This window comes from Chrysemys picta, chromosome 12 (assembly GCF_011386835.1).
Source record: "Chrysemys picta bellii isolate R12L10 chromosome 12, ASM1138683v2, whole genome shotgun sequence".
Classification (NCBI taxonomy): Eukaryota; Metazoa; Chordata; order Testudines; family Emydidae; genus Chrysemys; species Chrysemys picta.
The window spans coordinates 26,654,213-26,724,115 of record NC_088802.1 but is presented as its reverse complement, the minus strand read 5'-3'; the positions used below and the strand labels follow the sequence as shown (position 1 = coordinate 26,724,115).

Genomic DNA, 69,903 nt, shown 5'->3' with positions numbered 1-69,903 from the left:
GGTGGGAAACCGAGACACACTTGGGACCTGTCTACACTACAGGTCTGTCGTGCGTTTGTAATCTGCTGACCCCCACAGAGCCTATGGACAACCCAGCTCCTAAAGGTACGTTTGTTCTGTGCTTATCCCCTATGTACCAGCAGGGCTGGACAGCATTTCTCACTGTGATGTGGGGAGCAGGTCCTGGGTACTAAGGGTCTGAAGAAGCTCTCAAGGACTAATTTTTTTAAAATAATTGTTATCAATGAATTAAGAGAAAACATACAATCACTGCGAATAAGATTGGGGGGGTGACAAAATACAGGCAGAGTGGTAATTCCTGATGGGGAGAGGGCAGTGATACAGAGCGATCTGGCTCATTCGGCCAGCTGGACCCATTCAAAGAAAACAAATTTGAGCAGAGCCCAATGCAAGGTCCTATACGTGGCAACAAGGCACGCCGGCCACACCTCCAGAATGGGGACGTGTATCCAGGAAAGCAGTGACTCTGAAAAGGATTTAGGGCCAGAGTGGAGAAGCCACTCAACATGAGCTCCCAGTGCGATGCTGTGGTGAACAGGGCTAAAGCCATCATTAGACGAAGGAGCAGAGCCGTGAGTAGGATAGGGAGGTGACACAGCAGCAGTGAGACTGCTATTGGAATAGTGCCTCCAGTGTTGGCGTCCTCCTTTGAAAAAGATGGTCCTAGAAATTGGAGCTGGGCAGCAAAGAGCCACCAAATGTTCTGAGGGCTGGAGAAAAATGCCTTGTAGTGAGCTATTGAAAGAGCTCAACCTGTTTAGCTTATCAAAAGAAGATTGAAGGGGACTTCACTGAAGTGTTGAAGTGCCTTAATGGAGAGAAAATACTGGGTATTAAAGGGCTCTTTAACTGAGCAGAGAAAGGCAGAACAAGACCCAATGGCTGGAAGGTGAAAAAAGACAAATTCCTATGACAAATAAGGCACAAATATTCAACAGTGAGGATGATTGAACCCAGGAAGAAGCTACCAAGGAAAGTGGTGGATTCTCCATCTCTTGATGTCATTAATAAAGACTAGATGCCTTTCCGGAATGTGTTTGCCCCAAAAGTAGCTATTGTGGTAGACAGGAGGCCTCTGATATGCAGGGGGTCAGATTAGATGCTCTAACTGTCTCTTCTGGCCATAAAGTCTACTCATTTCTGAGAAACCGAGTGTAGCATTGGGAGCAGCCTCTGCTGTTTTACTGTCTAGCCGGCTTGCTTCCTAGAATGAACACTCATTGAGCGGGGTGATCCACAGGGAGTTGCTCAAACCTCCAAAGGGTCTGCCCTGTGGTAGGACATTAGCACTGCAGGGGAGGGGTGGGTGTGGCAGTGATATCACAAAGGCCTTTTGCAGGACCTCAGACTATTGGCCAAAGGTGCAGGGGAGGTGGTGACCTCACAGAGAGGTGATGCTGACATCAGCCAGGCAGGACAGGGGCGCAGGGCCAGGGAAACCTCAGAAACCCCTGTGGCTTTGCTTCAGCAAGTCTCCTTCTCGAGATCTCTCTTTGAGGTCTGAGAGAGTATTTGAGTTCATGTATGTGACCACCAGGAGGAACCTCTTTTGAGTTTTCTCCTTTCTTTTTCCTGATTTCACTAGAAAACTGACGTTCCTGTTTAGAAGGTAAGAGCCTCCGAGAGGTTTGGAACCTGTTCGGTCTGCTGCATCTGGCGCCAGCTGAATTTTAGGCATGGAAAACACTAGCTTAAGGTGGTCGAATTTTATTCCCCACCTGGGATTTTGTCCCTTAGAATGTCTGGGGACATTAAGGTTTGTCCTTTTTCTTTTACCTTTTCCTCCATCCCTCAGTCCTTTCTCTTCATCTCTTACTTCTTTTGTCCTTTCCTCTGTTCCCCTCCCACCACCAGGAGGGGTGTGTGTGTGTCGTGGGGGGTGCGCTACAACTCCCATTGTGGGAGGTCCACCGAAAAATGTGGGGCTGAAATAGTGCTCAGACAGTGATCCCCAGCGGTGACCTGGGCCATCCTTTGGGCTCTCTGGTGAGAACCCTCATCCTCCCGCCCCTCGGTCTCTACCCTGATTGGCTGAGCAGGGGGTTATTGACAGGGAGGAGACTCAGGTCCCTGTTGTTTTCTTTTAAGACCAAGTAAATAGTCATAACCAGTCATATGTTCGACAAATTTTGCTGCTTCTCTGCAGTTCATTATTTTCTCTACCATTCCAGTTCTCCTAAAATACTTGCTGAATAATTACTATGAACTCTTGCTGGTCTGCAACTCACTTGAGAGCACTTTATTCAGGTCATTCAATGTCTGAAATTCAAGATCCGATGGTTATTTGAAAATCAGGGCTCTTGGGTCCTATTCCCAACTCTGCCACAGAGTGGCTGTGTGACCTAAGACAAGTCAATTCTCCTTTCTCAGCCTTAGTTTCTCCCTCTTTCAAGTAGGGATAACAATCCGCCCCTACCTACCTCCCGGCGGGTGGAGGATGGGGATCTATTGGAGAGTGTCACTAGGAGCAGTGCATAAGATGAGGTGTCCTATCGTGTTTACTCAGATCAGATTATGACATAATAGAATGGATGAAATAGTCTATTTTATTTTTTATTATGTTGCAATTGTTAAGAGCAGCAACTACTTAGCTCAGACTGAAACATCTCATCTAATTTTTGAGATCTAAGTGTCTCCTCTTTGTGTAGCTCAAACCTCCAAAGTGTCTGCCCTGTGGCAGGACATTAGCACTGCAGGGGAGGGGTGGGTGTGGCAGTGACATCACAAAGGCCTTTTGCAGGGCCTCAGACTATTGGTCAAAGGTGCTCGGGAGGTGGTGACCTCACAGAGAGATGCTGACATCAGCCAAGCAGGACAGGGGCGCAGGGCCAGGGAAACCTCAGAGTTCCCTGTAGCTTTGCTTCAGCAAGTCTCCTTCTCGAGGTCTCTCTGAGGACTGAGAGAGTATTTAGTTTCACGTACATGAGCGCCAGGAGGAACCTCTTTTGAGTTTTCTCTTTTCTTTTTCCTGATTTTACTAGAAAACTGACGTCCCTGTTTAGAAGGTAAGAGCCTCCAAGAGGTTTGGAACCTGTTCAGTCTGATGCATCTGGCGCCAGCTGAATTCTAGGCATGGAAAACACTAGCTTAAGGTGGTCGAATTTTATTCCTCACCTGGGATTTTGTCCCTTAGAATCACTGGGGACATTAGGGTTTGTCCTTTTTGTTTTACCTTTTCCTCCATCCCTCCCTCCTTTCTCTTCATCTCTTACATCTTCTGTCCTTTCCTCTGTTCCCCTCCCACCACCAGGAGGACTCTGTGTGTGTGTCGTGGGGGGTGCTCTGCAGTGGGAACAGGGACAATTCTCCAACTTTGGGCAGTCGAGAGCCTGGGTGAGATAAGGGGCGTTAAAGCCCTTTGTGAAGGAGAAAGGAGAGTTTCACGGTGTTGAGCACCAAGGAATTCTAAACTTTGCTAAAACATCTAGTCTGCAGAAACCAGAAATGGTCGAGGCCACATTGTAACCATTGTCTTTTTTAAAGCCCATTGAGGGATGTGAGTCCCACCCTTTTAGGTATCTGGGGTGCTGGGAGAAGAAAAGAGGTGCCTGTCTCCATTTTATGGCCTCAACAAACTAAGTGCTGTGCCCCAGTTCTCATCAGAGATCCCTGAAAAAGAACGTCTTCTCATCCATTAACATACCTGGAAAGATACTGGAACTCCTTATTAAACAATCAGTTTGTCAGCACCTACAGGACAATTTGGTTCTTAGGACTAGTGAGCATGGACTTATCAAGAACAAATCATTCCAAACCAATCCTAGCTCCTTCTTTGGCAGGGTTACGGGCCTAGTGGAGGTGGGTAAACAGTAGATGTGATCCATCTTGGTGTTAATAAGGACATTCTCACAAACAAACTAGGGAGATGTGGTCTAGATGCAATTAGTATAATATGTGTGCACAGATGGTTGCAAGCCCATACTCCAACAGCCCAGAACCAAACAGCAGGAAGCAGATCATGCAATGAACTCCTGCCAGTGCGTGTAGATTGCATTACGTGCAATGGGGCGCCTGCGCTGGGAGCGGGTTTTCTCCGCCAGAAGGCTGGGCACTTCCACCTCCTGGCCTGGCCGGGAGCTCCTTCCCCGCCAGTGGGGAGGAGGAGCTGCTCTGGCTGGGGCAGGGATGGGGAGGGACCAAACAGGCTGGTTAGTGAGAGGCTGCCTTGACCCCAGACTCACGCCCGCTCCCCGCTCGGTTCCAGGATGGCCAGGCTCCTGAGGATGTTCAGGAAGAAGGCTCTGCAGGTGGCCCCAGAGCCTGAGGGAAGCAGCTGCCATCTTCCCCAGGAGCAGAGCGGCTCCTCCGTCCCCACTGGCGGGGAAGGAGCTCCCGGCCAGGCCAGGAGGTGGAAGTGCCCAGCCTTCTGGCGGAGAAAACCCGCTCCCAGCGCAGGCGCCGAGGTGGGAGAGGCCAGGTCGAAATGGAGCTGGGCCAGGATGCGGCTGGGCAGGCAGGACCCAGCGCAGGAGGGGAGCCGGGCAGGGTGACTCTGGGGCATGTTGTGTGGGCAGCAGCGGCCCCAGGAGCCCAGCCCTGATTCCCAGCAGCAGGCATCGCCCTGCCCCGTCAGTGAGGACCTTCCAGCCTCCACAGGGCAGGAGGTGGAGGATCCCTGTCCCACCACCAGCAGCTCGGCCCGCTCCCCATGGGACAGCAGCAGTGCCTGGGACTCAGGCAGCAGCGAGGCCGATGGGCGCCGCAGCTTTGTTCCAGGTGAGGAGTCAGGCTGGGCTCAGGGAGAGGTGAGGGCGGGGCTGTGAACACCCTGGGCCCAGGTCCTCGATCAGTGCTATGGGGGTGGGTCCCCAGCCCAGGGGTCTGGCCTGAGCCACATGAACCCCACTGACACTAGATGCTGCCACTTTGGTCCTTGGTGCTCCAGTTCCGGGGAGGCACCTCTCAGGGAGTCCAGGACAGTCTGGGGGGGTCTCTTTGCTATGGGCTCCTGAAGGAGTTGGCTTTGGGAAGAGGCTCACTCCCAGGATCAGATACAGAGGGGCAGCAGGGTCCAGGGAACAGGTGCTATTCCTGCCCTGCCACTGTCTGTCTGAGAAACTTTGGCCCTGTCATTCCCTGGCTCGGTGCCTCAGTTTCCCTTCTTGCCAGCCTGTGCCTATTTCACTGCAGTTTCACCTGCGTGTTGGTGCCAGTCCCATCCCCGCACTGCACAGTCTAATACCGGCTCCGCTCTCTTGCCAGCACCATGACGCCTGCCCTGGAGCCAGAGCTGGAGACCCACCTCCTCCGAACTGCCCTGCACGCCGTCTTCACCCTGGGCATGGAGAAGGACACCGCCCAAGTGCAGGTAGATCATGCTAAAGTCATGGATAGATGAGCCAGCTGTCATCCTGCCATGAATCCTTGCTAATTGCCTGCAGTGGGATGTGAATGAGAGAGGCCAGGATATGTGTTTGGGGTCTCACCAGTGCTTCCCAGAGACCCCACTTCCCATCCTGTGGCAGATGTAGCCCCAGTTTCCCTAACTCTGACCCATGGCTCTCCCTTGCTTTCAGGATCTGCCTAGGGTCTTGCCAGACCTCCTGGACGCCATGCTGGGGAACCTGCTGGCAGAGTCCCCAGACACCGACAGGCTCCAGTACATCTTGGAGGTGAGCCCGATGAGAGGGATGGGGGCAATTTCACCTTCACTCTTAGATCCATTTTCCAGTCTGTCCTCCTAGCTGGGCCCCCAGTGGGCATCCTTGGTCAGAGCAGTCAGTGCAATGCCTCCTTTCCCCACAGCACATTAACTACTGGATCGTGTCCAGGGGGCCGCGAGAGAGAGCCAGGGCCGTTAAGAGCAGCACGGCCCTGCTCAGATCCACCATCACCCTCCCTGAGTTTGACGTAAGTGACCTCTGACCCCAGCTTCCTGACTCCAGGGGTAGGTGGGCTGGCTCCGACGGACTGTAGGATCTGCTGCTGCAGGGGCTGTGGGTTAGGAGTGTTCCTCTTGGGGAGGCAGAGGCAGAGCAGAGAGTGAGCCTGGCTTGAGTCAAGTTCTTCTTGTTCTAGTTAAGTGGTGACTCTGGGCTTTTAAGGGGGCTGTGCTCCAGGTTCATGCCTCCCTGTTATCCTGGAGCAGCGGAAAGCAAGTCCTCATGGAGGGCCCTGCCCACAGCCCTGTGCTCCAGGCTTCCTTGGGGGCAGAGGAAATTAAGCGTCTGGCTCTAGCTCCTATCCTCTAGCATGTCATGCAGAGGGGCTGAGGGGAAGGAGAGTCCTGGCCCGGGGGGGACTGGGAGCTGACAGGAAAATGCTGATGGAGTCCCCTCTCCCTCTCCCGTCCATTAGAACTCAGCGGAATTCCCCAGGATGGGTCACCACATGGCACAGCTAGCTCTGTCCGTCAGTGACCCAGCCAAGGACATCAGCCGGCAGGCCAGGGAGGTGGTTTACCGGCTCTACCAGCTGCTGCTGCACCAGAGGGGTAAGGAACCCAGCTGGGAAATGGCACCCGCTAGAAGAGTGAGACTGGGACCCCAGCCAATTTCTCTCAGACTGATCCCGGCTGGAGGATGAGTCTCTCTATCTCTTTCTGTGTTCCACACCACGCCCTGCAATTCTGTTGGGCCGGGCACGCAGCGAGGACTCTTCCCACTGTGCAGCCACCAATGGGATTGGAAGGACACAAGCCCTGCAACCAGAAGGACAAATGTGTGTATGTGTCTCTCTCCCTGTCACCTGCTCCCTCCTGGGGGAAACCCAGCAGCTGATGGGGGACAAGGTGAGCAGCTGCATTAGACTCAGGAGATTGGGGCGGGGCCCAGGCCTCATTCCCATCCTGTGGCCATTCGCTGGCCTGGCACAAGGAGCCTGGTGGGGAATGAAAGGGAGAGCAGGTGCTCCTGGGAAGGGAGATGAATTCACCTCCATGAGCAGGAGCGAGCCAGCTTGTCCGCGGAGCAGCTCCACCCAGCTCTTTAGCCAGGCTAATTAACGACAAGCTTTGCCTCATCCCAGACTTATGTTCTTAGGACAGGGTGCTATCGCTCTTGGGAAGGGCAGGAGAGTCCCCCAAGTGCCCTCTGGGAGACTCTCCTGTCCCACAGGGCCGCACCCAATTCCTAGTGGTCTGGTGTCTGTGTCACCCGAGCCACCACCCAGAGTTGCTCCCATCACTGGCAGCCTGGGAGGCCAAGGACTGACGGGTGATGGCGTCTGACCAGGCAGGGCTGAGGCACATGGGCAGGGGATGCTTGTCCTGCTGCTGGCAAGGCTGGACCCGTTCTGGAGAGAACAGGAGGATTCAGTCAGCGGTAGGGTTACCATGTCTAATAAATAAAAAAAGAGGACCCTCCACGGGCCCTGGCCCCGCCCATTGCCCCACCCTTAGCCCTGCCCCAACTCCGCTCCTTCCCCGCCCTAACTACGCCCCCTCCTCCCTCCCACTCCCAGCCATGGGGATAGGGCTGCCCCAGTGCTACCGGCTTCACGGTTTGCCGGGCAACCCCCAGACCCTGCGCCCCCGGCCGGCGCTTCCCCAGCGCAGCTGGAACCTTAAAGTCTGAAAGGGGAGGAGCGGAGCAGCTCAGCTGGAGCTGGGGAGGAGAAGTGCGTGGCCCATGGCTCGGGGCCCGGAGGCAGGGGGGGCTGCCCGAAGGGCTGGCTCGGGCAGCTCGGCTCTTAAAGTCTGAGAGGGGAGGAGCGGAGCAGAGCAGCCGCGGGAGGGGAAGTGCCCGGCCGGCATTTTCCCGGACATGTTTGGCTTTTCGGCAATTCCCTAGTCAGCAGGGGCTGCCGATCCGTCCCATTCACCAGGGCTGCCATCCTGCGGCTTCCGCATTAGTGGCTGGGGAAAGGGAAATGGGATGGGGGTGACTTGGGGAAAGGTCTCAACCTCCCCACATCCCACTTCACTGCTGCCAGAATCCCTCCTGCCCCGCCCCCGCTACAGTCCCCTCCCTACCCAACCTGGGTGGGGCTGGAGGAGAGGGGTCTGAGAATTGAGCTGTGGATTGGAAGTGGAACAGCTGTCAGGGGCACTGAGGGGGAAGTGGCAGGAGCTCCCCGTACAAGGAGGGGGGTTGCCACTGGAGGTCACTAGGAAGGACAACAAGACTCCTGGGGGTCAGGAGGGGGAATCCATCCCTCAGAGGTGGGCAGGGGCTGGGTGGAAATGCTGCTGGTTCCAGGGGCCGTTAATCCCCCCTGATTCCTCGGAGGCGTCTGAGTCTCAGACAGGTTCTCGTTCCCTTGCAGCAGGAGGACATCACGGCCAATGTGATGCGCCAGCTCCGTATCATGCGGCACTTGCGCCAGGTGCCCGAGGCGCTGCAGGGCCTGTGCCTCTGAGGCCACCAGCAACTCCCGCTCCCTGCTGCAGGTACTGCTCTGGCTCTCTGTAAATGGGGAGCTAGTGGAAGGGGAAATGGAGCCCCCTGGCACTCACAGAAACCCTCTCCCCTCTCTGTGGAGCAGGGTCCTTTCCTCTGCCCCCAAATTCCTTCATCTGGGACAGGAGCTCTTTCCCTCACACCCATTCCCCTCCCCCCTTTCCTTGATCTACCCCCATCCCATTCCCCCTGCACCCAGGCAGAGCTCTGCCTGCCCCATATGGTGCAGAAAGGCCTGTGATATGCAGGGGGTCAGATTAGATGCTCTAACTGTCTCTTCTGCCCATAAAGTCTACTCATTTCTGAGAAACCGAGTGTAGCATTGGGAGCAGCCTCTGCTGTTTTCCTGTCTAGCCGGCTTGCTTCCTAGAATGAACACTCATTGAGCGGGGTGATCCACAGGGAGTAGCTCAAACCTCCAAAGGGTCTGGCCGGCGGCAGGACATTAGCACTGCAGGGGAGGGGTGGGTGTGACAGTGACATCACAAAGGCCTTTTGCAGGACCTCACCTATTGGCCAAAGGTGCAGGGGAGGTGGTGACCTCACAGAGGGATGCTGACATCAGCCAGGCAGGACAGGGGCACTGGGCCAGAGAAACCTCTGAGTCCCCTGTAGCTTTCCTTCAGCAAGTCTCTTTCTCGAGGTCTCTCTTTGAGGACTGAGAGAGTATTTAGGTTCACGTACATGAGTGCAAGGAGGAACCTCTTTTGAGTTTTCTCCTTTTTTTTCCTGATTTCACTAGAAAACAGACGTCCCTGTTTAGAAGGTAAGAGCCTCCGAGAGGTTTGGAACCTGTTCAGTCTGATCCATCTGTTCCACAAGTCCTTCAGTCCAATCCACTTCCCTAACTAATTTCCTTAATTTTTTAAAGTTAGCCCTTTTGAAAAAAAAAACCCTAGTCACAGATCTATTTTTGTTTACCCTTCCATTTAGTTTAAACTGAATTAGCTCATGATCGCTCAAACCAAGGCTGTCCCCTACAACCATTTCTTCTAAGAGATCCTCACTACTCACCAAAACCAAATCTAAAATGGCATCCCCTCTTGTTGGTTCAGCAACTACTTGGTGAAGGAATCCATCAGCTATCACATCTAGGAAAATCTGAGCCCTATTATATTAATAGCACTTGTCCTCCAGTCTATATCTAGGAAGTTAAAGTCTCCCATGATCACACAATTCCCATTAGTATTTACTTCATTAAAAACATTGAAGAGGTCTCTATCCCTATCCAAATCAGACTCCTGTTCTAACAGACAGCAACCTCCCCCGAAAGGCAGAGATAGAGCCCAGGAATCGAGATGGTGGGGAAATTTCATTGAAACCGTTTCTGACCGAAAATCCTATTCAAACTAAACCAGTTTGTTTCTTGAAATCATAACAAGTGGCAATGAAAATTCTTTGTCACAATGTGTTAAATTGTCTCGTCGCACTCAAAGAGGAGACACTTAGATCTCAAAAATTAGATAAGATGCTTCAGTCTGAGCTAAGTAGTTGCTGCTCTTAACAATTGCAAAATAATACAATACAAATAAAATAAACTATTTCAGCCATTCTATTATGTCCTAATCTGATCTGAGTAAACATGATAGGACACCACATCTTATGCACTGCTCCTAGTGACACTCTCCAATAGACCCAGCAGTCCTTATTTCCAGGCCCCTTCGCTAACCACTGCTGCACACTCCCTCCCACAGCTGGCAATTACAACCAGGCCCTCATGTCCGGTCCCCCTGCTTTGAGAGGGAGTGTGCTCCGCTGGAGTGATTGGAGCAGGGAACTGGGAGTCAGGACTCCTGGGTTCCATTGCTGGTTTCCTATTGACCTGTGGGACTTGGGGTAAGTTGCTGCCCCCTCTAGGCTCTGTCCCCAGCAGTCAAATGAGGATTTCATACTTTCCCACTATTGGAAAGTGCTGGGAGAATCCCCCAGCAAAAGCTGTTCTGACAGTGCTAAGCAGCATCTGTTTGCTTGTGAGAATGTCCTATGGGACTGTGTCAAAAGACTTATTAACACCAAGATAGATCACATCTACTGTTTACCCACCTCCACTAGGCCCCTAACCCTGCCAAAGAAGGAGCTAGGATTGGTCTGGAATGATTTGTTCTTGACAAGTCCATCCTCACTAGTCCTAAGAACCAAATTGTCCTGCAGGTGCTGACAAACTGATTGTTTAATAAGCAGAGGCTGCTCCCAATGCTACACATTTTCAAAGGAGGACACCATCACTGGAGGCACTATTCCAATAGCAGTCTCACTGCTGCTGTGTCACCTCCCTATCCTACTCACGGCTCTGCTCCTTCGTCTAATGATGGCTTTAGCCCTGTTCACCACAGCATCACACCGGGAGCTCATGTTGAGTGGCTTCTCCACTCTGGCCCCTAAATCCTTTTCAGAGTCACTGCTTTTCTGGATACACGTCCCCATTCTGGAGGTGTGGCCGGCGTGCCTTGTGGCTACGTATAGGACCTTGCACTGGACTCTGCTCAAACTTGTTTTCTTTGAATGGGTCCAGCTGGCCTAATGAGCCAGATCGCTGTATATCACTGCCCTCTCCCCATCAGGAATTACCACTCTGCCTGTATTTTGTCACCCCCCAATCTTATCCGCAGTGATTGTATGTTTTCTCCCAAGTCATTGATAACAATTATTTTAAAAAATTAGTCCTTGAGAGCTTCTTCAGACCCTTAGTACCCAGGACCTGCTCCCCACATCACAGTGAGAAATGCTGTCCAGCCCTGCTGGTACATAGGGGATAAGCACAGAACAAACGTACCTTTAGGAGCTGTGTTGTCCATAGGCTCTGAACAACATGTGGGGGTCAGCAGATTACAAATGTACAACAGACCTGTAGTGTACATAGGTCCCAACTGTGTCTCGGTTCCCCACCCTGCTCTAAGTTTAGTCACAGCCTCCATGTCTTTTCCCCCGTGTCCCTTAACCCCACGTCACTGCAGAAGAGAGATTTTCTGGTAGCCAGATGGCTCTCCTGCATGTGGATGTCGTTCCAAAAGACGTGCTCTGGCTCAGTCCCATGCTATAGTTGGCTGAAGGAACCACCTGGTCACATTCTATGCCCTGAGTTATACAGGAGGGGCGACTAGATGCACATAATGGTCCTTTCTGACCTGAACCTCTATCAATCGCTACATTTTCTGCTGCTAGGAAGAGAACTCTGGACCTATTTTCTCTCATTCACTTTCAGTCGGAATAATTTCAATCCAGGCCAAAGGATTTCCTCTTCCATTGTGTCTTCAGCACCTTTGCGAGCAAAGAGTTACTGTTACCCACAGCTTACCAGTTTCAACCTGTCCCAGGGTGAGATGGCCAGGAAAGGGGTTGGAGCTCAACTGCACCTGGCCCAGGTGATGCAGCTCCCTAGGGTGAAGGGAATAAGTGTGGGTGTCACGTGACAAGACGCAGCCTGTGACTAGGACCCAGGCCTGCTGAGAGATAGAAGGGCAGCCTGTGCTCAGCCAGGAGAGAGAACCCAAGGGAAGCAGGCATGGGAGGGGCTTGGAGCGTCCTTTAAAGGTGAGGGACAAGCTGGGAAGGGGCCAGGCTGAGCACTAAGGACCAGATTTGATAGTGGAGAAGACTGATGCCGTAAGGGGGAAGTGAGTTACCCCAAGGTCACCCAGTGAGTTTATATCACGAATGCATACTCGGAAGGAATGAATAGAAAAGTGGATTTTCCAGTCTCTTCTTTCTAGGAGTCCCCAGGGCTAAGGTAAAACCCCTGCTGCCCCTCCCCATTCTGCTCACCTCCAAGATGTGCTGGAGTTCGTCTGTGCTGGGGGTTGCTGTCAGCAGGATCGAGAGCTTGTCATCCATGTTCTCTGGGCAGGCCTTGCTCAGAGCCTGCCAGCGGAGGGAGACCAGGGGTCAGGATTATGGAACCTGTTGTGACACCTGCCAGGATGACAGCAGGCTCTGTAGTCCTTGCCCAGAGCAGCTCTCTGCAGAGGGCCTGGTGCACAGCACTGTACGGAACAGCCAAGCTCCTAGGGATGGGAGCTGGGCTTCCTGGCAGAGTCCAGCACCCAAAGCCCAGCATCTGCAAGGAAGGGATTCCCCACAGAGGGGCAACATCATCTCCCACACACAGGGAGTCTTCCCCTGACACTTGATTCATCCTATGGCCTGTTCCCATCTCTGCCCACCACACTCCCAACTCAGCAGCTCCAGCTACCGAAGGGAGCACGAACCAGAGGCCTTCCTGCTCCTGGGACAGAGGAGTAGGTTGATGATCTACCTGGATGTGAGCGTTGGCCTTCCCCATGCCCAGGATCTAGACTCCATTCAGGGCAGCGCACAGGAACTGCGATTCCTATTCTGGATCTAGTGGCAGCTTCAGTTTGCTGGCAGGAGACTGTACATGAGACCTTGCAGTTGTGGGGGTGACACAGGCACTAACATGTGCATGGGAGTTTGAGCAACAGGGCAGAGGCCTGTGTGGGGCAAGGAGGGCAGGGATTTGGGAAGCAAGAGCAGAGGATCAAACCCTTTCTTAATGTGGGTCGGGATGATCCCCATTTCAAAGATAGAGAAAGTGAGGCACCAGGTGGGAGAGTGACCTGGCCAGGATCACGTTACTGCTCAGTGGCAGGACTGCAAACAACCCGTTCCCTGATCTCCTCACTGGACGCTGCTGCCCCTCCTGTATGACCCCTCCAGCCATCCTCGCCCACAGGCCATCCCCACCACTCTCCAATACCAGGCTGTTTCCACAATGGAAGCAGGCTTGTAACAGAGTTCACTCACCGATAGGTGCCCCTTCCTTCAAGGCCTGGGGTCACAGATTTCTTGGGCTAGCACGCCCGCCAGCAGGTTTTTGGCTGGGAACTCAGCCCTTCGGCCAGGCGACCATCTTTTAGTCCACTCCTTCCTGGGTCACGCTCATCCCAAACGAAAAGTCAAAAAATGTCTTGAACTGAAACAAGATCCTCTGTCCCTTGGGGGCTTTTCCTCAGCCTGACTTTGGCTCGGCCTGCCCTTGCTGGCCTTGGTAGCCCTTTCTATGGCCCTGTACATCCCCTTCCTTAGAGACCGTGGGAGAACCAGTCCTACCCTGGATTCTAGGCTCTGCCCCAAGGCCCTGTACCGAACAGCTAGGCCTGCTCCTGTACCTTTGTTGCGGTTTTCCCCTGGATTCCCCTCAGCTGGAGCTCACTCTGTAATCCATTTGGCCTAGCTCCAGGCTTTATAGCCCACAGGCCAAGCCCCCCGTTATATACCGTCCTCCTTAGAACCTGGCCCACGCGGGGGCAAGTTCTATTCTTCTCCAAGCTTCATCCCTCCTCATCTCATCGCTGTCACCGGCTGCGCGCTTGTACAGCCTGTGCGCAGTGTCTGCAGCTCCACTGCCAGCTCGCTCGGGGCAAACCTTCTCTTCTGCAGTATCCCGACACTCTTCCTGCAGCCACTCAGTCTCATGAACAGCTGCTTGCAAAGCCTCTTCTGAAGCCTTTAGCGTCTTCTGTTGCCTTTTTGCTACTGCCGCTGCATATGCCAAAACCTTTTCGGTCAGGGTCTGAGAACCCCCCATGAACTGCTCCACCCTTGTGTTTGTTCCTCCTCCAGTCTGCTTCATCTCTGGGCCAATCATTTCGTCCTTCATCTCCCTGCAGCACCCGACAGGGTGTGTTGGTGGAGGGTCTGCAAGGTCCATGGCCATCCCAGCCACCTCCACCTTACCTGCCTCATGGGGGTTTGTGTCAGAGGACACCTTCTCCTTTCTTTCTAACTTCTTAGGGCCCTGGCCCCTCGTTCAGCCACTCAGCAATTTCCTAAGCAGGCCGTGTCTTTTGATATGGCCTGCTTCTCTGCCTCCAAAACAAAGAACTCTTGCTCCCATCTTGGCATTAGGCCACGCTTGTACACTTTCTCATGCCCTTCTCCCTGGGCTAACCTTCTCAGCACAACCCAGGCATGCTCTCCTTCTCTGCTCTTTTTGTCCATGGGCATAGCAGACCCTGGGTTGATTTCCCTTTGCAGGATCTCTCACAGGTATTGCTGCTGCTGCGTCTGTAGCTGCACCTGCACTTCCTTCTGCGTCTGTTGGTTTTCTAGGAGCTGCTGGAGAAACCCCTAGATCTGCTTTGGCTGCTTAGCCAGTCCCTGGAACTGAAGTGGGAAATCCAGCGACCAGCTTGGTCCCTTGATACACCTGCTTGGGGGAGGGATAGCTCAGTGGTTTGAGCATTGGCCTGCTAAACCCGGGGTTGTGAGCTTAATCCTTGAGGGGGCCATTTGGGGATCAGGGCAAAAAACTGTCTGGGGATTGGTCCTGTTTTGAGCAGGTGGTTGGACTAGATGACCTCCAGAGGTCCCTTCCAACCCTGATATTCTATGATTCCTTCAGCAACCAAGACTTCCCTCACGGATCACAGGGGGAACTCAATCCTGCCAACTATGCCAATCATAAATGAATCTACTCATCGTTAGGTGCCCCCCTGCGGCCAGGCATGGCATCACAGCCCTCTCGCTGGGCTAGCGTCCCCCATCCATGGTCGCTCCAGCACCACGGCAGTTTCTCTGCCTGGTAACTCCGGCCAGGTCACCACCTTTAGTCCACCCTTCTGGGGCCCAGCTTGCCTCACACTAAAAGTCCAAAGAGGTCTTTCCACAGACAGAAGTCCTTCTGCCATCGCTGGGGCACTTGCTCAGCCTGTAGCCCCCTTGCTGGGCTTGGGAACCCTCTCCAGGTGCGTGTACGCCGCCTCCTCTGGGGCCGGTAGGGGAACCCAGTCCCACCCTGACATTGATAGCAGCTCAGGGCCCTGGACCCAACAGCTAGGTCTGCACCTTTCTCTTTGCTGCACTTTTCCAACCTCTCTTCTCAAGTTCCCCTCCAGGCTTTCCTTGTTGCTCTGAACTTCCTACCTCGTTCTCAATCCTGTTGCTACCCCAGCTGGGGTGTATCACCACTGAAGTCTGGCTCTTTACGGGGGCGGATATGGTGCCTCTCAGTTCGGGCTCATTCTGTAATCAGCTTTCTGTGAGTGCCAGGGGGCTCCATTTCCCCTTCCACTAGCTCCCCATTTACAGAGAGCCAGAGCAGTACCTGCAGCAGGGAGCGGGAGTTGCTGGTGGCCTCAGAGGCACAGGCCCTGCAGCGCCTCGGGCACCTGGCGCAAGTGCCGCATGATACGGAGCTGGCGCATCACATTGGCCGTGACGTCCTCCTGCTGCAAGGGAACAAGAACCTGTCTGAGACTCAGACGCCTCCGAGGAATCAGGGGGGATTAACGGCCCCTGGAACCAGCAGCATTTCCACCCAGCCCCTGCCCACCTCTGAGGGATGGATTCCCCCTGGTGACCCCCAGGATGGAGTTTTGTTGTCCTTCCTAGTGACCTCCAGTGGCAACCCCCCTCCTTGTACGGGGCGCTCCTGCTACCTCCCCCCTCAGTGCCCCTGACAGCTGTTCCACCTCCAATCCACAGCTCAAGTTCTCAGACTCCTCTCCTACAGCCCCACCGGGGTTGGGTAGGGAGGGGACTGTAGTGGGGGCGGGGCAGGAGGGATTCTGGCAGCAGTGAAGTGGGATGTGGGGAGGTTGAGACCTTTCCCCAAGTCACCCCAGCCACTAATGCTGAAGCCGCAGGATGGCAGCCCTGGTGAATGGGACAGATCGACAGCCCCTGCTGACTGAATCCTCCTGTTCTCTCCAGCAGGGCCGGCTTTAGGAAGGGCGGGGCCCAATTCGAACATTTTTGGCGGGGCCCCGGCAGGGATGACTAACAAAAAAAAATAATGTAAAAAAAAGCCTTTCATTTCTTCCATGTATTATTTACTTTCCATAACTATATAAATAATAAAATTATATATTATGTATATTGCTTCATATATGCTGTTGATCGGTTATTAATGAGCTCCGTTTCACGTGTGTGGGCCCTGCCACTCCGTAGGGGTGTGCTAGGGTGACCAGATGTCCTGATTTTATAGGGACAGTCCCCTTTTTTCGGTCTTTTTCTTATAGGATCCTATTATCCCCCACCCCCTGTCCCGATTTTTCACACTTGCTGTCTGGTCACCCTAGTGGTGTGCACATGTGTGGGTCCCAGCTGCTCCCTGCCCCCCTCATTGAAGCAGGTGTGCAGGGTTACTGCCCTGGGAACTGCAGGGCACCAGTGGACATGTGGCTGGCTGGAGGCAGGGCAGGGGCTCACTGGAGATAGGGTCTGGCTGCAGGCAGAGCAAGGGGTGCGGGGCTGGCTGGAGACAGTGGTGTGTGGGGCTGGCTGGCTTTGGGCAGGGCCGCAGGGGGGTGCGGCAGGGGTTGCCTGGAGACAGGGCAAGGGGTGCGGCAGAGGCTGGCATTGGGCAGGGGGTGCAGAGCTGGCTGCAGGCAGGGCAGGGGGGCGGGGCTGGTGCGGCTAGAACAGGGGGGGCGGGGCTGGAGGTAGGGCAGGGGTGCAGCAGGGGCTGGCTGTGGACAGGGGGTGCAGGGCTGGCTGGAGACGGGGCTGGCTGCGGGCAGGGCAGGGGGTGTGGGGCTGGTGCGGGGACGGGGTGCAGCAGAGGCAGCTGGAGCCCCGGCCCTTTAAATAGCCCCCGAGCCCCCCGCTATCCCAGGGCTCTGGGGGCTATTTAAAGGGCCATGGGCTTCCCTGCTTCTACCACCCCGGCCCTTTAAATAGCCGCGGGAGCCCTGGGGAAGCAGCGGGGCTCCAGTGGCTATTTAAAGGGCCGGGGCGGTAGAGGCAGCGGGAGCCCCGGACTTTTTAAATAGCCCCCAGAGCCCCGCAACCCTACACCAGGGCTGCAGCAGTGGGGGTCTGGTGGCAATTTAAAGGGCCTGGGGCTCCGGACCCTGCTGGGAGCCCTAGGTCCTTTACATTGCCCCCTGGGGAAGCCGGGCCACCCTGGTACAGCGCACAGGCTCTTGCCGGTACACCGTACCGGGGCTTGGGCACGGGGCCCGATTCAGGGGAATTGGTTGAATTGGCCTAAAGCCGGCTCTGGTGCGGGGATGGCCACAGAGCCGCAGGGAGGGGAACCCTGAGGTGTGGGGGCTGGGTGGGTACTGGGAGTTCCTCCTGAAGGGATGTGGGTTGGCCAAGGTCACCCGGGGCAGCCAGGGCAGGGCAGGGCATGGCCTGCTCCCCGGGAGCGTTAGGGCTTTCAGGAGTCAGAGGTGTCAGCGGAGCAGGTTGTGATTGTACGTTAAAGCAGCGAAGGAAGTTGGGGGGGCAGAGGAATTGGGTGCTGTGGCCCCCCCATGCCTGGGGCCTATTTGAAAGGCAGCTGTCACACTGTCCCCTTTATCGGGAGTGCCCACTACACCCATCTCATGTAGTCCTCGGCACGAGAAGGGGGAGCATGTTCCCAGCTGAACGGCGTTCGTCCAGGACTCACCAACCCCTATTCCAGGATGGGGGAGTGACCTGAGAGAGAGGTCACCATGTAGCCTGCAATTATCAGTGGCTTCTGGATTCCTCTGGGAAAGGGTTAACCAGGGGCTTAGTTTAGTCCACACTTGGCTTTCTCGGCAGTGCTGGACTCTGGTGGCAGGGAGGGGTCCAGCTCGCACCCTTTCACCTGGCAGGGAGAGTGACCTAAAGCTTAGGATGTTTTCACAGGCTATCGTAGTTACTGGGACCTTGGCAGGGAGGATTGGTGGCTTGTGGGGCATCGGATACCTCCCCTCCTCCTAGAGCTGTGCAGTAACCAGAACATTACCCCTGCGAGGAGAGGGTTTCGGGGACCCTGGGATCTTGGGAGCCAGGGCTTCTCTCAGCAGCCTGGAAGCCCAGGCCCCCCATCAGCCTGTCAAGCAGGTGGGCAGGCGGGCGAGCTGGCAGGGAGCCAAGCAGCTTTCCGTGCGAAACCTTCCTGCTTTCTGTCTGAAGGTTTGTCCACATCGACGTGTTCCCACGAAACGTTTGGATTTTGACAAGCTGGCAATTTCTGATGGAAAAACAGTTCCACTGGCAAATTCTGACCAGCGCCTCTCCTGACCGCACAGCTCCCTGCATCTTTGCTGAGCGTGGAAACAGAATGGACTTGACACAGGTGGTTGTGCCCTGGGATGCCATCTCAGCCCAGCTCCCCCAGTGCTCCGGCCCTCACATTCTCCTAGTGGTGACGTCTGACCCTGGGGAGATGAAAGGCCTCTGCAGGTTGTTTCCTGCAGTGTGAGCTTTGGCTGCAGGCTTCTGTCCCCAGCCATGCCAGGAAGGAATCTGTCTAGCCAGGCTGGGCGTCCTCCCTCATCTGTGGTCAGAGGTCACACGGGTCCTTCCAGTGACAAGGTGGCAGCATCTGGCCCTGGGAAAACAGACATCTGCTGTGTGCTCACCCCAGAGATTTCTTTCTTTCTGCAAACTGAAGAGTAGGGTTACCATATTTCCACAAACAAAAAAGAGGACACTGGGGGGGGGGGGAAGCCCCGCCCTAGCCCCGCCCCATCCACTCCCTCCCACTTCCCACCCCCTGACTGCTCCCCTCAGAACCCCAACCCCCCCTGCTTCTTGTCCCCTGACTGTCCCCTGCTGAGAACCCCCTACCCTAACTGCCCCCCCCCAGGACCCTACCTGTCCCCTGACTGCCCTGACCCTTATCCACTCGCATGGGTGGCAGGGTTGTAGAAATTTTGGTGGTGCCCAGAACCCCCCACCCCACCTGCCTAAGGCTCTGGGAGGGGGGTTGGGTGGGGGGAGGAGGTCTGGGGTGCAGGTCCTGGGCTGGGGATTAGGGTGCAGGAGGGGTGCAGGTTCTGGGATAGAGTTTGGGTGCTGGGTGCAGGCTTCGGGCTGGGGCAGGGGGTGGGTGTGCAGGAGGGGGTGCAGGCTCTGGGATGGAGTTTGGGGGTGAGAGGCGGTGCAAAGGGAGGGGGTGCAGGCTTTAGGAGGAAGTTTGAGGGCAGGAGGGGGTGTGTGGGAAGAGGGAGGGGGATTGGGAGGGAGTTTGGGGATAGGAGGGGATGCAGGGGTGAGGGCTGTGGGTCTGGGGATGAGGGGTTCATGATGCAGGAGGGGGCTCAGGGATGGAGCAGAGGATTAGGGTGTGTGGGGATGAGGGCTGGGGCTGGGGGGTTTGGGGTGTTGGAGAGGCTCAGGACTAGGGTGGAAGGGCAGGGTAAGGGCAGCCTGTCTTCCCATTAGTGGATGGGGGACGCTAGGACCCGGGGGCAGCAGACAGCAGTTGCTGCTGGCTCTGGCAGTACACCCAGACAAGCGAGAGGCAGACAGGGACGGGGGGACCCACGGAGGGGGGGACGTGCGGGGGGGGTGGCAGGTGGAGGCTGGGGGCCCATCCAACACTCCCCCGCTCCCTGACTGCCCCCCCCCCACTCCTCTTACCATTCTGGCTCCACGTGGGTCGGTTTGTGTGTTACACAGGACTACAGAGAGAGGGAGGGGGGAGCAGGGGAGGGCTCTGGCTGCTGGAGGCCAATGGGAGTGGGTCAATCGGCCTAGCCGCCCAATCAGCAGCCACACTCTGCATGGAAGGGAGGGAGGGAGAAAACCTCCCCGGACATTTTAACCATGTTACCAATTCCTCCCGGACGGCTATTTAGAGACGCAAAATCCGGACATGTACGGGGAAATACGGACGGATGGTAACCCTATTTAAACCCCCTAATCCAGAGGTCCCCAAACTGTGGGGAGCATCCCCCCAGGGGGTTGTGGAGGTACCTTTGGGGGGTGCAGCAGGGCCAGGGCCAGTCCCCATGGGGGGGCCAGGAAGGAGCACCACCCAGCCCCTCCCCGCCCCTGTGCCTGACCCCGTCCCCAGCCTCGGCGCAGCTCTGCTCCTGTCCCTGTCTCCAGCCTTGGCCCCTGGCTGCGGCTCCAGTCCCGGCCTCGCTCCCAGCCCCAGATTCACCCTCAGCTGCGGCCCCAGCCTCGGCCCCCCCTTACCTCTGTCACACACACCCCCAACCACATCATTGATCCCAGCCCCGGCTTCGACTCCGGCTCCGGAGGGGGAGGGGGGCATGGATAGGGGTAAGGGGAGGTGCAATCTTTGGGGACCACTACCCTAATCGTTGGAGGGAAATCACTGCCTTGAGTCATTTTCCCATTAATGGGGAATGAAGATCTTTAATGATCAAGTTTCCCCCTCACATCTGAAAATCAAATTATTTTTCCACTAGTTTTAATTAACATGGCAGGATTGCTGCTTAAAGTGAGCTGTTCTGCATATAACAAACATCAAAGCCAGAAGCCTCCCACCATTTGGGGGGACAGTGTCTCCCAGCTGCTGACGGGGCCGTTGGCAGACCCTGACTGGCTGCATTTTGCCCCAGATGGGGGCAGGATGGGAGCGTCATCCCTCCAGGGGGCTGCTGTGTGCGTGACTGGGTTCCTGATCCCCTTAATAAGTATCCAGAGTGTCTAACTATTGTCATCCTTTATAACGATCCTGCTGTATTAACCCCGCCCATTCCCACCACCACTGTCACCCCAAAGGGTCCCTAAAGCTCCTGACAGATGGATTCTAGGGGAGTCATTAGTGGTATGAATATGGTGGTTGCCCTATGCCAACAAGAGGGGCAATATTCCCACATGAAAACTGCCCAGCTCTTCGTTTGCCCTGTCCCAGCTGTTGCCCCCCACCCAAACCAGCCCCCCTAAGCAACAGCTGCCAATCACCAACCCCACCCCCCAACTACCCCCTCCCAACTGCCATGGGATCTTCTGTCTCCATCCCCCTCCCTGTCCCTATTAATGAGGCGTTGCCCAAACAAAAAGCTTCCAAATTCAGCTGATTTGCAATTTGTGTGTGTGTTGCGGGGAGGGGGGCACTTTTACAACATTTCTTGGCAATAATGGATTAAAGCTCCTATTAAAATGAGAATTCTCCAGCCATTTAAACTATGGTATCTTTACTACTCCACCCATAACAATCCCTAGTGACAGGTTTCAGAGGGGTAGCCGTGTTAGTCTGTATCAGCAAAAACAACAAGTAGTGGCACCTTAGAGACGAACAAATTTATTTAATTTATTAATTTAATATATAAATTTATATAATTTATTTAAATTTATTAACAAATTTGTTAATCCCGCAGCTGTTTCATGGCACAAGCGCTCAGAGGGAGGGGGGAGAAGCAGGACGCGGCGGCACACTCAGGGGAGGAGGCAGTGAGCTGGTGTGGGGTGGGGAGCTGCTGGTGGGTGCAGAGCACCCACCAATTTTTCCCCAGCCCTGGAGCACCCACAGAGTCGGCGCCTATGCTTCCAACCCTAATCTTCTATGATTATGTGAATTGTTTGCCTTAACCTCTGAGGATAGGACATGAAGTAATGGGCTTAAATTGCAGCAAGGGAGGTTTAGGTTGGATATTAGGAAAAACTTCCTAACTGTCAGGGTGGTTAAGCACTGAAATAAATTGCCTAGGGAGGTTGTGGAATCTCCAGTATTGGAGATTTTTAAGGGCAGGTTGGACAAACACCTGTCAGGGATGGTCTAGACTCTAGATAATACTTAGTCGTGCCTTGAGTGCAGGGGACTGGACTAGATGATGACCTCTCCAGCTCCCTTCCAGTCCTATGATTCTATTATTAGATATTTAGAGAGAAAAATAAGTAATTTTGCCAGTATATTAATAATCAATAAGTAGAAAGAGACCAGCATCGGAGGGGATTTTGTGTAAAATTCCAATAACTGAGAAAAGGGAAAAATCAGATTGGTATTACAGCAGTGTTTGATTACTGGTGAGAAAAAGGCCAAGATTGGAGAGGATTAGATCGCCATGTTAAGTAATTCTACAGAAGAGCAGCACTCTGGGGAGGATTTACAGCGATATTCCCTACAGGAACTAGAACATAGAACAAAAAATGAACATGATTAAGGTTGCTCAGTCAAACATTCACAACTGGGCTGACCTAGAATCAAGAACGTGGGGACAGTGTGAATTCTGCCCCTTTGTGTATGTGCGTTAGGATGTGGTACGCCCTGCTCTTATAGCCCAGGGGTCGCAGGATATAAGAGACAACTGGGGGAGGTAATAGATTTTATTGGAGGAACTTGTGTTGGTGAGAGAAACAAGCTTTCCAGCTACGCAGAGCTCTTCCCGTCCCTTTCCCCTCCCTCTCCATCCTGCTTTTCAGCCCTCCCCACCGAGAGCTAAGGGAGAGGAAGCTGTTGCTCTCTGTCTTTCTTCAGGATATCAGGGGTTGAGCTTCCTGGGTCAGTAGCATCTGCTGCTGCCTCCATTGTGAGCCGGGAGCCCGGGCTGAGCCGCTGCTGCTCCCCAGCGCGGTGTGGGGAGAGACCTGCATTAACCCCCCTCTCTGCCCAGCCGGGGGGACTTTCTGCCCCTGGCAGCCCCGGGCTCTGCCGACACCAGCCCCAGAGCCGGAGCCTGCAGGTGAGGGGAGAGACCCGGGGGAAAGGGCTGCGAGCCTCAGAGCTGCTGCCCTCCCTGACACACGCCCAGTTTCGTGTATGTCAGAAACTGCTTCCCACCAGAATTTGTGACTTCGCAGTCACTGAGCAGGCTGGAGCAGTGGGACCAGGCTCTGCTGCCCTGACTTGCCATCAGAGTCTGCTCCCTGCGATTAACAGGGGGCAAACAGCGGCACATGGCAGGGATGTGTGTGCAGTTTGCCGAGGAAGGCAAAACAAGTGGAGGGAAGCGAAGGAGAGGGGCAGATTGGCAAAACCAGGGACAGGGTGCAGTAGCTGGGGTTCGGAAAAGGGGAGCTGTGCTGCCAGATAGGTTGGGGCAGGGGGAATGGTCCTTAGCACATCCTAATTTACTAAGGGTGACCATACCTCCCGTTTTGGCCAGGACAGTCCCATTTTTAAACCCTGTTCTGGCTGCCCCAACTTTTTTGGCAAAAGTGGGCATTGGTCCCATGTGTCTTGGCTACTTGATCAGTTGGCAAGAGCAAACAGGACAAATGCCCACTTTTTTCAGAAAAGTGGGGTGCAGAGGAACATGGGGGGGGAGAGTGGTGGTGCCAGCCCCATGTGGAGGGGAGATGGGGGGCAGGCAGGACTTGAATGAGCAGTGCTACCAGCATCCACCCTTGGGGGGGGGGAGACAGGCAGGGCTTGGGCAAGCCACTTGAGGGGAGGGATAGCTCAGTGGTTTGGGCATTGGCTTGTTAAACCCAGGGTTGTAAATTTAATCCTTAAGGGGGCCATTTAGGTATCTGGGGCAAAAATCTGTCAGGGATGATATTTGGTCCTGCTGTGAAGGCAGGGGACTGGACTTGATGACCTTTCAAGGTCCCTTCCAGCTCTATGAGATAGGTATATCTCCATATTAAGCCCCACTCGAGGGGGGGGGGGCCTCAGGTGAGTGGCTCAGACCAGCCCCATGGGGGGGAGAGGCTCAGGCATGCAGCTTGGGCTAGTCCCATAGTGGGGAGGGCTTAGGCCAGCCCCACACATTTTCCCTTTGGGAAGTATGGTCATCCTAATTGTATAGTTTGATGTCATTGTGCAACTTAAAACCTTTCATTAATGGTAAATCATCCCAGAAAATCACAATTGATGCAAGTAGCGAAGCAGCCATGTCTCAGTTTGTTGTAAAACATATTTCCTATGATATTCTGAATGTTTATTTTACACGTGTTATTTAAAATATTTGTTTTTCTTAATTTTCCTCTAGCACAAGTTTCTTCTTTGCTATCGTGTGATTTCCAGGCTGTCAGATTTTCTAGGTTGCTATAACATGCCTTCCTTTTCCTTTGATCCACCAAAGAGGATGGCCTTTCTCGAATGTTATTTTTGCTTCTCTCGCCAGCACCTTAGGGACTGTCTACATTGGAAAGTTTGACCAATTATACAGATGTAGTTATTGAGATTTAAACCCCCGCCCACCATGTGGACATTATTCTACCAAAACCAGAGTGCCTTTTTCCCATTTAGATTAAACCCCTTCCGAAATGATATAAGCTAAACCAATCAGGGGCACTCTTTTATACTGGAATAAGTGTCCACATGAGGAGTTATACCAGTGTAACTATAGGTTTAAACTCACACATTAATTTATACTGGTCTATCTTTCCAGTATAGACAAGCCCTTATAACTTTTAGTCTAGTAATAGTCCTTTGTAATAAATATATCCATAATTAAACAGAGGTATATAAATATTACATATTGCTCATAATCACAGACTTACTTTTCAGATGTCAGGAAAATTCTAGCTAAGGTGTTTATAGCATCAAAGAATCTGAGCACACCACCTCTCCCTGGCAGAGAAAAGCTATTATCCCCATTGTACAGAGGGGAAACCGAGACACAGAGAGATGTAGGGTATGTCTACATGGGGGATAAAAAAACCTGTTAGATCCTCCCTAAGCTAATGTTGCATAGCATTACAGATTAACATTTTACCTTCTTTGTACATATCTGACCATATACATATCAAAGTGTGGACGTCTCCAATAAATAATTGTTTTACTCACAGCAGTTTCATATCACACAGTTAAAAATGGGCAATGATTCTGGGTTAAATCGCATGGCTTCCAGCAGTGAGGAATGTTCTCCAGGCTCACCCGTCCCCACATGCTGCTGCTCCTAAAGGAAAAGGGAGGTCAAAGCAGTGCAGGGGGCCAGGGGAGAAGGAGGGGCATCAGAGTTATGCAGTGAGGGATGGAGGGAGTCTTCAGCTGAGCCACCCATAACCCCCCCACTCCTCTATCCATGCCCCCCAAGTCTGTCCTCCTTCCAAAAAACACCTCAGCCACAGTGACTCCATGCCAGTATCTGCACTGTTCACACATCCTCTGCCCAGCTCCTCAACCTACAGGGCCTCTGCCAAAGTCTGTCCCTGCATGGGATGGGAGAGGACTGGGCTGGACCGTAAGAGAGACAGGAAGACTCCGAGCTGGGGAGACGATACAGGGGCAATACAGGGACTAACCATGCAGACAGGGCCTTCTGTGGCCAGGTTAAGGATTTCCCAGGAATCAGAGGCAGTAGAGGGGAGAGCTGGGCTGTGGAACATGGAGTTGCTGAAATTATTTTTAAAAAGCCAAGTGAAAGAACTGCTCAAAAGCTTTGTTAACGCAGAGTTAAGGTTGCCCAGTGCTGCCTCTTGCCCTTCCAGAACGGGGAGCGTGGCTAATACGGTTGCCACCTTTCTAAGGGCTGGTAACAGGACCCCATAGGCCATCCCCCCTGCTCCGCCTCTTCCTGAGGCCAGGCCCCTGATCTGCCTCCCACAAGGCCCCACCCCCTTACTCCCCTCTTCCTGCCAAGGCCCTGCCCCTGCTCTGCCTCTTCCCCGCCACCCCATCAAAAAAAACGGACATCAGGGCTTGTCAAACGGCACTCGGGCTGTCTGGGTGAAAAACCGGACGGGTGGCAATCATAGTGGCTAAACTTAAACCTCTGAAAACCAGGAAGTACAAAGTGGAGGGACACATCACCCGCACAACCCAACTGTATCTCTATCTTCGAGCAATACCCATCACATAGTAACAAACATGCTCTCAGAGATACGACAGAACGCTTTGAGAACATAGCACATCAACACTGTAGAACAAACTTTAACATGTTCTTTGTGATAAAGCAAAACTTAGGTTTGGATCAGGCGTAGCAAGCAGAAACTACCTCCACCTGGCCTTCACTCAAACACTGAGTGTGCTCCATGCAAACTACCCCAGATTTGCAAAATGTTGCTGTCACAGTTCAGGGCAACTGCTTCTGTGTCTCCCCTCAGTGGTCCAGCAACAGCATCCACTCTCAGCCTTCCGGCTCCCCGGGTGTTGCCTCTCTTGTGTGGAAACCCACATCCCTCTCCCTGCTGACTGGGGTATTTCCAGGCTGCACAGTTCCCTGCCTTCCCTGTATTATTCTCAGCATAGACAGGTTGCCTAAGGACAGCTGCTTGTTTTCTTTTCCGAGATGGTTAACAGCTGTGATTGCTACAGTTATAAGGTACCACACAGCACTTCCTAAGCAAGCCTGCTTTATTCATAAGGCAAAAAACATTACAGAGAAAATAGATTAAAAACAATTAAAAAAACTCAACCCTACAGGCATGCTAATAAGTCCACCAGAGTTAACCCCAACCCTAAAAGTAGGGCTTTGGAGTGGAGCGCGGAGCAGCTCCGGAGCAGTGGAGCTGCAGGTTTTTGCCTGGAGCTGGAGTGGAGCCGGAGCACAGCTCCAAAGCCCTGCCTAAAAGGGTTCTGGCTGGGGCAGTTCTTCAACCCCGCACCCAAGGGGGTTTCCTTATTACAAGCTCGTCACAGCTTCAGCTCAGAACAAGCACCCACTCTTATGGGATCTCAGAAGGTCCCGTCCTTCCAATCCTCCTCTAAGGATTGGCGTCCTCCGTGGACCAGGCGCCTGTCCATTTGCTGGATCAGGAAGAAGACCATGAGCCAGTTTAAAACCAGGCTATTTATCGAAAAACCCTTCCTTTGTCTGTTAGTCCCTGGAGAGAATCCAGTTTGAAGTAGTATATGTGCATGTCTCTGGGGGTGGCTTGAAAAGGTTGATAATGGAGGAAGTTATTTGGCTTTCCCTCCCACTAGAGAAGATACAATGCTATAATAACACATACAGAATTGCATGTTTAATATGATGGACCCCACTGGTCTTAACCCTCATTCAGTATGTTTTAACTTAGTTCAATAAAGTTCATTCAGGATATTGTAGGATATTATCAGTCTCTGCAGTTCCCACACCTTCACCCTTGCCCTGAAGATTCCTTCTGAGACGTTGCCTTTGCTTACCCCTCACTTAGCCCCGGAGACCAGTGACAACCTACAGCACTTCATGCAGGAATGAAGCATGGTTGGCCCATCAAGGTACACCTGCACCTGGCCTCATATCACAGTCACAGCTCTACCAACCTGCCGCAGCTACTCCCTCCGCTGTTCAATATACCTACACCGAACGCAGTTAATAGCAGTTGGAATGCATGCAGATAAATGCACAAACAATGGTGCAGTCTCACAGTGTTTCCACGTACCTATGTATGCTGCCGCTGTTGCTGATCCACACCCAATATCTATAGTACTCCAGGGAGCAGAGTTAAGTCAAATGTACCCACTTTCAAATTCCTCCTCAATACTCTCCTTTGCTGTTACACCTACAAAAATCCTTGGCTGCTTGTGTTCAGAGACCACTACCTATCATGCCTCCTTGTACTCCCCCATCTGTCTGTCTGCATTTGATGTCTGTTGTGTGATAGTTGGAATGTGAGCTGCTTGGGGCAGGGAAAATCTTTTTGTGTTTGTACAATGTGTAGGACCATGGGATCCTGATCCATGTGTAGAGTTCCTAGGTGCTATGGTCAATAATAATAATAATAATAATAAATTAGGACTGTCAATTAATCGCAGTTAACTCACACAATTAACCCCAAAAAATTAATCTTGATTAAAAAATTTAATCACAATTATTCACAGTTTTACTCACACCGTTAAACAATAATAGAATACCAATTGAAATTTATTAAATATTTTTGGATGTTTTTCTACATTTTCAAATATATCGATTTCAATTACAACGCCAAATACAAAGTGTACAGTGCTCACTTTATATTCTTATTTTTGATTACAAATATTTGCACTGTAAAAATAATAAACAAAAGAAATAGTATTTTTCAATTCACCTCATACAAGTACTGTAGTGCAATCTCTTTATCGTGAAAGTGCAATTTACAAATTTAGATTTTTGTTTGTTTGTTACATAGCTGTACTCAAAACAATGTAAAACATTAAAGCCCACAAGTCCACTCAGTCCTACTTCTTGTTCAGCCAGTCGCTCAGACAAACAAGTTTTATTTTTGAGTGCAGTTATTTTTTGTACATAAATCTACATTTGTAAGTTCAACTTTCATGATAAAGAGATTGCACTACAGTACTTGTATTAGGTGAATTGAAAAATACTATTTAATTTGTTTTTTACAGTGCAAATATTTGTAATCAAAATAATAATATAAAGTGAGCACTGTACACTTTGTATTCTGTGTTGTAATTGAAATCAATATATTTGAAAATGTAGAAAAAATCTGCACATATTTAAATAAATGGTATTCTATTATTGTTTAATAGTGCGATTAATCACGTGATTAATCATGATTTTTTTTTAAATCGCTTGACAGCCTTAATAATAATAAATTTAGTAAAAAACTGCCATCACAAGGACTACAAGATGGGGAAAGGTGAGGAATTCTGAGAGGGAGACCCCTGTCTGCCAGAATTCACTACCCCTGTACTTACAAAGAAGAGGAATGTGGTGGTGGTGGGGGGGGGGGGTTTAAACAGGAAATGGGGAAGAAAAATATGATGCACCCTCAGCAGTTTCTGACACTACACCTGCTCTGCACTGTACTAAACTGGCCAAGTCTTTTCTCAATATGATAGAGTCTAGAAGTGTTTGAAGGAAGCTTTGCTAAGAGCTCGCCCCAGACAGAAGAGTGCTGTGATCCTGAGATAACTAGCTGGATAAAGCTCAGACTGTTAGAAATAAATGTACAGGGTCTTTCTCCCAGTGGGAAATAGGTAGGGGTGCCAGTAGGCTGCCACCATTATAGGAACAGACTCTAGGGATAGATAAGGGGGTCAGGGAGGGACAGACATATGTCATATGGTTCCTACCCCATTCCCCATCTCTCAGTGCCGGCATATCATCCAACACAACCTTAGAACCCTGTGGTTCTAGATTCCTCTTTAATGTGACTTGTAGCTCTGGTTGCATCTTTCTTTTCCCTCACCATATTGCCTGCTAACGGAGTCTGGAAGCATTCTGGGAACACTGTGGGCTAGGAACACATCTGGGGTGGGTTCAGAGCGGGGCTATGTGAAGAGCTGACTCATGGTGTTTGAACACTTGAGAATGGCCATGTTAGCCTCTTATCCTAGAAGAAAAGCATGAGGAAGACATCATAGCTCTTCAGGTCCAGGACAAAGCTACCGGTAGTAACAGAACCGAGGTCTCCTTAGTGCCTGTCTCATTCCCATCCACTGTCTCTCAGCTGGCTGCATGCAGGAAGCCCTGCCATAGCAACAACCTAAGGTGGCATCGATTGGTGGTACTGGAGAGAGAATTAAAGCTTCCGTCCCCTGATTTTAACTCTTCACTTTTAAACACCACTTTCCTCTTTCATAATAAAAGATCAATAAAAATTGCACCCGCCTGCAAGTGAGCCAATAAACTCACCCAGCCTGCAGGGAGTCCACGCTTCATCTAACCCGGGGCTATTTCTACTCCAGATCTCTCTGATGGAGCCAGGGGAGGAGCCGGGCCCCTTGGATGCAGAGGAAGGGGAGATCATGAGAGGCGCCTGCACAGGTGAGGAGTTTGTTAAGCCAACTCAGAAACCACGGGCGAGTGAACAAACCAGTTGGCTTTTCCACCAAGGCCCCAGTTCTGCCCCTCTTCACCCATGTCAGGGTTGTCCCACCAGGGGTCACATCCTCCTGGCAGGTGTGTCAGTTATGACTTCCTTCCCACACTCACTGACTGACGAATACACCTCTCTTCCCATCATCCTTTGTCCTTTCCTGGCAGTTGAGGTGTTACGTGGGAGCAGAAATGGTCCCTCTGCATTGCGGGATTTGGCTCCTAATTTCAGACAATATCATTATTATTTATTTCTGCTGTTCCCCCTTTCCAAGGATTCTTTACTTCCCAGCACAAGAAATGAATCAGGTCTCAATTTTCCCTCTTTATTCCAACAGAGGATGGGATGGTGAAGATAAAGGAGGAGAATTGTCTGGAGGAAGCAGCATCACATGGGAGTTTATTGGGAATGTTGGCAGGGAAAGTTTCCTCAAGTCCTGATCAGGTGACGGCATGTGACTCTCAATGCATATCAAACAGTCAGGGAAAAAATCCTGGAGAGACATCACAGAGTAAAGCCACTTCCACTGGCAGAGCTCTCAGGAAAACTAAAAATAACAAAGCCCATCACAGAATTAACACTGCAGAGAAACCCTATAACTGCCCTGAGTGTGACCAAAGCTTCAATGTGAGCTCAGACCTTGCTGTGCATCAGACAATCCACACTGATGAGAGACCCTATAAATGCATGGAGTGTGGGGAAATCTTCAATCAGAAATCAATCCTTGTTACTCACCAGAGAATCCACACTGGAGACAAGCCCTATAAGTGCCCCGACTGCGGGAAAAGCTTCCGTCAGAACTCAACACTTAGGACACATGAAAAAATCCACAGGGCAGAGAAACCCTATGAGTGCCTACAATGTGGGAAAAGCTTCCGAGTGCGCTCCTACCTTCTTATGCACGAGAGGACCCACACTGTAGATAAACCCTTCAAATGCTCCGACTGTGGGAAAAGCTTCTGTGCAAGCTCTGACCTTATGAAACATCAGAGAACCCACACAGGAGAGAGACCCTATAAATGCCCCGACTGTGGGAAAAGCTTCAGTGATTGCTCAGCCTTTATAAAACACAAGAAAATCCATGTGGCAGAGAAGCCCTATAACTGTACTGACTGTGGGAAAAGCTTCCGTGTGATTTCAGCCCTTACTGTACATCAGGCAATCCACTCGGGAGAGAGACCCTACAAGTGCCCTGACTGTGGGAAAAGCTTCATCCTGCGCTCATGCCTTGTTCGACATCAGAGAATCCACACTGGTGCTAAACCTTATAAATGCCCCGACTGTGGGAAAAGCTTCCGTCTGAGCTCAACCCTTTGTACTCATCGGAAAATCCATACAGCAGAGAAACCCTATGAGTGCCTCAAATGTGGGAAAAGATTCCGAGTGAGCTCCTACCTTCTTACGCATGAGAGGATACACACTGTAGATAAACCTTATAAATGCCCCGAGTGTGGGAAAAGCTTCAATGCAAGGTCCTACCTTATCAAACATCAAAGAATCCACACGGGAGAGAGACCCTTTAAATGCCTTGAGTGCGGGAAAAGCTTCAATCGCAGATCAACTCTTATCACGCATCAGAGAATCCACACTGGAGAGAAGCCCTATAAATGTCCCGACTGTGGGAAAAGCTTCAGTGTGAACTCAGACCTCATTGTACATCAGAGACTCCACTTGGGAGAAAGACCCTATAAATGCCTTGACTGTGGGAAAACTTTCCGTCTGAGCTCACACCTTACTAGACATCAGAGAAGCCACACTGGTGAGCGACCATATAAATGCCTGGTCTGTGGGGAAAACTTCAGTGACTGCTCAGGACTTATTAAACATAAAAGAAACCATACAGGAGAAGAACCTTATAAATGCCCTGAGTGTGGGAAATCCTTTAGTGTGAATTCAGCCCTTATTGTACATCAAAGAACCCACACAGGAGAGAGACCCTATAAATGCCTTGTCTGTGGGAAAAGTTTCAGTGACCGCTCAGGCCTCATTAAACACAGGAGAATCCACACAGAAGAGAAACCTTATAAATGCCCAGAATGTGGGAAAAGCTTCAGTGACAGTTCAAGCCTTATTAAACATAAGATAATCCACACAGGAGAGAAAATCTATAAATGCCCTGAATGTGGGAAAAGCTTTAGTCACAGCTCAGCCCTTTTGAAACACCAAAGAATCCATACAGGAGAGAGACCCTTTAAATGCCTCGAATGTGAGAAAAGGTTCACTGACAGCTCAGCCCTTAGGAGACACCGGCAAATCCACTCAGAAGACAGGCCCTATAAATGCCCCGACTGTGGGGAACGATTCAGTGTGACCTCAGGCCTTGTTAGACACCAGAAAATCCACATTGAGGAGAGACCTTTTAAATGTAGTGAGTGCGGGAAAAGCTTCCAGTCAAACTCACTTCTTAAAACACATCAGAGGATCCATACGGGAGAAAAACCCTATAAATGCCCTGAGTGTGGGAAAAGCTTCCGTCAGAGCTCCCACCTTATAAGACATCAGAAAATACACATGGAATAGGTGTTCACAATGTTTTTCATTGTTGCTTTTGTTATGGTGTTTCTAACGGTTCTGCTACACTCAGTCAAATGGGGATGATGGGGTCTATGCTTGGCTGGGTTTTACAGGGTACCTGTTATGGATTTAAAGGGTCCATGCCATGCCCTGGCCACAAAGGCAGCCCCCTCGGCCTCAACACCTCCGAGACTGAGCCTTTGGACTCCAGCACTCCTGTTCCTCATGTTGAGCTCTGCACAGTGAATCCATCTGAGGTAGACTCCTGGTCTGAGACTTCCCGCCCCACACACACCCCTCAGGGGTCAATGCACTTCAGGTGGTGTTGGTAGCAACACCAGGCAGGTGTTTTCCAAACAGGATAGGTTTAAATAATCAACTGGGATACAGTATCAGGAAGTCCTTAGGTTAACTTAGGCCATACCTACACTGCCACGTATGTCGGCAAAACTTACATCGCTCAGAGGTGTGAAAAAAACACAGCCCTGAGCAACATAAATTTCACCAGCATAAGTGTTAGTGTGCACAGTGCTATGTCAGTGGGAGAAGCTGTTGTTGGGGTGGTTTAATTATGTTGATGGGTGAGAGCTCTCCTGTCGGCATAGGGCGGTTACCCAAGAGATCTTATAATGGTGCTGCTGCATCGGTACAGATGTGCCGCTGTAAGTTCTCTAGTGTAGACATAGCCTTAGAGAAGCAAAGGTTAAAACCCAGTTCAGACTGATCAAAGCCAGGGCTTCACAAAGCCATGCTGTTGTAGGATCCATCTTCTCTCTCTGTCCTTCTATCTCTCAGTCCTGAATGAGAACTCCTATGTGTCTGTGAACCTTCTTCTTAAACAATGATCCCTGACACCTCTTGTCTCTGTTCTCCAGAAAAAGCCATGCTGTGTTCACACATTCAGCCTGCTTGAACCACCTATTGTTAAGGGTTAATGTCTGTCATTGTCTCTTCTGGATCTTCCATTGGTATGTTGTGGTTCTAGCCAGCTTCTGAGGGTGCATTCACGCCACCACAGAGAGATCAAACATCATATGTCTCCTTCCCTGTTCCAGGAGAAGCATTTTATTCTCTCTGCATCCAATGAGTAACAATGCAAAGACAAATGGCCAACTGAGACACATATTGTTAATAGAATCATAGAATATCAGGGTTGGAAGGGACCTCAGGAGGTCATCTAGTCCAACCACCTGCTCAAAACTGGACCAAGCCCCAACTAAATCATCCCAGCCAGAGCTTTGTCAAGCCTGACCTTAAAAACCTCTAAGGAAGGAAATTCATAAAAATATTGCAGAAAATTCCCACATTCATTACAGATGAGCGCTGGGGCATTGAGAGATTGGTGATCTGGGAGGCAAAATGGAGAGTGCTGGGGAATGGAATATTTGGAAGTTGGGTTGTTGCTGGATGGGCACAGCCAATAGGTGAGGGAGGTTGGGTGCTGGTGGGTACTTGGAGACTGAGGGTATGTCTACACTACGAAATTAGGTCGAATTTATAGAAGCCGGTTTTATAGATATCGGTTTTATACAGTCGATTGTGTGTGTCCCCACATAAAATGCTCTAAGTGCATGAAGTCGGCGGACCGCGTCCACAGTACCGAAGCTACCGTCGACTTCCGGAGGAGCGTTGTACTGTGGGTAGCTATCTCACAGTTCCCGCAGTCTCCGTTGCCCATTGGAATTCTGGGTTGAGATCCCAATGCCTGACGATGCAAAACAGTGTCGTGGGGGGTTCTAGGTACATGTCGTCAGACCCCTCCCCCTCCGTCAGAGCAACGGCAGACAATCGATTTGCGCCTTTTTACCTGGGTTACCTGTGCAGACAACATATCACGGCAAGCATGGAGCCCGCTCAGCTCAGCTCAGCTCACCATCACCATATGTCATCTGGGTGCCGGCAGACGTAGTACTGCATTGCTACACAGCAGCAGCTAATTGCCTTTTGGCAGTAGACGGTGCAGTATGACTGGTAGCCGTCATTGGCTATCTGGGTGCTGGCAGACGTGGGGCTGCATTGCTACACAGCAGCAGCTCCTTGCCTTTTGGCAGTGGATGGTGTATTACGACTGGTATCCGTCATCGTCGTATTCCTCAGTGAGTTCAATCAGAGGTCCCTGGGCAGACATGTTTTGTCCCCTGGCCTATTGAACCGTCTTGATGATGATGGCTAGCAGTCGTAGTACATCATTTTCTGCCAAGCACCCAGAAGATGCCGATGGCTATCAGTCATGCTGCACCGTCTGCTGCCAGCTTAAGATGTAAAAAATAGATGGACCAGATTTGTTCTGTATTCATTTGCTTCCCCCTCGCTCCGTGAAATCCACGGCCTGCTAAACCCAGGGTTTTGAGTTCAATCTTTGGGGGGGGGGGCATTCTGTGTGACAGTTGTTTGTGTTTCTCCCTGATGCACAGCCACCTTTGTTGATTTTAATTCCCTGTACCTGTACGCCATGTCGTCAGTCGCCCCTCCCTCCCTCCGTCAGTTTTGCGCCTTTTTTCAGACCAGACGCCATAGCACTGGGATCATGGAGCCCGCTCAGATCACCGCGGCAATTATGAGCACGATGAAGACCACGAGCATTGTCCTGGAGTATATGCAGAGCCACGACATGCCAAAGCAGAACCAGGACCAGCCGAGGAGGCGATTGCAGCGTGGTGACAAGAGTGATGAGGAAATTGACATGGACATAGACCTCTCACAAAGTACGGGCCCCAGCAATGTGCAAATCATGGTGTTACTGGGGCAGGTTTATGGCGTGGAATGCTGATTCTGGGCCCGGGAAACAAGCACAGACTGGTGGGACCACATCGTGTTGCAGGTGTGGGACGATTCCCAGTGGCTGCGAAACTTTCGCATGCGTAAGAGCACTTTCATGGAACTTTGTGACTTGCTTTCCCCTGCCCTGAAGCACCAGAATACCAGGATGATAGCAGCTCTCACAGTTGAGAAGCGAGTGGCGATAGCCCTGTGGCAGCTTGCAACGCCAGACAGCTACCGGTCAGTCGGGAATCAATTTGGAGTGGGCAAATCTACTGTGAGGGCTGCTGTGATCCAAGTTGCCAGGGCAATCAAAGACCTGCTGATATCAAGGGTAGTGACTCTGGGAAACGTGCAGGTCATAGTGGATGGCTTTGCTGCAATGGGATTCCCAAACTGTGGTGGGGCGATAGACAGAACCCATATCCCTATCTTGGCACTGGAGCACCAAGCCACCGAGTACATAAACGGCAAGGGGTACTTTTCAATGCTGCTGCAAGCCCTGGTGGATCACAAGGGACGTTTCACCAATATCAACGTGGGATGGCCGGGAAAGGTACATGATGCTCGCGTCTTCAGGCACTCTGGTCTGTTTCGAAAGCTGGAGGAAGGGACTTTCTTCCCAGACCAGAAAATAATCGTTGGGAATGTTGAAATGCCTATCGTTATCCTTGGGGACCCAGCCTACCCCTTAATGAAGCCGTACACAGGCAGCCTGGACAGTAGTCAGGACCTGTTCAACTATAGGCTGAGCAAGTGCCAAGTGGTGGTGGAATGTGCATTTGGATGTTTAAAAGTGCGCTGGCGCAGCTTACTGACTCGGATAGACCTCAGCGAAACCAATATCCCCATTGTTATTGCTGCTTGCTGTGCGCTCCACAATATCTGTGAGAGTAAGGGGGAGACCTTTATGGCAGGGTGGGAGGTTGAGGCAAATCGCCTGGCCGCTGATTACGCGCAGCCAGACACCAGGGCGGTTAGAAGAGTACAGTAGGGCGCGGTGCGCATCAGAGAAGCTTTGAAAACCAGTTTTGTGACTGGCTAGGCTACGGTGTGAAACTTCTGTTTGTTTGTTTCTCCTTGATGAACCCTCCGCGCCCCCCCCTCCCCGGTTTACTCTACTTCCCTGTAAACCAACCACCCCACCCTCCCCTCCCCCCTTTGGGCACCACTTGCAGAGGTAATAAAGTCATTGTTACTTCCCATTCATGCATTCTTTATTAATTCATCACACAACTAGGGGGATAATTGCCACGGTAGCCCGGGATGGGTGGAGGAGGAGGGAAGGAAAAGGACACACTGCAGTTTAAAACTTTAAAACTTTAACACTTATTGAAGGCCAGCCTTCCGATGCTCGGGCAATCATCTGGGGTGGAGTGACTGGGTGGCCAGAGGCCCCCCCACCGTGTTCTTGGGCGTCTGGGTGAGGAGGCAATTGGACTTGGGGAGGAGGGCTGTTGGTTACACAGGGGCTGTAGCGGCGGTCTCTGCTCCTGCTGCATTTCCTGCAGCTCAACCATATGCTGGAGCATATCAGTTTGATGCTCCAGCAGCCGGAGCATTGACTCTTGCCTTCTGTCTGCAAGCTGACGCCACCTATCATCTTCAGCCCGCCACTTGCTATGTTCAGCCCGCGATTCAGCCCGCCACCTCTCCTTTTGTTCATATTCTTCTTTTTTGCACTCTGACATTGACTGCCTCCACGCATTCTGCTGTGCTCTTTCAGCATGGGAGGACATCTGGAGCTCCGAGAACATGTCATCCCGAGTCCACCGTTTTCTCCTTCTAATCTTCGCTAGCCTCTGCGAAGGAGAAATATTTGCAGCTGGTGGAGGAGAAGGGAGAGGTGGTTAAAAAAGACACATTTTAGAGAACAATGGGTACACTCTTTCATGTTAAATTTTGCTGTTCACATTACACAGCACATGTGCTTTCGTTACAAGGTCGCATTTTTCCTCTTATATTGAGGGCCTGCCGGTTTGGTGTGAGAGATCACTCACGTAGTGCCAGGCAACAGAATTCAGCTTGCAGGCAGCCATGGTAAGCCACAGTCTTTTGGCTTTTTTAACCTTCCTAACATGTGGGGATGGTTTCAAACAGCAGCGCCCTCATTTCCCATACCAAGGACCCATTGGGTTGGCCATTTAAAATGGGTTTGCAATGTAAAAGGAGGGACTGGGGTTTCTGGGTTAACATGCAGCACAAACCCAACTACCCCCCCACACACACACACACTCAATTCTCTGGGATGATCACTTCACCCCTCCCCCCCCCCACCGCGTGGCTAACAGCAGAGAACATTTCTGTTCAGCCGAGCAGGAACGGGCACCTCTGAATGTCCCCTTAATAAAATCACCCCATTTCAACCAGGTGACCGTGAATGATATCACTCTCCTGAGGATAACAAAGAGAGATAAGGAATGGATGTTGTCTGCATGGCAGCAAACACCGGGAGCATACGCTGCCATGCTTTGTTATGCAATGATTCCAGACTACGTGCTACTGGCCTGGCGTGGTAAAGTGTCCTACCATGGCGGACGGGATAAGGCAGCCCTCCCCAGAAACCTTTTGCAAAGGCTTTGGGAGTACATGAAGGAGAGCTTTCTGGAGATGTCCCTGGAGGATTTCCGCTCCATCCCCATACACGTTAACAGACATTTCCAGTAGCTGTACTGGCCGCGATTGCCAGGGCAAATTAATCATTAATCATTAAACACACTTGCTTTTAAACCATGTGTGATATTTACAAAGGTACACTCACCAGAGGTCCCTTGTGTGCCCTCAGGGTCTGGGAGCACGCCTTGGGTGAGTTTGGGGGTTACTGGTTCCAGGTCCAGGGTGATAAACATATCCTGGCTGTTGGGGAAACCGGTTTCTCCGCTTCCTTGCTGTGAGCTATCTTCATTGTCTTCATCATCATCATGTTCCGCGTACCCCGAACCTGCTTCCCTGTTGCATGTTTCTCCATTGACGGAGTCAAAGCACACGGTTGGGGTAGTGGTGGCTGCACCCCCTAGAATGGCATGCAGCTCCATGTAGAAGCGGCATGTTTGCGGCTCTGCCCCAGACCTTCCGTTTGCCTCTCTGACTTTGTGGTAGGCTTGCCTTAGCTCCTTAATTTTCACGCGGCACTGCTGTGCGTCCCTGTTATGGCCTCTGTTCTTCATGGCCTTTGGGACTTTTTCTAATATTTTGCCATTTCGTTTACTGCTACGGAGTTCAGCTAGCACTGATTCATCTCCCCATATGGTGAGCAGATCCTGTACCTCCCGTTCTGTCCATGCTGGAGCTCTTTTGCGATCCTGGGACTCCATCATGGTTACCTGTGCTGATGAGCTCTGCGTGGTCACCTGTGCTCTCCACGCTGGGAAAACAGGAAATGAAATTCAAAAGTTCGCGGGGCTTTTCCTGTCTGCCTGGTCAGTGCATCTGAGTTGAGAGTGCTGTCCAGAGCGGTCACAATGAAGCACTGTGGGATAGCTCCTGGAGGCCAATAACGTTGAATTCCGTCCACACTACCCCAAATCCGACCCACAAAGGCCGATTTTAGCGCTAGTTCCCTCGTCGGAGGTGGAGTAAAGAAACCGGTTTAACGCTGCTAAAGTCGACCTAAACTTGTAGTGTAGACCAGGCCTCAGATGGGAGAACTGTCCTGAACTCTAAATGTTTTCCTTCTCTAACAGAGAATGAAAAGCAATATACCCCCCAACTGCCATCCAACTCATGGTCTGTTACAAAACCTCAGAAGTGACTGTTAAAGCAGATTAAGTTCCCAAATACACAGGCTGTGGAAGAGTCAGATGTGTTCAACTGTTGATACTCGAGAGTACGACTTCACCAGTCAGGTTATGCAGAGCGTTGAATGGGGTGAATGTTTCTTTTTGGTGTCTGTTAGCGATGGAAGTGAAAGCCTTATGGAGCATAGGTGCACATTATCCACAATGTTGTAGCTGATATGAAGATGGCAAGGAATACAGGAGTCTTTTCCCTTCTAATTTCCATGTTTTAAGGCTCTGGGTGGCTGGCATGTTCTGATGCCACCTTCACTGTCATAGAATATCAGCTGCCTTACGACAACCTAACTCTGTAATGTAAACCAGGCCTCAGTGTCAGACCATCTAGCCAACCCCTTAACAACGGAAGGGGATAAGGGAAATAGAGCGAGGCGGGGGTGGGAGGAAGCCTCTGGTAATTTCTCTAGTTTAAAATGTTTTAGCTGGTTTTCCATGACACCCACACAATAGGGGGCTGCAGACACTCAGATGCAAATACCTCTGATGGCAAACGAGCAGTGTGAGCCACACAACCTGTATCACAGTTGTCAAGCCATGAACAACAATGGTTCATTTAACATCTGAGTCAGCCTTGTATTCTGTGTCCTCAGTGCTTAGCAAATGTGTGTTAACTAACCTGCATTAGCTATCCCCCCCTGGAAAAACCGAGTGGAGACAAGGCAATGTAGTTTCACCAAAGGGCCAAAGAGGTGAGGTCAGCACCGTGGCCCTCACCCAACCAATGCAAAGGAGCAACAGGAGCATTCATTTTAGAAAAGCCTGGATTTTGGCAGCCCAGAACAGTCAGCTTGTCCGAAGGAGTGGAGTGGGGGCAGGGCCTGGGGTGGAGTAGGGGTCAAGCACCCTCCCGGCAGCTTGGTAAGTCAGTGCCTATGAGATTGGGTGATTTTTTTCCCTTAGAGCCCCAGCTCCTGGAGCCCTGTGATTCCATGAGGATCTCAAGTTTCTTTTTAAAAAAATTAAGTGACATTCTAGCCCTGATGGTAGCAGAAAAAATATGAACCCAAGAGACTCCAAAGCAAGGAGGCAAACAAAATGAATCTCAAATATAGTTTCAATATCTTCTTTAAATGGCAGAATTTTTCAGAAAAAATCCCATGATTTTTGAGGACTTATTCATGATATTTGGACATTGGTCCCTTGTGCTAGAACAGAAGAATGAGGAGGAAGAGACTTTGGGTACGTCTTCACTTACCGGAGGGTCCGGCGGCAGGCAATCGATGTTCTGGGATTGATTTATCGCGTCTGGTTAAGACACGATAAATCGATCCCGGATCAATCCCGGAAGTGCTCGCCGTCGACGCCGGTACTCCAGCTCGCCGAGAGGAGTACGCGGCATCGACTTTGAATTCAGCTACATTATTAACGTAGCTGAATTTGCGTACCTTAGTCCGAAGTGGGGGCTTAGTGGGGACCAGGCCTGTAGCTCGTTAGGACAATGACAGAGCTGAGAACAGAACCCCGGTCTCATGAGTGTCTATCTCGTGACCTACCCACTAGGCCTCATGGCCTCTCAGCTGGCAGCATGCAGGGAGCCTTACTAGCACAATGTAGCATCGGTCTGTGACTAGAGAGAGAATTAAAGCATGATTTCTTCTCATAGAAAAGCCACGTGTCTGATTTTAGCTCTTCACATTCAAAGACGAGTCAGCTGTTCCATATGAAAAGATCAGTACAAAAATCACACCTCGGTACATGTGAGGAACAAACGCTCCCTGTGTGCAGGGAGCCCATCTAACCCGGGGCTATTTCTACTCCAGATCTCTCTGATGGAGCCAGGAGAGGAGCCGGGGCCCTTGGATGCAGAGGAAGGGGAGAGTCTGCGAGGAATCTGCACAGGTGAGGAGCCTGTTAAATCAATTTGGAAACCAGGGCTGAGGGAAGGAAGCAGCTGGGATTTGCACCAAGGCCCCGGGAGCCTTCCCCACAGTTCTGCCCCATCTCACCTGATCAGGTTTGCCCCAGCAGCGGTCACATCCTCATGGCTTCCCTGACTCACAAATACACCACTCTCCTCCTCCTGCTCCCCGTTCCTGAGTATTCAGGGTGTTACGTGGAAGCAAATCTGGTCCTTCTGCTTTGGGGGATTTGGCCCCTAATTTCAGATCATTGTTATTTATTTCTGACGTTTCCCCTTCCCAAGGATTCTTTACTTCCCAGCGCAAGGAATGACTTGGAATTTTGCCCCTTTATTCCAGCAGAGGATGGGGCGGTGAATGTAAAGGAGGAGAATTGTCCACAGGGGTGGTGTTGGGAAACACCGAAGGGAACGTTTGCCAGATTCCTGAGCAGGTGGCGGCCTGTGAGAGTCGAGGCAGCTCAGGTCAGGAAAAGATCCCAGGTGGAGGAGACACAGGGAAGAGTCACTTCCCCTGGCAGAGCTCTCAGGCAAACTAAAAATATTCAAGCCCATCAGAGAATCAGCCCTGGTGAGAAACCCTTTAACTGCCCTGAGTGTGGCCAAAGCTTCAGTGTGAGCTCAGACCTTGGTAGACATCAGAGGATCCATACCGGGGAGAGACCCTTTAAATGCCTTGAGTGCGGGAAAAGCTTCTGTCAGAGCTCGCACCTTATCACCCATCAGAGGATCCACACTGGTGAAAAGCCCTACAAATGCTCTGACTGTGGGAAAAGCTTCAGTGCAAGCTCAGCCCTGATTGTACATCAGACGATCCACACAAGGGAGAGACCCTACAGATGCCCCGACTGTGGGAAAAGCTTCCGCCTGAGCTCAACGCTGAGCACCCATCGGAAAATCCATACAGCTGCAAAACCCTATGAGTTGCCTTAAGTGTGGGAAAAGTTTCTGCGTGCGCTCCTACCTTCTTATCCACAAGGCAACCCACACAGGAGATAAACCCTATAAATGCCCCAACTGTGGGAAAAGCTTCAGTGCAACATCCTACCTTATTAAACATCAAAGAATCCACACAGGAGAGAGACCCTTTAGGTGCCTTGAGTGCGGGAAAAGCTTCAATCGCAGATCAATCCTTCTTACCCATCACAGAATCCACACAGGGGAAAGACCCTACAAATGCCCCGACTGTGGGAAAAGCTTCAGTGTGAACTCAGATCTCAGTAGACATCAGAGAAGGATCCATAGGGGAGAGAAACCCTATAAATGCCTCGTCTGTGGGAAACTTCAGCAACAGCTCACGCCTTACTAGACATCGGAGAAATCACACGCAGTAGACAGCCACAATGTTTTGTTTTGTTTTGTTATTTGATTCCGTTGTGGTTCTGCTCCAATCACACATCTGGGGACCGTGGGATCTATGGTTGGTTGGCTATGAGTGCCGGGGGACTGAGAGACTGGAGATTCATGCAGCATGATGATGGGTGCCAGGGAGGGGTAGGGAATATTTGGAAGTTGAGTTGTTGCCTGATGGGCTCGGCCAATGGGAGCGGGAGCTTGGGTGCTGGTGGGTGGGTTACTTGGAGATTGGGATGGGAGGTGGAGGGGGAAAACTGTCCTGGAACTAACTGTTTTCCACTCCAACAGAGACCAAAAAGCAACATGCCCCCACGCTTCCATCCAACTCACGCTTGGACACAAAACCTCAGCAGTGATCTCAGGGCTGTTTAAGCAGATTAACTTCCCCAAAGCATAGGTTCTGAGACGTGCTGCTCTGTTGATACCAGAGTAGGAGTTCAGTATGACTGGAATTCAGGTCTTACATTAGCGGGTGAGTGGGATGAAGCCGGGTGCTTATTGCTTTTTGGATCCTTTTAGCGATGGAAGTGAAAGTTCTACAGAGCATCGTTGCATGTTCTCCATGATGTTGCCATCAAGGTGAAGGTGGCAAGGGATACAGGAGATTTTCCTTTCTGATTCCCATATTTTCTTGGGGTGGCTGAGGGCTGCCTCATTGTCCTTCCAGAATGTGGCTCAGCTTAACCCTCTGGAAACCAGGAAACAGAGAATTAGAGTAAACTCTCCCACACTGCACCCCCCACACCCAGCCCTAACTCTGAGCCATTGGGGTGGGGCCCCAATAAGTCCCTGTGAGGGGTGGCAGGACTGTCTTTTTCCCAAACAGGTGGAGAGCCGTGAAGAAAGTGCACAAAAGAAATGCTGGAGAAACTCTTAGGTTCTGTCTAGACTAGGATAAAGGTCATGTTTAGGTCTCAGGCCTAGCAAACATGAGCCAGCTAACCCTGCCCAGTACTCAAACACTTCACCTGCTCCGGACAAACCACCGCAGCGGCCAGAGCTTTTCATCCAGTCAGCCTCTAGGAGAGGTCCCAGAGAAAATCTCTTCGGTTTGCTCTGACTGAGCCTCGCGGGGCAGGGCCATATGAGCTGCCAGAACGGTCCAGGCAATAATGCAGCATTGAGGGTGCATGGCACCGTGTGAAATCCAGTGCAGAGGTGGGGTGCTGGGGGACACACAAGGGGGTGTGAGGATGGGGTGAAGCGCTCTCATTCGCCTTTCTTTCTGACGTATTTAGTGCAGTGTCAGCATGGGGAGGTGACTGCCACAGCCATAATCATGGCCTTGCAACTCTACCAGAGGCAGATCCAGGTCTCCTGGGGCCCTGGGCTACAGCAAGTGGGGAGGCCCCAGTGCTGGAACTGGCCCCGCCCCACCTCTTCTGCCTGTGGCCCCACCCATAGCCCCACCCCATTCCGCCCTTTCCCCAACAGCCCTGCCCTCGTTCCGCCCACATCCCTGCCCTGTTCCACCACTTCCTCCCTTGCCCCACCCTCTGCTCGTTCCTTTCTGCTCCTCCCAGCCCCCTGCTACAGCCTCAAGACCGGAGAAGCGCTATGCTTCCACTGCTTCTCCAGCCCTGGGACCGCAATAGGGGGAGATTTTTCCAGGGGCCCCAAATTGGCCGGGGCCCCTGGACATGGGCCCCATAGGCCCGTGTGGTAATCCACCACTAACTCTACAGGCTTTTTTGAAAAACTGTCATATATTCTTAGATTTTAGATCCAAGAGGGTCCACTTTGCTCAGCTACTCAGACTCCTTGCATAGCACAACCCCGAAGAAAAGGACTCTGACCCCACTAGTTGCAGCTGTCCCTCTCTTCAGATGGCAGTCCAAGCTCCGGCCACTGGCTACGTCTAATCCCCTGGTGATCCCAGCTATACCTAAAGCAGGGAGGGTCAGTGAGTCCATCAGAGGGGGAGTGATGGTAGAACATGGGGCTGGACACGACACAAAATGGCCGATTTTGTCAGGGACAGATCAGCCTGGTTTGGGCCTAGTACCTCCGGCCTGTTCTGATGACAGAGTTAAGGTTGTTGGAGGAATGGTGTGGGAGACTTTACCTTAACTCTCTGAAAACCAGGAAATATGGGATTACATTTAGCCACACTCCGAATTGTGGAAAGACAGGAAGCAACAGTGAGCAACCTTAACTCCACATTAGTGCTGTTTCTCACAGCGAATTCAAAAGGGTAATCCCCTCCCCTCCCCTCCATCAAGCACTTGCCACTGGACTGGTGTTTACACCAAGTTACCCCTCTTTGTGAAATGGCCCCATTGTAAAGTAACAAGGGTGGATTTGCTGGAGATACTTTGAGGCCATTACTATTGAACGGATAGGTTCCCCAGGAAGCCATGTGTGTGGGACTCCATTGAGACATCCTTACTTCCCTTAATCCCAAAACCACTCTCCCTGCATCTTCTCAAAGTCCTTTGAATTGAATCATGTGTGATATTTGTAATATGTTTTCTTTCCAAAACAGATGTCTCCTCTGAATGTTTGCTTGTATGAACTGTGGAACATATGTGTTTTGAGACTCAGAACAGCGTGTTCTATGTAAGTATGGGAAACCTATATCCTGTAACCTTTTTAGTTATCTATTTTATTCTACTTGGTTAAGTATAGGGACCAATCAGGACAATAAGATAATGGAGTTAGTTGGTCAGATGTCACTGCGAGTTGTGTCTGGAGGGTATGCATTTGCTGTATTTAAAAAAAAAAAAAGGACCAAAATGGTTTTCTGGCAAGAACACCCCTAAACACCCAACCTTATTGTAAATTACTTCACGACTTTTATAGGAAGTAATTTTGTTGAAAGGGGTGTTTTTCTGCACCAAAAAATTAAAAATTCTGCACATGTTTTAAAATTCTCATATTTTGTCAAAATAACACAATATAATCACACCATTTTCAATTATTTTGGTAATTTACTTCAAAATGCTTGTCAGCAAATAATTGAAAATGGTGTGATTATATTGTTATTGTGTTTCTGCATTATGTTGACAAATAAAATATGCAGAACTTTGCAGAATTGTTTTTTTATTATTTTTTTTTTGGTGAAGAATTCACTCAAGAGTTCTGTGTGGCGCAATCTGATGTGGGCAGCTCAGTGGGGGGTCTGGGTGTACAGGGGCTGGGTGCAGGGGGAATGGGACTCTGCAGGGGGGTGAAAGTGGTTAGGGCTCAGCGGTGGGGGGAGGACTGGGGCTTGGTGGGGGGTCGGGTTGTAACTGGTTGGGGCTCAGTGGGGTGGGGATCCAGGTGTGGGAGGCTCCTTATGCAGGAGGTAAGGCTTGGGGGGGTTTCAGGGGGCTCCTGATCCAGGGGGATGCACCGGTGTGGGGGGGGTTCCAGGTGCATGGGTGGGGGCAGGGGTCATTGTACATTGTACAGGGAGTTGCTTCCCTGTCCACCGAACCCAGACCCCCCCGCACCCTCCCCCCCCACACACACACCCAGACCCACTCCCGCGGCAGAGCTTCCGGCAGCCAGGGGAAGTTTCTGGGGGTTGATCTGACCCAGCCCTGGCTGCATTGTGCATGGGGGAGGGATAGCTCAGTGGTTTGAGCATTGGCCTGCTAAACCCAGGGTTGTGAGTTCAATCCTTGAGGGGGCCACTTAGGGATCTGGAGCAAAATCAGTACTTGGTCCTGCTAGTGAAGGCAGGGGGCTGGACTTGATGACCTTTCAAGGTCCCTTCCAGTTCTAGGAGATGGGATATCTCCATTAATTATTATTATAAATCACCGTTCTCCTCCCCCACTCCCCACTAATGTCCCTGGGTGCCCCAGGGTATCCCCAGACCCCTGCCCCCAAGTGATTTTCCTCTCCCCGGGCTGCGGGAACTGAGCATCTGAGCTGCCGGGAGGTGAGTGAGTACTGGTGCAGCTTCTCTTTGCTTCCCCGCAGAAACCATTTTCTGCAAGGAAGCAAAGGGAATGGGGGGAGCGATGATGCATTTTTCTGCTGCGCCGCAGTGTCGCAGATTTTTTCCAGGAGTAACCCCTGTCAGCCAGCTCATCACAGAAAGAAATATCAGCTACAGACTCTTTGCAATACTCCAGTACCATCTACTGGCTCCTTTGGGGAATGCAGCATGGAAATTCAAAGACAGAGGCCACCCTGGATCCTACGTGTTTGTCCGTGAGACCCTCTGGAAGAGCATAAAAGAAGAGACAAGGGCCATATGCTCTTTCTCTCTCTCCACACTCCCATCCATTCAACTAAAGCGACTGGATACTACCACAATCTGTCCCAGGGAGGATGCTGGCAATGGCATAGTGTATTGAAGACAAGTTGTAGACCCCTCGAACTTCAAGCAACAAACACCAGAGCCAAACTCTCAGCCTGAACTCAGCCCTTATCTAGAAACGTGGGAGTTAGAAGGATCCTGGTGCAGTGCCGGAGCAGACTGCTGAAACCTGAAACAATGGAATAGACAAAACTGTTGGAAAGGTTCCGAAAAGAGCTAAAAGACTGATCTGAGCAGATTAATTCCCCAGCTTTCTCCAGAACCTGGGGGCTTTCAATGCTCTCTCCAACTGCCTCTGTACTCACTAGATATCCTAGCTCATATCATTCATTTTTCCTCCTTTCAGAAACAACTGAATTTTGGCTAGCATCTTGGGCCATTAACATCAGTGGGGTTACTCCTGATTTACAGAGGGGAGAGTGAGAGGGGAATCAGACCCAGTGACTCCAAACTGATTTAGTTAAACCAGTGCAAAAGTCAGTGTAGAGATGCTAATTTCACTGTCTTATTTTGATTTTTAGTGTAAACTGATTGGGAACAGGTTTAAGTTAAATTGGAATAAGCTGCTCTTCAACTGAAATAAGAATAGCAGTCATGGAGAATGTCTACACAGGGGTTTGCAACAGTTCAGCTAAACTGGTTTAATTAAACCCAGGCTTGCCCACCACAATTTTAGTCCCATGAGCAGGCATCAATTGATCCAGACTCTGAGACTTGATGCTGTGGGTTTTTTATTGTGGTGTGGACAGAACCCATGAGACACCCCTAAAGGCCACAGTCACTTTTGAAAATGGGACATAGGTTCCTAAGTTACCTTTGTGCTTTATCCTTGATCTTTACAACTGGGGGAGAATCGCCTGCCCCAGATATGAGCAGTGGGGGCAAGAAACCTAAGTGGCTTCATGATTGAGCTTGATAAGTTTATGGAGGAGATGGTATGATGAGTCTGCCTACAATGGCATGTAGCCAATGTGTAATGACTAGTAGCAAATATCCCCAACAGCTAATGATGGGAGACTAGATGGGGAGGGCTCTGAGTTACTATAGATAATTCTTCCCCAGGTGTCTGGTTGGTGGGTCTTGCTGAAATGCTCAGGGTCTAACTGATCACCATATTTGGGATCAGGAAAGAATTTTCCATTGGGTCAGATTGGCAGACACCCGGGGGGGGGGGGTGGCGGGGGGTTGCCTTCCTCTGCAGCATGGGGCATGGGTCATTTGCAACTTTAAACTAGTGTAGATGGTGGATTCTCTGTAACTTGAAGTCTTGAAACCATTATTTGAGGACTGCAATAACTCAGCCAGTGGTTATGGATCTATTACAGGAGTGGGTGGGTGAGGTTCTGTGGCCTGTGATGTGCAGGAGGTCAGACTAGATGATCACGATGGGCCCTTCTGGCCTTTCTATGAATCTGTTCAGGTCACATTTTCAAGCTTTTATCTGCAACGAGGGCTAGAAACTTGCCTTTGTTTCAAATAAAGCTGCACGTCTCACACATTCACATGTCTCCTGGAGATGGGGCTTTAAGGAAAACATCAAATATTGTGAGACTTGCAATAAAATCACCAGAGTTGTCAACAAAGGGGAATTATTTATATTTACTTGGTAAGATGACATCAGCGCAAACAGTTTCACAAGCTCTGAGTTTTATTTGGGATTTTGTTTTAAATGGGTTTGTTTTTCTAGGTAGGCAAAAAGGTTTACAATGATAAAAGGAAGGGAGTGAAATTCATAGAGCTCTTGGTCCTTCAGTTTCCAGACAGAATCAGAATGTGTTGTAGGTGGTGGAGATCTTAATAAAGGATGGAGTTCCAGCCATCAGATGTGTCCTGACTATCTGATTGCCCGTGGAGTCATTTGTCTTTCTGCTCCCACTGCACTCCCTGCCTGAGTAGACTGTCAAACTCCCAGCTGTTATGCTGTTACCTGACACTAATTGCATATGGTTAGATATTAAGCTGGGCTGGGAATGCTCAGGGTCTGGATGGATGCCAGAGAAGGCTGTGAAAGCCACAGGGGGTGGTGACTTGGGGCAGTGATCCATTCTTAGATCAGCAAATTAACAACCTGCTCCTGGCACTCCAGCTGTTGACCTGTGTTTCCCAAGACAGGAAAGTGAAAGCTAACTCAGCTCTACTCCCTGGAGGCACCTTGGCTGCCATGAACCCTGCCCTGCGCCGCCAGCATGGGGTTGTTTGTTCGAGCTGCCAGGGCCCCTATAAGATCCCGGTGACCTTTAAAGGGTGCAAGCACAAGTTCTGCCGCTTCTGTGTCACCCCCTTCAAGGGGGAGTCGGGCACAGCCACCTCCTGCCCCCTGTGTCACAAGGCCCCTAGGCACGGAGAGGACAAGCCCCAGGGGCAGCCAGGCAGTGGGGCAGATGAAGCTGAAAAAATCAGTCTGGAAGTGGGCGAAGAGCCTGAGGTGGAGCCGGAGTGCGGGGAACACCAGGCGGTTCTGGACCTGTTCTGCACAGAGGATCAAACCCCGATCTGCATGAGCTGCAGGGACTCCCAGGCTCACTGCGCTCACACTGTGGTTCCCATTGAGGAGGCTGCCCAGGAGTACAAGGTAGGGTGCTGCCGTGCCTCTGCTCTGTGCCTCTGCTTTCAGCCTCTCCCTGTAGCTGGCAGCAGTGACGGTGAAATTCAGCACAAAGCCCAGGCACCACTTACACGAGAGACCTCCTGCCCCACATGTCTGCCCTACGCTGCTGCCAGCCCTAGGGAGGGACAGAGAAGCCTGGCCATAGTGCCCATGAGCCAGGAAACAGCTGTGCCCTGCCTCTTCTAACTGCGCTCTCACCAGGCCTGTGTCCTCCTCTTACCTTGTGTTCATTGTTGTGTGGCTGGACCAGTGGTGGATGGCCACTTGGGGCAATGAGGCCTGTGCCCAGGGGCCCTGGCCAAATTGGGGCCCCCACAAAAATCCCCCCCTGCCACAGCCCCGGGTCTGGAGGAGCTCTCACTCCCTACTGTGGCCCTGGGGCATAAAGCGTCTCTGGACTTAGGGCCGCAGAGGAGGGTTTGAGGTGGAAAGGAGCGAGCGGTGGGTGGGGCTGCGGGGGAAGGGGTGGAATGGAGTGGGAACGGGGACGGGGCTGCGGGGGAAGGAGTGAAATGGGGTGGGGCCATGGGCGGGGCCACAGGCAGAAGGGGTGGGACCACAGACAGAAGGCACCGGGGCCCCCTGACTCACTCTGACCCAGGGCCCCAGAAGACCTTCATCAGCCTCTGACCTGGATGCTGTGTGATCATAAAGATCAAAGCCAGACGGGGACACCAAATATCTAGTCTGACCACCTGTGTATCACAGGCCACCAACAACTCCCAGCAACCGCACTCCAACCCATCTACTGAAATTAGACCAAAGTATGACAGCCATTGGTGCCAATTAGGGGGTCTGCAGGTGGTGAATGCCCCCCTTCCTCCAGGCTTTTGCACTTGTTCAAAGTTTAATAGGCTGCGAAGTCAGGGGGGAGGGGGAGGGCAAGGCCACTTTTAAGCAACTGAAATTAGTACAACTGCTGCTGGAGTGGTCCGGAGCATTTCTCTGGCTGAGTGGTCGCAGTGCCATTGAAGTTTGACTGGGCTGCCCCTGCCTACAGCAGGGAACAGGCCAAGTTGCAGTGAGTGCTGTTGTGACTTGACGCATGGGCAGTCTACTGAGAACTTTACTCCTGGCAGCATCAGTTCATGCACCACGTGGGTGAGAGAGAGGGGAGACTCCTGGCCTAGTGGGGGACACAAGTGGGGACTGGAACAAGGTTCCTGCTTCGGGGTCGGGTGGGGACCAGAATTCCCCCCCTCCCCCCGCAAGAAGTGTCTGAATTGGCACCATTGATTTCAACCCCCAGGAAACTAAGCTATTGTGTACCACAGGTAGAGAATAGGAGGGACCGAGGTGCAGCACTGCTAAGGCCCCGGCAGTAGCCAGAAATTGATTAAGTGAGATATATCTGGATGATCCTTGCAAGCAACCCATGCCCCACACTGTAGCGGAAGGTGGTGATGGCTGCGGAAGCGAGTTTATGTATAAATTAAAATAAATTAGTTAATTCATGCACCAATTTCTCTATGGAAAGGCTTATTGTAAGGGGGTACATTGTGGTGTTTTGTGTGTGTACATGTGCGTGCACATGCACAACCATTGCACACCCGTTCTTCTGATGCAATGCTTTTGCATTTTGCCTTTGCAAATTTGGCTTCCAAATTATTGCAAATATCTGCATCTTATAGTATCGCCAATGTCCCAGTCTCTTAACGCTGCATCACAGCTTCTCCTAAGGCAGCCGGGGTCATCAGGCAGAGCAGATCATGCTGTTTATTTCCACTTGACACTCTTGCTTTTCATCAGTTTAAACTGTGCTGTGCCCTTAGCCTGTGTGTGGTGATTGTCTATGATTTAAGGAGAGCTCACTAGCTTAGGGCTACCATACGTCCGGATTTCCCCGGACATGTCCGGCTTTTCGGTCTATAAATAGCCGTCTGGGGAGGATTTCTAAAAATCTAAAAATGTCAGGGATTTCCCCCCGGTCAGCTATTTATAGATTGAAAAGCGGCAGCCAAGTGCCGCTGGGCAGCCAAAGCCCCTTCCCGGCTCCCCCCATCCCCTGCAGCCTTAGCAAGCTGCCCGACCCCGCAGCTGTCTTCCCCCTCCTCCCCTCCCCAGAATGCTCTGCCCCCTGCTCCTCCCCTTTCTCTGCTTCCCGCAAATCAGATATTCGCGGGAAGTCTGAAAACAAGCAGGGGCAGGCGGGCAGCAGCAGGTAAGCTGGGGGGGGACGCAAGGAGGAGGGCTCTGGGGAGGTGAGGCGCGGCACGGCCCAGTCCAGCCCTGACCGAGTGGCTCCCTCCTGCCTCCAGCAACTCCAGCCCGGCTCGGCTCGGGCCCCAGGCCACCGGCCCTGGTTCTGGCCGAGCAACGCCGGCCGAGCATCCCCGACCCCGGCCCCAGTGGCTCCGGCCCTGGCCTCAACGGCTCCGGCCCGGCTGGGCTCAGGCCCCGGGGCACCGGCCCCGGTTCTGGCCGAGCGCGCTGGCCCAGCCCCGGCTGAGCGACGCAGGCCGAGCACCCCCAGCCCTGGCCCCAGCGGCTCCGGCCTGGCTCAGGCCCCAGGACAGCGGCCCCGGTTCCAGCCGAGCGCACCGGCCCGGCGCTGGCCAAGCACCCCCGGCCCCAGCGGCTCCAGCCCAGCTCGGCTCGGGCCCCAGGGCGCCGGCCCCGGTTCTGGCCCCAGCGGCTCTGGCCCAGCTCCGGCCCCAGGGCAGCAGCCCTGGTTCTGGCTGAGCGCACCGGCCCGGCCCCGGCCGAGTGGCCCTGGCTGAGCACCCCTGGCCCTGGCCCCAGCGGCTCCGGCCCAGCTCGGCTTGGGCCCCGGGGCGCCGGCCCCAGTTCTGGCCCCAGCAGCTACGGACTGGCTTGGGCCCCAGGGCAGCGGCCCCGGTTCTGGCCGAGCACCTCTAGCCCGGCCCCAAGCCCCGCGACCCCGGCCGGAGCACAGCCCAATTCCTGGGCTCTTGCTAAAGCCGGCCCTGGTCAGGGGACGGGGGGTGGGGGTTGGATGGGTCGGGAGTTTGGGGAGGTGGTCAGGGGGGCAGGGGTGTGGAGAGGGGTCGAGGCAGGCAGGGAGCAAAGGGGGTTGGATAGGTTGGGAGTTCTGGGGGTCCTGTCAGGGGGCGGGGAGCAGTTGGATAGGGCATGGAAGTCCCGGGGGTCTGTCTGGGGGCAGGGGTGTGAATATGGGGTGGGGGTGTGGATAAGGGTCAGGGCAGTCAGGGGACAGGTAGGGTCCTAGGGGGCAGTTAGGGTGGGGGGTTCTCAGGAGGGGGCAGTCAGGGGACAAGGAGCGGGGGGAGGTTGGGGCTTCTGAGGGGGGCAGTCAGGGGGTGGGAAGTGGGAGGGAGTGGATGGGGCGGGCCAGGGGCGGGGCTAGAGCGGGGCTCCTCCAGTGTCCTCTTTTTTGATTGTGGAAATATGGTAACCCTACACTAGCTGTGCTTTTCTTGCCAGAGGAAGCTGCAGACAGCAGTGGAGCTCCTGAAAATGCAGATGGAGGAAGCTTGGGAGCTGAAATACCAGGAGGGAAAGAAGACAGCTGACTGGAAGGCAGGGCCCCATGGTTTTAACCATTCACAAGCCTACTGCCACTGCAGGTTTTCCGGGGGTTCTGGCAAATGTCTGCCAGGAGGAGGCTATGTCCCTTTGGGATTAGCCATGCATGAGGGCAGATGTAGTGGCTGGTTTTTCGGTGGGGTTTAGCATCCCTGGCTCCCACTTGGCTAGGTCCCCCAGCCCTTCCGGGAATCAGCTCCCCCCCCGTCTCCCGCAGCAGCTCATAATACGCTGCAACCCAGTAATTGTGAAACACGTTCTCATTCTCCAGGTTCTGCTGCCATCGTGTGGCCATTTGATGTAATTGCTCTCCAGTTAGCACTTCCTATATGTCCCCTCCCCGCCATCCCACTATGGCAAGATACTGATATTACTTATTTATTTGTATCCTTATAGCACCAAGAGGCTACACCCATGATCAAGGCACCATAGCGCTAGGGTGCTCTCCAGACAGGGAGCTCTCAAGGTCCCTTCCAGCCCTACATTTCTATGATGTTCTGATAAGAGAAAGCCCTTGCTCCCAGAGAGTTTAAAATCTAAATAGACATAGGGTGGGAGTTGAAGCAAAGGCACGGAGATTTTCCCAGGGTCACCCAGTGGCTCGCCGGTGGAGTAGGGAATAGAATCCAGATGTCCCGAGTCCCAGTTCAGTGCCTGATAGGGACACAGGACAGGAAGAAACCTCCTGGGTCATTGAGTCCAGCCCTTATCGCAAGCCACCCCATCAGAGCATCCTGTTCGTAAAATGACTAAGCTCCATCTGCAAACCGGTCAGGTTGTTTGCCCCCACTGCTCTTACTGGGAAGCTGTTCCAGAGCCTTGCTCCTCTGATGGTTAGAAACCGCTTCTTCCCATCCTCCAGGCCCAGTGAGTCTCGTCATGAATATATAGACCAGAAACGCTGATGCAGCTGCATCTCCATTCTTTTTTTTTTAATTAAAAATACTGGTCGCTGAAAACCTGTTTGTCAGTCGTAAGAAGGGAAGTGTCAAGCGATGACGAGCAGGTGTCGCTGTGTGAGGAGAAGGGGCTATTTTCTGGAGTGAATCATCTCAAGGGAACCTAGTAACTCACTCTTGATTGATGGGCGAAAACATCCCAGGTGTTGTGTAAAGAGATGGAATCCCTGCTTGATGTGTAGTTTGGAGCAGGTAAAAACTGCACAGCATGGAGAAAGGATATGAGTCAACAGTGTGCTCTTGTTGCCAAGAAGGCTAACGGCATTTTGGGCTGTATAAGTAGGGGCATTGCCAGCAGATCGAGGGACGTGATCATTCCCCTCTATTCAACATTGGTGAGGCCTCATCTGGAGCACTGTGTCCACTTTTGGGCCCCACACTACAAGAAGGATGTGGAAAAATTGGAAAGAGTCCTGCGGAGGGCAACAAAAATGATTAGGGGGCTAGAGCACATGACTTCTGAGGAGAGGCTGAGGGAACTGGGATTGTTTAGTCTGCAGAAGAGAAGAATGAGGGGGGATTTGATAGCTGTTTTCAACTACCTGAAAGGGGGTTCCAAAGAGGATGGATCTAGACTGTTCTCAGTGGTACCGGATGACAGAACAAGGAGTAATGGTCTCAAGTTGCAGTGGGGGAGGTTTAGGTTGGATATTAGGAAAACCTTTTTCACTAGGAGGGTGGTGAAGCACTCGAATGCGTTACCTAGGGAGGTGGTGGAATCTCCTTCCTTAGAGGTTTTTAAGGCTTTGACAAAGCCTTGGCTGGGATTATTTAGTTGGGGATTGGTCCTGCTTTGAGCAGGGGGTTGGACTAGATGACCTCCTGAGGTCCCTTCCAACCCTGATATTCTATGATTCTATGAAAGGAGCAAGACACTTAAAATCCCATAAATCCCATAAAATTTCCAAGTTCCGTATTTGCCTGCTCCACAGCTAGGGCTCCTATGCACTGTGATAAGCCAATTAATAATAGTCTTTGGGGCTTTAATATGTGACGTCCATCCCATGGCAAAAAACAAGCACAACACCTGCCCACCACTAGACCGCACACCATGGCTTTGATTACTGTGCCATATAAAGGTTTTTAATTAACATTGCTGGTCATAGGTGCTGAATTCCCCTCTGCATGGTGGATGCTCGACCCCTCCCCGCCCCGGCCCTGCCCTGCCCTGCCTCTTCCCGCCCCGCCCTCACTCCACCCCCATTCCACCCCTTCCCCAAAGTCCCTGCCCCTTCCTGCCCCTATTGCACCCCCTACCCCCAAGTCCCCACCCCTGCTCCGCCTCTTCTCCGCCTCCTCCCCTGAGCACGCCGGCATCCCTGCTCCTCCTCCTCCTTCCCAGAAAGTCCTAAGTGCCGCCAAACAGCTGTTAGGCGGCGGGAAATGCTGGGAGGGAGGGGGAGGAGCGGGGATGTGGCGTGCTGGGGAGAGGAAGAAGGAGGCGGGGAGCTTGGCTGCTGTTGGGTGCGGAGCACTCACTAATTTTTCCCCGAGGGTGCTCTAGCCCCAGAGCACCCACGCAGTCGGCACCTATGTTGCTGGTTAGCAATACAGGAGACCCAACCAGGCTCAGGGGCCCCTGTATGTTCTAGTGTCTAGGGCAGGGGTTCTCAAACTGTGGGTCGGGACCCCAGAGCAGGTCATGACCCTGTTTTAATGGGGTCGTTAAGGCTGGCTTAGACTTGCTGGGGCCCAGGGCCAAAGCCGAAGCCTGAGCCCCATTGCCCAGGTCCGAAGCCAGAACCCTTGGGTTTCTGCCCTGGGCAGCAGAGCTCAGGTTACGGGCACCCTGGCTGGAGCTGAAGCCCTGTGGCGGTGGGGCTCAGGTGGGCTCAGGCTTCACACCCCCTCCTGGGGTCGTGTAGTAATTTTTGTTGTCAGAAGGGGGTCACGGTGCTATGAAGTTTGAGAATCTGAGCACTGAACTGAGGCTCTGGAAAAACTGGTTTCTATTCCTGGCTCTGGCCTGCTGGGTGACCCTGACCTATCACCTCCCTGCTCCGTGCCTCAGTTTCCCCATCTGTAAAATGGGGGTAATGATATCGACCTCCTTTTAGAACACTTAGAAATCTACTGATGCAAATTGCTAAACAATAACTCCTAGCTCTTATATGGCACTTTTCATCCATAGATCTCAAAGATAAGAACTGCCTATTACTGTGCTGGACATCGTCCACACACTGTGTAAGCAACAGCCCCTGCCCAAAGAATTAACCATCTAAAGAGTCAAGACACACAAAGGTGGGGGAGAAAACAGAGGCAGAGGTGAAATGATTTGGTTGAAGTCGCATAGCAGCTCAGTGGCAGAACAAGAAGTAGAACCTTTCAGGGCTAGCCCCTGGGCCATGTTGCATCGCTACCCTCTTTACATTTATCCCTACCCCAAACTGGCTGATATTTTTCTGTGGTTGTTTTCATTTTTTTTTTTTTTTTTACTTTTAATGAAGGAGAGGACGCACTATCAGAGAATGTGCATTGAGTTTGAATTTGAGAAGCTGCACGAGTTCCTGAATGAGGAAGAGGAGCAGCTGCTGCGGAAACTGAGGAAGGAGGAGAAAGAGACCCTGAAGAAGCTGCATGGGAATATAATAAAGCTCTCAGAACAGTGCTCCTCTCTGCAGAAGCTGATCACGGAGATAGAGGAGAAGTGTCAGCAACCAGCTGCCGCGTTGCTGAAGGTGAGAAACTCCCCCATCCCGTCAATCCATGCTGAATTAACGGGTATCAAACCCCATTGGCATTGGATCTAATGACCAAGGAAGAAAAAGCTCTTTCAGTTTTATTGTTACCTAAATAATAAAACCCCAGTCTGGAGGGTCCATCTGCTCCAGAATTTCTCTTGCTTTTGTTAAAGGAAAGTTCCCATGTGCCTCGCGAGAGCTGCCATGTGACCATCTCCATAGGATCAGTGCTGCTGATGAAAGATTGCTAGAGAATTGTTGCTCTTCTACCCCTTCTCCCACATCCCTTGTGCAATCTTTTGTAGACATCCATGTGTCTACAGCTGCTCCGTAGTTGTGCTTGCACAGCTTCTCTGCCCACAGGCCCACGAGATCCAATATCTCCTGTCTGCTCCAGGCAGAAGCACATCTGGAGCGTGTAGCCGATATGTTCCGCTGGGCAGTTGCAGATAACAAGGGAGAGGTGCTAGGTGTGGTCGCCCTAGGGTGACCAGATGTCCCAATTTTATAGGGACAGTCCTGATTTTGGGGTCTTTTTCTTATATAGGCTCCTATTACCCCCCACCCCCGTCCCGATTTTTCACACTTGCTGTCTGGTCACCCTAGGTCACCCAGCTGGGCAAGCAGGAAAAAGGCCCTTCAAAAATATGCAGGAATTGCAAAGGAGGTGGGGCGGCTTTGGGTCTCTGTGACCCTTGAGCAGTGGAGTTCACAGTTTTGACCAGAGTGGTCACTGTCGGGCATTGTAGGATAGCTGCTGGAGGACTGTTAGGGTCAACATAGGTCACGCAGTGTCTACACTCGCTCTGCATTGATCATGGCTCACCACAGGGGCATGCACAGGGGAGGGCAAGCAGGGGCACGGGCCACCCAAAAATCTGTATGTCCCTGCAGCCTGGGAAGGAAGGAAGCAGCAGAGTGGCTGGCTGCTGGCTGAGCGACTCCTCCCCCCACCCCTACAGCTGCTACTTCTCCTTCCCTGTTGCTGGAGTCCCACATGTTGCGTTTGCCTCCAGCACCTGACTCACCTCGCCCATTCGGGGAGGCTAGCCCCTGGCCCACAGCTTCTGCCCGAGGCCCCGCCCCTCCCCCTCCAGAGCCCCTGAGCATACCATGCAGCCACCAGCCCCCCTGCCCAGCCCTGGGCTGCCCGAGCGCTCCCAGCCCCGGAGTGCCAAGGTTGGGCGGCCCGAGCACCGACCCCAGCCACCCCGAGTCTCAGGCCACAGTCCAGTCCCCCCTAGCCCCAGTCTAGGGCAAAGGGGAAAAGAGTGGGAAACAGGAGGGGTCTCGGGGAGGGGGCCACACCTGGCTGTTTGGGGAGGCTCAGCCTCCACTGGCCTGTGATACCCACCAGCCATGCTTGCGCACGCCGCTGGCTCACCACTGTTCAGGGAGGTGGCTTCACTGTGTTGCCATAAAGGGCCACTTACATTGGCTGGAGACACGTGCGCAAATAGATTTGATGCAAGTCGATGTACATCGATCCAGTATTGTAGCATGGACCAAGACCAAGGTCTTCCTGGCAGTGGTACAGGCGAATAAAGAAGGATATTTTTGAGGTTAAAGCACTGGCGCAGGACTCACAAGACCTGGGCTCGATTCCCTGCTCTGCCACAGATCTCCTGTGTGCCCCGGGGCAAGTTACTTAATTGCCTCTCTTTGTAGAACGGGGTTAATACCAGTATAACCTGACTGGTGTTTGCAAGTGTAAATTCATTGGGTGTGAGCCTCAGCTGGTGAGGATCGGTGTTTCACTGATGTCGGTGGAGCTCCACTGATTTTCACCAGCTGAGGAGCTGTCCCATTAATATTTATGAGGTGACCAGATACTATGGTGATGGGAGTCCTTCTATGAAAACAGGGGTGGTGGGAATCACAGGCCAGGGGAGGCTAAGCCTCCCCTAACCCAGGCTGTGGCCCTGCCTATGCTCTGCCCCAAGGACCCGCCTCCCTCCCCCGCTCCCTTGAAGCCGACTGGGGCTCAGGTCCAGCCAGCGGCCTGGAGCTTGGGGCTCAGGCTAGTAGCCCAGAGTCAGGGCGGCCAGGGGCCGGGGTGGCTTGGGCCAGCTAGCGGCCCGGGGTCAGGCCAGTGGCCAGGGCAGGGAAGGAGTTTGGGGCTCTGGTGGGTGATGGGGGCAGGGCCTCAGACAGAAGGGGTGAGGCCAGGGGGCTAGCCTCCCCGAAGGGGGAGTTCATGCGCCACCTGTGCATACAACCTGATGCATGCTTTCTATATTCCATCTATGCACTGTATACGGCATGTCTAAAAGCTCTTAGGACCAGCTCCTCAAATGCATTTAGGTACCTAACTCCCAATGGGACTTTACCACTTACCCAGCAGTAACACATTTTCAGCATAGGAACAGAGGAGGGAAACTGGGAGGTTGGTGTCCCTGCAGGGGCAGAGTTAAGCTTATTTGGGAGCCTTTAACAATGCTTTCCCACATTCTCATATGTATGGGAACTCAGAAGAGCTATAGAATGCAAAGTTATTGTTGAGTATTACAGTTCAAGGAAGGATCTAGTTCATGGTGCAAATAGTGTGAAAAAAAATCAGTGAATATTGGTTTCCTCCTGTCACTGCAGAATGTGAATTCCTCTTTCCATTTTCTCCTTTTAGGATGTGAAAGACACATTAACCAGGTACTTTTTGCATTGACTCCAGTTAGAAACTTTGCATAAATGTTTGTCCTGAGCCCATGAGTGATAAGTTGGGCTGTGTTCTTCTTAGGAGTGAAAATATTCAAGTGCAGGAACCTGAAGCTGTGTTTACTGAACTGAAGAACATATACAACATTCCTAACATTGATATTATTGACATTCTAAGGAAATTCAAAGGTAAGTAAAGACTGTTCCTCTATTCAAGTCCCCAGATGTTTCATGATCCTCGCACCATGGAATTTGCCATGAAATTCAAACCTTAACCTCAGAACTGTTCTCCAGACTATCAGTTTCCATTTAAAAAAAATTAAAAACAGCTCGCATGATTAGCAAGAAAATATTATAAATGCAACCTGAGGGTAAACTGAAGCAGTGATTTTTGCCTGAGTCTGCAGATAGCCTGACTCAATAGCTCTAAGAGTAGGGAATTGCTCTTATTCATCTCAATGGAGTGTCGACTCTGAAATCTAATGATAGTGATATAGGAGGTGACATTACCTATTTCACTGCCAAGCATTTTGCACAGAAACATCCAGCTAATGTTGGCTTGCTTGTCCCACAATGTCAAACTGCCTCCTGGTGCTTAAAGTTCCAGGTTCCAAAGCTTTCAGCTCCCTCTTATGAACACCTTCTATGATGCCACCATTGGAGCAGAGATCTGCAGCACATTGTGAACTGAAAAGTGCTGGTCTTGGTATGTTAAGACAATTCTCATATAGGACCTGATCCAAAGCCCATTGAAGTATATGGGACTCTTTCCTCTGGCATTGGTTGAGGCCCCAAGCAGAACTGGTCTAAGTAAGGTAATACAGGGCAAGAGAAAAGAAGGAGTCATATCCTCATTTTTACAGAGGGGAACCTGAGATGCAGAGTTTAAGTGACTCACCCATGTCACACAAACAGTCTGTGGGAGATCTGTAAATTGAACCCAGATCTGCTGGCTCCTTATCCACAAACCCAACTTTCCTTTGCTCCTTGCCACCCACCACAGCCCAGTTTAGCTTTCATGACTCCTACTCTATGTAGCCGAAATATTAATGGAGGTGCAGTTTAATTTCCCTTTAATCATCATGACCAATCCTTGCCCCCGGCAGTGACTCTGTGACATTTTCTCTCTCTTTTTTCCCCAGTGGATGTGATTCTCGACCCAGACACGGCTCACCCCAACCTCATCCTGTCTGAGGACAGGAGAAGCGTGACACATGGAGGCACGCGACAGGAGCTGCCCGGCAATCCCGAGCGATTTGATCCTTATATCATAGTGCTGGGCTCCAGGAGGTTCACGTCAGGAAAGTGTTACTGGGAGGTGGAGGTGGGCGACAAGGTGGAGTGGGACGTGGGGGTGTGCAGAGAATCTGTGGGCAGGAAGGGGCAGGTTATATTGTCTCCTAGCAACGGATTCTGGAGAGTTTGGTTGAGGAATGGAGATAAGTACAAGGCCCTGATCTCCCACCCAACCCCCCTCACTGTCAGTGTGCGGCCCAGCCGGGTGGGGATTTTCCTAGACTACAAGGCAGGCGAGATCTCGTTTTACAATGTGACAGACAGGACCCATCTGTATTCATACAGCGGAGCCTTCTATGGGGTTCTGCGGCCTTTCTTCAGCCCCGGCCTCCATCGGGGAGGTGAAAACACTGCTCCGCTGACAATCTGCTCAAAGTCTCTGGACTAGCTCCAATAGGAATCAAAAACACACACATGGAAGAAGCACCAAGTCAAAAAACTTCCCCCTCCACCAATACCTCCCCCCACTCACATGCTCTCCTCCTGCTGGGGCTCTGATCTGGCTCCATGGGGAAGGGGCCATTGCAGTGGTGAGGAATGCAGGAGTAGATTTGGTCCCATTTGGCAGGAGATGGTGAAGTGGGATACAGACTATGTTGATTACCCAAGGGATTTCTGGGGGAGGAAAGTAGCCATGAAAAAATATGTAGCAAAATGACAACTCATTTGGCTAACTTTTAGAAAAAGTGACTAATAATAATAATAAAAAAAAGTTGGTGACAATTTTACCCTCTTTTTTTAAATCACAAGTTTTATTCAGTGTTTTTCACCAAAATGTTGACATTTGAAGCAGTTTTGACCAGCTCCATACGTGGCTGAAAAACACAGGCTGTGGGGAATTCAGGAAAATGTTGTCAAATTCCCCCCTTTTTTTTTCTTAAATCAAACATTTGAATTTTTCATTGCAGTTTCAAAAGCGGCTCTCATGATCAGTGATTTCTGGGGTGCCTTAAAGCAGCCACACTGTTTTCAGAGGGAGGTTAGCTGAGCAGCCCCTTTCCTGGTGTCTGAATTGGGGCACTCAAAACCAAAGGTACTGAAATTTTAAGCACTGATCCTGCAAACACTTAAACACATGCTTAACTTTGTGCAAGTAAGTAATGACATTAGTGAGTCCTGCAGGTAACTTCAGTGGGACTGCTTACATGTGCAGAGTTAAAAATCATGCAGTTGTAGAGACAGGGACTTAGGCTGCTAAAATTGAATGATAAGATAATGACAGTGAATGATGCTAGGAACACAGGGAAAATGCCACACAATGAACCCTAAAATTATTGTTTTCCTTGACTCTGCTGCTGAAGAGACCAAAAAAAAAAAAAAAATCCAAAAGCTGCCTTTAATGGCATAACATTAGATCTTACATATGTGTATGAAGCTACCTTTGCTTAGGAGCTGGCACATTCCACAAGATTTTGCAAGGGATCTGCAGATGTGTCTAACTTCAAAACCTAAAACTACAGCTGATCAAAAATAAGAGCATTCAAACAGTTTTCAGAATGGATTCCCATTAAATTTCAGTGGGAATTGTGTGGCTAAATCCCAACTGTGCTTTAAAAAATCTCAAATATTGTTTTCTAGAGGTACAAGCTTGTTCAGCACTGAAACTGAAGTTTCATCACTTAAATTTATTTAAATCTTCCACCATTTAAAACTTGCACTACTCAGGTTTCTGGAGTAACAGCATGCTCATTACCAGTCTGATCATCTGAATCAACAGAAAGACTGCTATTGTCCATCAGGTTTGGAACAGACCTCAAAACTAATTCACCAGAGACTTGAGCAATAATTTTTGTGTGTGTATACTGTAAAAATATTTAAAATGATGGGTTGGCAATAGGTAAAATAAACCACAGTTAAGATTGTAGTTAAATTGTGGTTCAGTGTTGAATTCTGTGAAATCAATGAAAAATAAAATGCGTAAATTGTTAACACTTTGATCTGTCATTATCAAAACATTTTTACATGGATATCTTGGGGGCAAAGAATTAATGTCATATTTGATAAGTCATAATTTCTTTAGACCAGTGGTGCTCAATCTTATTACACAGGAGGGCCATATAAATCCAAGTACAAACTTGTGTGGACCAAACAGATTCTACATATTTTAATAAGATTTAAAGTCCCCCATATTGATTTATATTTTAAGTTCAGTTTGTTTCATATGTATTTAGATAGTTTTCTTCTATGTACAGTATTGTCTGTTTAAAGACAAAACACTAATGAATTGGCCATTAGTATATTGTGTTGAAGCAGGCTGCGGGCCTTATGTAATGCTCTGGTGGTCTGTGTATGGCCAGTGGGCCTTAAATTGGGTACCCCTGCTTTAGACAGTGAGGGTAATTAACCATTGGAACAATTTACCCAGTGCCATGGTGATACAAGAGGCTTTTTAGCTGCTCTGATCCTGTGTAAGAAATGCAGCACCCAGGCTAGAGGCATGCAGTCACACACAGCTGCAAACAAGCAGGAAGGGAGTAACATCAGGAGTTGACTTACGCAAATTATCATAACAAAGGTGGTGACAGTATCATAATACTTAGGCGTGCATACAAGTGAAGTTCGTTTAAGATTTAAGGCTTTTTATAAGTAGTACTTAATGATAGTTTAAAGTAGGTTTAGCTAGAAATCCGAAATGGAGGACTCAGGCTGAATTGACCAATAGCAGACAGAAGATTGGGATCCAGCCTCTCTCTGGCCCTTCTTTTAGCATCTCCAAAAGACAAGCTCCCAAACAACTCCATGGAAAAATCATGGAGCAGGTCCTCAAGGAATCAATTCTGAAGCACTTAGAGGAGAGGAAAGTGATCAGGAACAGTCAGCATGGATTCACCAAGGGCAAGTCATGCCTGACTAACCTATTTGCCTTCTATGATGAAATGACTGGCTCTGTGGATGAGGGGAAAGCAGTGGACATGTTATTCCTTGACTTTAGCAAAGCTTTTGATACAATCTCCCTCAGTATTCTTGCCAGCAAGTTAAAGAAGTATGGGCTGGATGAATGGACTATAAGGTGGATAGAAAGCTGGCTAGATTGTCGGGCTCAATGAGGAGTGATCAATGGCTCCATGTCTAGTTGGCAGCCAGTATCAAGCGGAGTGCCCCAAGGGTTGGTCCTGGGGCCAGTTTTGTTCAATATCTTCATTAATGATCTGGAGGATGGCATGGATTGCATCCTCAGCAGGTTTGCAGATGACACTAAACTGGGAAGAGTGGTAGATACGCTGGAGGGTAGGGATAGGATACAGAGGGACCTAGACAAATTAGAGGATTGTGCCAAAAGAAATCTGATGAGGTTCAACAAGGACAAGTGCAGAGTTCTGCACTTAGGATGGAAGAATCTCAGGCACTGCTACAGACTAGGGACCGAATGGCTAGGCAACTGTTCTGCAGAAAAGGACCTAGGGGTTACAGTGGACGAGAAGCTGGATATGAGTCAACAGTGTGCCCTTGTTGCCAAGAAGGCTAATGGCATTTTGGGCTGTATAAGTAGGGGCATTGCCAGCAGATCGAGGGATGTGATCATTCCCCTCTATTTGGCATTGGTGAGGTCTCATCTGGAGTACTGTGTCCACTTTTGGGCCCCACACTACAAGAAGGATGTGGAAAAATTGGAAAGAGTCCTGCGTAGGGCAACAAAAATGATTAGGGTGCTGGAGCACATGACTTATGAGGAGAGGCTGAGGGAACTGGGATTGTTTAGTCTGCAGAAGAGAAGAATGAGGGGGGATTTGATAACTGCTTTCAACTACCTAAAGGGGGTTCCAAAGAGGATGGATCTAGACTGTTCTAAGTGGTACCAGATGACAGAACAAGGAGTAATGGTCTCAAGTTGCAGTGGGGGAGGTTTAAGTTGGATATTAGGAAAACCTTTTTCACTAGGAGGGTGGTGAAGCACTGAAATGGGTTACCTAGGGAGGTGGTGGAATCTCCTTCCTTAGAGGTTTTTAAGGTCAAGCTTGACAAAGCCCTGGCTGGGATGACTTAGTTGGGGATTGGCCCTGCTTTGAGCAGGGGGTCGGACTATATGACCTCCTCCTGAGGTCCCTTCCAACCCTAATATTCTATGATTCTAACTACCCTCCACTGACTGACTTAGGGTGACCAGATGTCCCGATTTTATAGGGACAGTCCCGATATTTGGGGCTTTTTCTTGTATAGATGTCTATTACCCCCCACCCCCTGTCCCGATTTTTCACACTTGCTGTCTGGTCACCCTAGACTGACTGTACCCACAAAACTGGGGTGTGGGAGCCAGGGTCTCATCCCCATCCAGATTCTCCCTGGCCACAAGAGGAGATGGGGGAGGAAGCTGGGGGCAAATCAAGCAGAGGCAACTGTGCCCACAGCCCTGGTCACTGAAATACTTCAGGCCCTCGGGGCAGGTGAGCATATCTTGCTGGCTCCTCTGTCAAACACAAAGGGTCCTCTGAGCTGAGAGTGAGGCAGGGAAGGGAGTTACGGTGAGACATGGAGGGGAGCATCTCCTCGTGGGGAATTGGATCTTGTCCTGGGGCCCCTGGCAGGGAGTTTGTGACATCTGGTGACTCAGGCTCTCTATTCCCAGACAGTGAAGGGTGGACCAGGACTGGGTAGTAATTAGAAGGGAGGGGATGGCTGGCCGGGAGTCAGGACTCCTGGGTTCTATGCCCAGCTCTGGGAGGGCAGTGAAGTCTAGTGGGTTAGAGCAGTAGGGGGACAGGGCTGGGAATCAGGACTCGTAAATTCTATGCCCAGCTCTGGGCGGGGCAGTGGACTCTAATGGGTTGGGGCAGGGCTGGGAATCATAACTCCTGGGTTCTTTTTCCACCTGTGCCACTGGCCTCTCTGTAACCTGGGTCCTTTGCTCACTCTGGGACAGTTTTCCTCTCTAAACATTTCACATCATACCCCTTCCTAAGGGGATGATTGTTTCTATGTATTTTTGGTTTAAAACTTGTAGAAAAGGAGAGAGGGGGAAAAGACCAGAAAAACCTATACATTATTTCTCTGTCTCAAGCGGGAAAAGCTCTACTCCCTCCTTCTCCCCCCACCAGTAGTCTCCCCTCAGCCAGACATGCCTTTCACCCCAGATCAACCCAGGCTGCTCCCCCTGCAAACTCCAAGCCCCTCCAGCTCTGTATTTACACTGGCGTAAGTCTTGGACACTTCCACAAGTGTGATGAAAGTCTCTCCCCTTGGAGGTTCTTCCTGCCAGCTGGGTTCCTGTCTGAGTGGGAGCCTTACAGAGACAAGAGAGCCTGGCAGTACTAACATTGGCCTCCCCCATCTTGCCCTAGGAGGGGATGGCTATAAGGAGACTGCGTAGGGTTACCATTCGTCCGGATTTACCCGGACATGTCCTCCTTTTTGTGTTTAAAAATAGCGTCCGGGGGGGAATTTGTAAATCACTCAAAATGTCCGGGATTCCCCCACAGGCAGAACGAGGTGCGGCTGGGAAGGCTGCAGGAAAGTCAGCCTCTCACCTGGGGCTCTGGCAGCCAGAGCCCTTTCCCCTGCAGCTTGCAGGGCTAGATTCCGGAGCAGCTGTAGAGCTCCTCCTCCTTGCTCCTCCCCTCCCCCCCTGCATTCTGAGCCGGCCTGCCGGGACGTTTGCATCGGCCTCGGCAGCCCCTCCTCCCCGGCAGCCCAGCGCCCCGCTCCCGCAGCACTGTGCAGGGGCAGGGACCGGGTTGTGTGTTGCGCTGGGGAGCGCAGCCACGTGTCCGGCTCTGCACAGAGCCCAACACCCTGTTCTGAGCGGTGGGGTAAGGGGGCCAGGGGGCAGGAGAAGGGGCAGGGAGGTTCTGGAGGGGGCAGTCAAGAGACGGGGGGGGTCGGGAGTTCGGGGGGGGGCTTTTTGGGGGGAGTGGAGAAGGTTTTGGGCAGTCAGGGTACAGGTAGGGGGTAGGGTCCTGGGGGGCAGTTGGGGGGGTCTTATGAGGGGCAGTTAGGGGACAAGGAACAGGGAGGCTTAGGTAGGGGGTGGGGTTCTGGAGGGCAGTTAGGAGCAGGGGTCCCAGGAGGGGACAGTCAGGGGACAAGGAGCGGGGGGGGGTTGGGAGTTCTGGGGGGGAGCTGTCAGGGGGCAGGGGTGGGGAGAGGGATCGGAGCAGTCAGGGGACAGGGAGCAGAGGGGTTTAGATGGGTTGGGAGTTCTGGGGGGGAGCTGTCAGGGGGTGGAGAGTGGTTGGATGGGGCGTGGGAGTCCCAGGGGTCTGTGTGGGGGTGGGGGTGTGGATAAGGGTTGGGGCAGTCAGGGGACAAGAGGCAGGGAGGCTTAGGTAGGGGGTGGAGTCCTGGGGGGTAGTTAGGGGCAGGGGTCCCAGGAGGGGGCAGTCAGGGGACAAGGAACGGGGGGAGGGTTGGGGGTTCTGAGGGGGGCGGGAAGTGGGAGGGGCAGGGGCGGGGCTAGGGCGGGGCTCCTCCCGTCCTCTTTTTTGCTTGCTGAAATATGGTAACCCTAAGACTGCGGGAGGCAGGGGTTTGGGGGGGGGGACGGGACCAGGGGTTGGCTGAGGAATTCTGAAAAGAAAAGGGACATGGCCCCGATGAGGATGTGGCCCCAGGGAGCTCGAATCCCGAAGCCCAATGTTGGAGTGTCCACCAAACGGGATTGCACTGACATAAACTAAACTGATTTAAAAACAGATTAGGGAGAGGGCTGCAAGGGAAGTGAAGGAGGGAATCAGCGTTCACACAGAGACAGGGGTTTAACACGCTTTAGTTAATCTGGCCTGATTTCCCATTCACACGACCCCTCAATTAAAACCAGTGCAATATCTGGGGGTAGACCAGCCCTGGGAGAGGCTGTCTCTAGCTTATTCATTTCACTGGTTGCTACCGCAAGAGGGCTCTGCCTATTGCTACATATGGGGGCAGGCAGGGAAACATCCCTGGCTTGTTTGCTGGCTGGTGAACTTCCTGGGTCAGACGCTGCTGCTCAGCCTCCATTGTGAACCGTGGGGAGCCCGGGCTGAGCCGCTGCTGCTCCCCTGCGGGGGCTGGAACCAGCCCGTGGGGCAGCCCCGGGCTCTGCCGACACCAGCCCCTGAGCCGGAGCCTGCAGGTGCGGGGAGAGATCTGGGGGAAAGGGCTGGGGCCGGGCAGGAAAGTGACTCTACATCACCGGCCGTGGGAGGCTCAGATCTCGGAGCCCCTGGGAATCTGCCCCCTTGTTACTGCACGGAGGGCTGGGAGCTCAGTTAACAGCAATTAAGCTGCTGCCTTTTTGCCGCTCCGGGGGTAAAAATTGGGAGACATGCCAAGGAGACAAAAGAGGGGAGAGGAAAGGGATTGGGGAGGCCATGAACAGGGCCCCAAATGTCTCCCCCTTTTTTTTCTCTATTGGGGGTGGAGTTGTCAGGAAGGAAAGGGGTAAAAATAGGGATGAGAAAGTGTGTGACATCTGATTGCATCATCTCTGCGCAGGGAGGGGGAAAACAGAGGGGGGAAGCACTGGGATTTATTCTTTGCTGAGGGGGTCCCTTCAAACTCCACGATGTTGGGGAAAGTCTCACCGGTATTAAAATTCTGACTGGAATGTGTTTGATCCATCAGATGTGCTGGGTCTTAAGCCACTTGGTGTCTTTGTGTGAAAGTTTCCATATGACCCCCTTTCTCGTGAATATCGTGACACCCCCTGAAAAGACCCACATGGATCTGTGAGAAGGATTGGGGCCCTGGGTGTTTTTCTAATCTGATTTGGTGGCTCTAGTGAGTGGCTCCTGAACATTCAGGTTTTGGGGGGGATATTTCTGCTTCAAAATATCTGTGTGTCTCCAACACACTCATATCTTCTTAGCTTAAAAAAAACTTTTTCTTGGGGAGGGGAGAAGTTTGGGATTTAGGCAGAACTGATGTCAGCTGGGTCTCTCTCTTGGCCTGGCCTGGGTCAGGCCATCTCTTAGACTCATGGGGATGGCCCAGGGATGTATTGGTGGAACCCAGGAAATACGATGGTGTAGCTTGCTCCTTCCTCTTCTTTCAGTCAGCCATTGTGTGCTTGCACTTCTCCCCAAAGCCTTTTCTTTTATGGACCCGCAAAGGGAATGATAGATAGGCCCACCCGGTGGCTAAAATAGTGAGTGGATGGGCTAGTCTAATTTTCAATACACCAATTTTGGTTCATTTATTTCTGGTCTCTCACTTTTCTTGTTTACCAAGCATGATCTTAACAGAGTCCTTGAGTAATATCAGGAGGCCGTTTTGTTCTTTGGACTAATGCAGTCTGTCCATCTCATAGACTCATAGACTTTAAGGTCAGAAGGGACCATTATGATCATCTGGTCTGACCCCCTGCATGCTGCAGGCCGCAAAACCCTTCCCTGGACTCTGCCGTTGAAGTCCCCAATCCTGTGTTTTAGTGACTTCAATCGGCTGAGACCCTCCTGCTAGTGATCCCTGCCCCATGCTGCGGAGGAAGGCGAAAACCCTCCAGAGGCTCAGCCAATCTACCCTGGAGGAATATTCCTTCCCGACCCCAAATATGGCTATCAGTAATACCCCGAGCATATAGGCAAGAGTCTCTAGCCTGACCCTTGTTGGCCATTATGCTATTCATGTACCATTGCTTGGTTTTCCTTGGCTACTATGTTTTACCATTAAACCATTCCCTCCATAAACTTATCCAACTTAATCTTAAAACCAGACAGGTCCGTCGCCCCCACCGTTTCCCTCGGAAGGCCGTTCCAATATTTCACCCCTCTGACGGTCAGAAACCTTCGTTTAATTTCAAGCCTGAACTTCCCCCCCGCCAGTTTGTATCCATTCGTTCTCGTGTCCACATTAGTACTAAGCTGGAATAATTCTTCTCCCTCCCTTGTATTAACCCCTCTGATATATTTGAAGATAGCAATCATATCCCCCCTCAGCCTTCGCTTTGTCAGACTAAACAACCCAAGCTCCTCTAATCTCTTTTCATACGACAGGTTTTCCATTCCTCTGATCATCTTAGTCGCCCTTCTCTGCACCCGTTCCAGTTTGAGTTCATCTTTTTTAAACATTGGAGACCAGAACTGCACACAGTACTCCAAATGAGGTCTCACCAGCGCCTTATACAACGGAAGCAGGACCTCCCTATCCCTACTAGATATACCTCGCCTAATACATCCCAAGACCGCATTGGCTTTTTTCACCGCCACGTCACATTGTCGACTCATAGTCATCCTGCGGTCAACAAGGACCCCTAGGTCCTTCTCCTCTTCCGTTACTTCTAACCAATGCGTCCCCATCTTGTAACTAAAATTGTTATTATTCATCCCCAAGTGCATCACCTTACACTTTTCACTATTAAATTTCATCCTATTTCTGATACTCCAATTCACAAGCTCATTCAAGTCTCCCTGCAGAATATCCCTATCCTCCTCCGAGTTTGCAACTCCTCCCACCTTCGTATCATCCGCAAACTTTATCAGCCCACTCTTGCAATCCGTCCCGAGGTCAGTTATAAATAGATTAAATAAAATGGGTCCCAAAACCGAACCTTGAGGCACTCCACTAGTAACCTCCCTCCAACCTGACAATTCACCCTTTAATACAACCCGCTGCATTCTCCCCATTAACCAATTCCTTATCCACCTCTGGATTTTCATATCGATCCCCATGTTTTTCATTTTAACCAATAATTCCTCATGGGGTACTGTATCAAACGCTTTACTGAAATCCAGGTATATTAGGTCCACCGCATTTCCCTTATCTAATAAGTCCGTTACTTTCTCAAAGAAGGAGATCAGATTTGTTTGGCACGATCTGCCCTTCGTAAAACCATGCTGTAATTTATCGCATTTGCCATTAACCTCAAGGTCCTCAACTAGTTTCTCTTTCAGAATCTTCTCCAGCACCTTGCACACTACCGATGTTAAACTAACAGGCCTATAGTTACCCGGGTCACTTTTTTTCCCTTTCTTGAAAATAGGAACACATTGGCTATTCTCCAGTCTAACGGGACCACCCCCGAGTTTACAGATTCATTAAATATAATCGCTAATGGGCCTGCTATTTCCCGCGCCAATTCCTTCAATATTCTCGGATGAAGATCGTCCGGTCCACCCGACTTAGT

At 51.3% G+C, this 69,903-nt stretch overlaps 3 protein-coding genes and 1 pseudogene across 7 annotated transcripts in view; all 4 read left to right on the top strand.

Moving 5' to 3' along the window:
- The first annotated feature begins 22,542 nt into the window (after positions 1–22,542).
- Positions 22,543–36,106, top strand: LOC101952136 (zinc finger protein 850-like). Its single transcript, XM_005314800.5, has 3 exons — positions 22,543–22,678; positions 29,497–29,575; positions 29,965–36,106. Exons 2-3 carry the CDS (start codon positions 29,506–29,508, stop codon positions 32,145–32,147), a joined length of 2,253 nt encoding a protein of 750 aa, XP_005314857.2. The 5' UTR covers positions 22,543–22,678; positions 29,497–29,505; the 3' UTR covers positions 32,148–36,106.
- Positions 36,107–40,549: 4,443 nt separating this feature from the next.
- On the top strand, positions 40,550–43,031 carry LOC103306926 (zinc finger protein 664-like; annotated as a pseudogene).
- A 2,364-nt stretch (positions 43,032–45,395) lies between these two features.
- Positions 45,396–61,796, top strand: LOC101935436 (E3 ubiquitin-protein ligase TRIM39-like). Of its 2 annotated transcripts, XM_024112975.3 has the most exons (6): positions 45,396–48,736; positions 52,178–52,273; positions 55,686–55,916; positions 58,543–58,565; positions 58,654–58,760; positions 59,714–61,796. In XM_024112975.3, the coding sequence occupies exons 1-6, from the start codon at positions 48,326–48,328 to the stop codon at positions 60,253–60,255; spliced, it is 1,410 nt and encodes a 469-aa protein (XP_023968743.2). In that variant the 5' UTR covers positions 45,396–48,325; the 3' UTR covers positions 60,256–61,796. The 2 variants fall into 2 exon arrangements, with proteins under 2 accessions (XP_023968743.2, XP_042704003.2); XM_042848069.2 differs by lacking the exon at positions 52,178–52,273 and having other exon boundaries at positions 48,252–48,736.
- A 4,912-nt stretch (positions 61,797–66,708) lies between these two features.
- The window catches only part of LOC101933494 (zinc finger protein 569-like), a 16,653-nt gene continuing 13,458 nt past the window's right edge, over positions 66,709–69,903 (top strand). For 2 of the 4 annotated variants that reach the window (XM_065562616.1, XM_008176508.4), the window contains exon 1: positions 66,736–66,912. The gene's annotated coding sequence lies outside the window, so the exon portion shown is untranslated. Of the gene's footprint in view, positions 66,913–69,903 lie in introns of all 4 variants that reach the window. The other 2 variants (XM_005312692.4, XM_008176506.4) reach the window with 2 other exon arrangements.

Excerpts from the sequence above, each read along its gene's own strand:
- LOC101935436 (XM_024112975.3), top strand. The coding sequence starts at position 48,326 with ATGAACCCTGCCCTGCGCCGCCAGCATGGGGTTGTTTGTTCGAGCTGC. Across the intron at positions 55,917-58,542 it reads CAGCTGCCGCGTTGCTGAAG|GATGTGAAAGACACATTAAC; the intron begins GTGAGAAACTCC and ends TTCTCCTTTTAG. Across the intron at positions 58,566-58,653 it reads GTGAAAGACACATTAACCAG|GAGTGAAAATATTCAAGTGC; the intron begins GTACTTTTTGCA and ends TGTTCTTCTTAG.
- LOC101952136 (XM_005314800.5), top strand. The coding sequence starts at position 29,506 with ATGGAGCCAGGGGAGGAGCCGGGCCCCTTGGATGCAGAGGAAGGGGAG. Across the intron at positions 29,576-29,964 it reads CATGAGAGGCGCCTGCACAG|AGGATGGGATGGTGAAGATA; the intron begins GTGAGGAGTTTG and ends TTATTCCAACAG.